This window comes from Balaenoptera physalus (genome assembly GCF_965194825.1).
Source record: "Balaenoptera physalus genome assembly, chromosome: 6".
Taxonomy (NCBI): Eukaryota; Metazoa; Chordata; class Mammalia; order Artiodactyla; family Balaenopteridae; genus Balaenoptera; species Balaenoptera physalus.
In genome coordinates this window covers 114,349,508-114,421,596 of record NC_138885.1, presented here as the reverse complement: position 1 = coordinate 114,421,596, position 72,089 = coordinate 114,349,508, and the positions used below count along the sequence as shown (strand labels likewise).

The window sequence follows — 72,089 nt, the reverse complement described above, 5'->3', positions numbered from 1 at the left end:
GAGGCTGGGTGTCCAGGTTGCGGTAGACATGAGGAAAGTCTTCAACATCTTGGAGAGAGAGAAGGTGATCATCACGCCGGTGGGGCGGTGGGGGGGGGGGGGGGGAGGGGCGGGGAGAGTCCTCACCTCCTCCTGCCTCTGTATTCTCCCTGGGGGTTGGTGTTAAGTGTTCCAGAAAGGAAAGTGCTCCGGGCTGGCTATCTCGGGTCATATTCTGGGTTCCAGGCTCAAGGGAAGTAAGCAGAGAAAAACTCTCATGTTTTCTTTACAGTATTCAAGCTCCATCCACCACGATAGGAAAAAATGACAGGAATTCAAGGCAGAGACACTCTCTTCAAGAATAAACACTATGAATTTTGCCGTGAGCATTGTTTGTGCTTATTTTACAGGGTCTCCTGAAACTGGGAAACTACAACACTCGTAAGAGTTATTCAGAGGCACCCCACAGCCCAAAGTGTCTTCTGAATTGCTGGGGTCTTTTTTTACAGTAAAACATGCAACTAACTTAGCAATGTTAAGTTGAATATTGTTTACTTCAATCATGGGTAAAATGTTAGTTAAAGCATGGAACATAGTTTACTCAAATTGCTAGTTAATATAAAACCACCATAATCCTTAACCTACAAAAGTGTTAAAAAAAAAAAAAAAAAAGAGCCTACGCAACATTTAACGTGTGCCTTTTCCACATTACAATCCGCAAACACGGGGTAGGAGAGGCCTCAAGATCAGCTCATCAAGCCTTTCACTCTACACGTGAGGACACACACAGGTTCAACAACTTCACACAAGCAGACAGGCAACACAAGGCAGGACACAAGTGACCAAAACGCCAGGCAAAGGATTCTCTAGAAAACATGATATTCCTTATTTGATCACAAATAGTGAAATTACGACCCAAGGTAAAATTCAGGTGAACAACCACATAGAAACACAGACGTAGGAATTTATTTCTACAACAAACTAATGCAAACACAACTGGATATTTTTAGTGTACTTTTTGGTCACGTTATCAACCCACTGGGAAAACCACGCCTCTTAATGTGTGTCCTGTTTTTGAAACTAAAGACATGAGTCTAACCTACTGATGCATTTTACATAGTACTGCTCCAGAAACAGTCTCTGAAAGTGCATCCAAAAATGTCCCATCTCAACTGATTTGGCAGCAAGGATCAACTGGCATAGGAAATGTGCAAATCCTATAGGCAGCTCCAACAAGATAGCCGATATTTTTTCACTATGATTTCTTACAAGTATTAAGAAGCTCTAAGTTTTGGCTTTTCCTTGCTTTTGATAATATCCACAGTGCAAAATCATTCTGAGAAAAACACATGGGCCCAAGTGTGCCACAGTATAAAATTCATGAGTCAAGGAAGGTGCTCGAAGAGTGGAGAGATTCACTATTAGGCATTTCATCCTGAGTTAAAATGTGATTACCAAGACCAGGAGAGCAGAGCTGATCGGCAGGTGCCCCGAGTTAGGGGCTGAGAGAGCGGGGAGTATGGAGGGAAAGCACCACGGACACCTTTGGGGTGACGGAATTTAGTTGTTTGGTATCCTGATGATGGTGGTGGTTACAGAAATTTAAGCATGCTGAAATTCATCATTTATCACATAGTAAATTTAGGAAATATACAGAGAATACATATGTGTCTGAATACAGCACGTGTGTGTGTTTGTGTGCGTATGCCAGCCCTGAAATTTAACTTAAGAAAAGCAAGCAAGCAATTGATGGAGACCACCGTAACTAAAAAAGATATATTATTACTGTCATTATTGGATATTTCCACACCAATTCCCAACTTCAGAGTAGAGGAAAACCTAAGGACACTGGGCTCCAAGCATGATAATAATCCTCCTTCTGTTAATACAAGCCTGAGAAACAGATTTTATTTTCTTTCTCTCTCAAGAAGAAAACTAAGGCCAGAGAAGGTAACATGTGCCCAGAGGCGGTCAGTGCATGGTGAGCTGGCTGCAAACCAAGTGTCCCCGACCCCATGACCACCAGGAGCCCACAGGGCCCCCAACCAGGCTGGGCTTGGCGCTCCTCTTGGGCGGGGGGGGGGGTCACAGGCCACGGGGCCACGGGCTGGCTCAGGAGGACCAGACTCCAGGCGCCAGCAGTGCCCATTCGTGGGAGAGGGCCCCACTGCAGGTCCGCACCCAGCTGCCCCCAGCCGTTCACGAATCAACTACTCACAGGAGAGGACAGGGCTTGAAACAGCATCCAGAGTCCTGCAGGCCGCAAACGCCTCCCACACTGATGTGTCCGCCCGCCCTCCCAAGCACGGCGGTGGAGGTTACCCCAAGTCCAGGTTAACCGACATCTCGCTGGGCACAGAGAGGGTCCGAAAACAGCAGACAGGTACCAGGTGTTCCCCTGATAAATACCCAAGTCCCAAGAAGCCGACCAAAGGTGAGACCCGCTAAATCTGCAATGACATCCGCAAAACCAGCAGGAAGGAGCCCTGCAGGCGCGCTGGCATCAGGGCTCTAAAATACTCGAGTTGAGACAGAGCTCAGGCGACTCGCAGCCGCCCCCCCGCCCCCAACACCTCCTGGCCTTGCGCCGCTCCCGCCATCCACTTCCCACCTCCTCCTTTCCCTTCTCATTTACTTCCTAATGTATCCCAAAACGGCCTACGGGAGCCGGAGCCGTGAGAACCACAGCGCCGGATACCTATCTTGACATCCAGCTGCCCGTGGACCTTGCTCAAGACAGGACTGCACGGCTGACAGCAGAACTCAGGGCTGGTGTCTCCACCCTGGCATCACGGCCATTAAGCGCCGGGTCGCTCTCTGGGGTGGGTCTGTCCCGTGCACTGTGGGATGTTACGCAGCATCCACGGACCCCCCCCCCGCCCCCCCGGACGCCAGGAGCATCACCGTCCCCCTCCCCCAACTTGTGACAACCACACGTCTCCAGATATTGCCAAAAGCTGCTTGACGGTAGGGGACAAAACTGCCCTGAGAACCATGGGCTGACCACAAGCTTCTAGAGCTCAACGCTGAAAACACGGTTCCAGTAAGCCACCATCTCCGCTACCTTCGTCCCTACGACGTCCCTTTCTCTCGAACCTGCGAGTCACACGCTCCATCTCCACCTCTTCCTTCCCAACTACCAAGAACAAACCAAAGCCATGGAAACGGTACCCAACTTCCTCCATCAGAAGAAAATACTCTCTCCTCTGTTTCCAAGTTTAAATTTGCTCCAATTTAACTTTTCAATGGCTTCCAGTTCACATCTGCAATCTTCAATCAGGCAGTGGATTCTCAATAAATATTTGACGACGGCGATAATGCACAGAAGTGCTTTGCAGGAGGCGGCCACCTCCATGGTCAAATTCCCGGGGAGCACATTCCTTAATGACTGCGTTTTTCCCCTGAGGTTTTAAACTCATTTTCTCAGAGCAGGCTCTCTTTCCCTCTACAAACATGTTGACTGTTTGTCCCTTCCCACATCCAGCGTTTATTTTGGTTGCTGGGTCTCGCTCTACTCACGTGGCCGGGGCCATCCAGTTGGTCGAGCCCCATGGGAAGGATGGACAGGAGGGAGGGCCAAGGAGGGCAAGACCCGAGGGAGAAACTCACATCCAGTCTCCACTCACGAGGCCAGTTACTTCCTTCACGCTAAAAATAGGTATGGAAAAAAAAAAAAAAAGTTTATCTTTCCAACTTAAAAAACAAAAAAGTTTACAAAATGACTTTAGTCTTGCTTCCTGATTGAAACTATTTTTTAAACGTCTTGGGTGGTGAAAGATTAACAACTTATTGGAAGTCACGTACTCTTCTTTTTTAAGGGAGAAAAAGGAGGCAAATGCAAGGTATCCGGGGACACCACACCTGGGACAGTCTCGCCTCACAGGGCAGAGTGATCGTGCTTGTCCTCTGGCCCGGGTCAGGCCTGGCAATAACCACGTGTGCAGAGCCCAAGACCCAGACACCTGGCGGAAAGCTCAAGGAGGGGGCAGCCTCAGGGTTGGGGTGTGGGGTCCTCCCTCCCAATAGGTAACTGATGAAGGGTCTGAATTCCTGACACTCAGGACCTACATGAGATGGCTCTTGTGGGCCTGGCTTCCCTCTGCAGGAACCCATTGCCCGCCTCTGGAAGAGAATCATGGATATCCCAGGTGTCTCAAAAGCCTGACAGGTCACAGCAGTCCTGAGAGAAAGCAAGAGTGAGGACAAATGGCAGAGGGGGATCTGGGAAGTCACCTCTCTCACAGATGCAAAACTGGGTTTTTCCCCCCAACCACAAATAAAATTTCTAATACGTTGCTATAAAAAAATACAAAAGACTATGCAAAGAACACACCAACTAAGTAATAAAAATAACATCCTGACTCAGGGACCAGTATACAGGAAACGGCCAGCACTCAGCCGCTTTTAAAAAATACTTTGACTATTGTTAAGCCTCACTTTGTTGGAAGGATTCCTGATCAGTCTTTTAATAAGAGAAGATTTGACCCTCAAGAAATTAAACCTTAAAACTTAAGACATAAACTTGGGGGGAGGGGTAGGTAGCCCATGGCGAACACCGCTTTAAACATATCAGATAAGGCCTCTACATCACCTAAGGCCTCTAAATCACCTACGAGGGGCTTCACTGACGGTCACACCTTGGGCTCCCCACCATCCCAAGAGATGTTCGCCACGACACACTCAAAGGCAGGCAACATGGGGACTGGCTATGCCATTTTTCACATGGGGAAACTGAGGCACAAAGACACTAAATGCCGTGTCCAAGGTTAAATACTCAGTGAGAGACTCCAGCTTGGAGTTCTGGTTTTCTAATTCAAAAGTGATCCAAACCACCTCAATCTAAAAAACCACAGCTGTCAACCTCACTGAAATCACTTTCCTAGGTCACCTGCTAGCTGAAATGGGCCTACCTTTTTTTTTTTTAAAAGTCTACCAGTAAATTATTTCAAACTCTTACAGCCTCTCCCCTCCTCCCACAAAAAGTAAACTAACTCTCTTTACTGCCTTCTTTATCAATCCTTACTTGCAGTAACTATAGAGAATCGCCTTCCAATAGAACATTCTGCAAGTTCTGCGCTGTCCCAATATGGCGGCCACTAGTTACACACATCTATTGGGTATGTGAATTATGGGTAGAGCACTGAAAGAACAGAATTGTTTATTTTAGTAACAACAGAATTGTTACTGAATCTTAGTTAATTTGAATCTAAATATGCCCATGTTGGCTAGTGGCTGCCACACCAGATAATTAAGCTACAGATGAAAACAATCTTTCCACTGTGGTGGACATTTCATGATTTCTGCTGAGATTCATCTAGGTGTACAAACAGATTTCAATGTAGGTTCTTCTGTGTGGGAGAGGGAGAGAAAGAGAGAGAGAAAGAGAAATGGGGTGTGTGTGTGTGTGTGTGTGTGTGTGTGTGTGTGTGTGTGTGTGTGTGTGTGTGTGTGTGTGTGTGTGTGTGTGTGTGTGTGTAATTTAACGAGCTTGTCTCCAAGTGGGAAGATTCACACTATGTATACACAGGAAGGCAAAATAACACCAAGCTTAAGAGCTGGGCTTTCGGAATCAAACAATCCTCCCTCCACCATATATTAACAAGTCAGTGTCCTCTGAAGTAGAATGAAAATAATTGTTGCACACAGGGCATTAAGTGCCCGTAAAATCCTCACTGCATGGCATTAGAGTAACATTAGGAAAACTACTCTACCTGCACAATACCATAACAACTAAAACTTACAGGCAGCGTTGTAGTTTTCAAAAAAATTACACGTACATTCCCTCTTCCTGTCCTTGCACTACCCAATGAGCACCACGATTTCAGTTCCCGTTTTTATTTTTACATACAGAAAACGACACTCAGAAAAGTTACAGGACTTGAAGGTCAACGGTAGAGCAGAACAACAGGGTGGGCCCTTTCACTAGTTCAGGCCAAACGGGGACAAAGGCTGCTTTTCTAGCAAAGCGTTAGGTGTCCTCATGGAGCTGGACTCGGGCTCTATTCCCCTTTCTGCTGGCTAGCGCTGAAACCCTCCTAACAGCTCACCCAGGTAGACTCATGATGCCATCACACAGATGAGAAAACTGAGACTCCCACGGTTAAAGGTGAGATTCGAGACCAACTAGGATACCACACACTTCATTTAAACACCCAAACTTTCAGGAGGGGTGAGCTTTGGGAGATTTAAGGGTCAAGGTGTGAAATTTAAATGAGGGGTGTTGACAATTCCCAGAGTGACTTAAGCCCTGGACAGAAGCACAAGAAGAGCCAACCTCAGAAGATCCAATGACACACACCCTGCTGTGCACAACACCAAATCAACACCTGAAGTCTCCATTTTCGTCCCACAGGTGTGTGTTCCCTTCAGGTCTAGAATATCCTTAAGGGGCTATCTTAATAAGTGGGTCAAGTGATGCACTTTAACTTTCATCCCTGGATTCATCATCCAGCTGGGGGGTTTTCCACGAAAATCTGCCGTACGTTTGAGATATTAACATCCCTAAACATAAAAGAGTCATCTTCACGTCTCAACTGTTCCATACTCAACATTCGCGCCCCCCTCCCACCCATCGCGTCTTTCCTAGGAATGACTAGTTGTAAACTTTTCATAAAATCGTCCTGGGCAATTTCCTACACCGAGGCCACCGTTCAGGACGGAAGAGTGGCGCTCCCCTCCCCCTCCCAGGCTGGAGTCCCGCCCCTCCCCTTTCAGGTTAACCCAGGGACCCAGGCGGCGCGCCTGGAGAGAAAAACATCCAGCAGTCAGGTCAAACCACATGTGACAAAGCAAAGCAGAAACCGTGGCACAAGGAATAGGGCATGGGTTTCTGTTTCTTTTGGGGTTCTGCTCTACAACATCAGCGACAGAAAAGAAAGAAGGAAAAAAAAAAAACACCCCACCTCCGACTCTAACTTTGTGGAATTTCCAAAGCGAGGGGCTCGGAGAATGCGAGGCCGTGCTAAGAACGAGCCCCGGCGCGGGCCTCACCGCGCACGGACAGCGCACGTGAAGGGCAGGCCCTAACCCAGCGCCCGCGGGCCTCTGGCAGCCCCCAACTGTCAAGGACCCGGCGACCTCCGGCGACCCCCGAAGGCGCGCCCCACCCCGTTCCGAACACCGGCCCCCGTGGGCAAGGTCCCCCTGGGGAGCAGCGCCCAGGACGCGAATCTGGGGGCACCCCTCCCCCCAGCCCGGGAGCAACAGGTCTGCAGCCTCCCCAGGCCGCGCTCCGCAGACCCGGCCCGACCAGGGACGCCCCCCGTCCGCCGAAGTCGCCCCCAGCCCGCACTCCTCGCCCGGGCTGGGGAGCTCCCGACTTCCTTGACGGTTTCTGCGGCTCAAGAACTGAGCCGCCCAGGGCCCGCGCCGCCGCGCTTCCAGCCGGCCCGGGGCTGGCCGGCCCGCGCCCGGGGATGAATGGGGCTCCCCTCCCCCCACGGGGGATCCCGCGGCGGCGCACGTCCGTCCAGCCAACCCCGGGTTGGGCAGACAAAGGGGCACCGGGGGACAAATCGAGCGCTTCCCCAAACTTGCCGGCCGCCTCCCCCGCCCCGAAACAAAGGAGCCCCCCAGCCTCCGCCCGCCCCCAACGCGCCGGCACTTTGGGGAGCAGCCAAAACGGGGTATTGTGCAGCCTGCAGGGAGCGCGCCGCACCCCAGCCCAAGCCCGAGAGACACTTGGGGACCTGCCCCTCCAAAGCCCCGGAGGCGGACGGAGCGTGCGGGCGCCCCAGGCCGCCGGCCTGACCCCGGAGGGAGGGAACCGCCGGCCCCCATGCGGGACAAGTTGGCGTCCCCCCCCGCCCCACCCCGCGCCCGGCCAGCCGGCCGGCCGAGCCCCGCGCACTCACCTCGCCGCGAGCAGCGCAACTTGCGGCGGCGCCGCCGCCCCGAACCTCCCTCCGGCCGGCCGTCGCCGAGCCCGGGCCGTGCCGCGGCCGAGGAGGGCCCGGCACCCGGAGCAGCCGCGCGCCGCCCCCGCCCCGCCCCCGCCCCGCCCCCGCCCCGCCTCAGCCGAGTTCCCGTGAGGCGCGAGCGCTGGAAAGTTTCGGATGCCGAATGGCGGCCGAATGGCGGCCGAATGGCGGCCGAATGGCGGCCGAATGGCGGCCGAATGGCGGCCGAATGGCGGCCGAATGGCGGCCGAATGGCGGCCGAATGGCGGCCGAATGGCGGCCGAATGGCGGCCGAGGGCGCGGCGGCGGCGGCGGCGCTGGCGGCACCTCGCTCCCGAGCGCAGAGAGTGCGGGGGGGTGGGGGGGGTTGGGGCGGGAGCGGTGGCGGCGGCAGAGGGCGGGACGGCAGGAGGGACCGGCACGGGCAGTGACCTCCGGGGGGAGCGGCCGCCAGCGCGCCGACCCCGGCCGGGAGGACTGCCAGGGAGGCCGCCTCCGCCGCCGGGCCGGCCCCTCCCCCCACGGCCCCCAGCCCGCACCCTCCCCCACCGCCGGGGAACGGGAGCCCGAGTCCTCCCCCCCGACACACCCCCCACCCACACGCCCGGGGGGGAGGGGCGCGTCCCAAGCCGGTCCCTCCCCCACGGAGGGTGAGGCCACCAGGCCTGCCCTCCCCCACAGCCAAGAGGGGGAGAGTCCGCCCCCAACACAGCCCCTCCCCCAGGGCTCCAGGGAAGACTCGCGTCCTGAGCCGCCCCGTCCCCACGGCGGGGGAACCTGCAACCCTCCCCCGTCCCTCACCCCTGACTCTGCTCTCCCCGCCGCGCCCGGGGTGGCTGAAGGGAACCCGGGTCTCCCTAGTGTATCCGAACCCCGTCCCTTCCTCGTGGCCTCCATGCGGGCGGAAGGAGACGCAGGCCTGTGCCCACCCCGTCCCAGGCCCGGACCCAGCCAGGAGGGGACAGGAGCCCGGTCACCAGCACCGCGGTTTCCAGGGGAGGGGGGAACCGGGCCACCGCTCTGTTACCCTCCCCCACCTCCAAGAAGCAGCCGCCCAGCTGCCCTAGCAGAACCCCTGCAACCTGCCTGAGGACGCCGCTTCCTCAAAATCGGCGGCCGGCAGGGCACCCCAATGGTCTCCTCCCCTCCCCGGAAAAGTGGGGGCCCAGGGGGGAGCCTCGACCTTTGCAAAATGCCTCCAGCGAAGAGCCGGCAGTGCGTGGGGAGAAAGAAACTCGGGCCCAGCGGGGTGGAGGCTCCCGGCGGGGGCAGGGGGAAGAAGCCGGGCGCTTGGGCCTTCTCACCCCCGCCCCCGCCCGGAGGCGTCGGGCCTCGGGCCCCAGCCAAGTGCTAAGGTTGCCGCAGCTCGCTCGGCCCAGCTCTGGTGAACCCGAGGCCCCAGCGCTCCTGCCTCCCCTCCTGCTTGGCGACAACTGCCCCCCACTCGAGGCCTGAGTTCACTTAAACAAACATCTGCACCCACCCGCCGGCACCTTGGGTGTCTGCTTTGCCGAATATTTTAGAATAAGTTTGCCCCTCCCTTTGGCGTATAAGGAGCTTCGCCCCAAGAGCCCAGTACACACTCAGCGTTTTACACTGGCACCTCACTTGCTCCTTGCTGGGACACCGGGCCATTTGCTGTACTGGTTGTGCGGAGAGGGGGCCCGAAGTGAGTGTTTAAGGGGCTGGTCCTCCATCAAAAAGGCAGACTAAAAATTATGCTGCCAAATATTGCTGTGAAACGTCAGTGATGTAAAACGACGGTTGCTGCACATTATTATTAGAGCACATCAATAAAAGATACACTTACACAGTCTCCATAATTGTGAATCAGCAGAATAGATTTTGCCTTATTTTGTATCAGTTGCCATTCAAGGCCCCCCAAAAGGACGTGGTGGGACCTTCCCTTGAGCTTGCCCGTCGTTGCTCCCGGGCTCCCTGGGCTTGTGAGGACTGATGCTGAGGTATTAACAGGCAATCGAAAAACCAGGGGGGGCAACAGAAAACCCGAGCGAGCTCCTGATGCAACCCTGCCCGGGTTACACGTGCTTCCCTTCCCCCACCGCCTGCTGATGGGAGCGCTGCGTTTTTTCCGCCTGTAGGGTCACATTGTGGTTGATTGATTCTCCTTTCGCCTTGCTCAGTCATTCAGATTTGGAAAGTAAATAACAAGTTGACAGCATTACAGCTTTCGCCTTTACAGGGACACGGCCCCCGGCTACCGCACACTCTCGAGTAGCCGCGCAGCCAAACTGGCCCTCTGGCTTGCCAGCCGTGCTTGTCCTTAGCTGCTTGGAAATTCCGAACTGAACACGATGAAAAGGTTCCTTGGTATGTTTTGATTACTTGGCAGACGCCAATCATTTAAAGTATGAGAAAGTGGTGGAAATCCTCGCTTCCAAACTAGGACCCGGTGTGACCACTTTTTTTACAGCTGGTCTTCCGTAGCTAACAATGCGAGGGAGCTTGGAATCCATCTTGCCTGTTTGATCGTGTCCCAATAATCCCAATGATCTTCTTGCAAGTAAGGAGTCGAGCACTTTTACCACAGACTCCTAGGAGCCCCCAGGGACTCTGTAAGACCTCAGACAGGAAACGCGACCCCCTACATTTATCCTAATAACACCGAGAAATTCCACCTTCTGAATGCTAGACGGGTGGTAGGAACGTGTTAAATTAGACTATTTTATTTCATCTGTTTTGCAGATTTTTCGAATGGTGTAAGAAAAGAGGAGAAAAAGCACATTAAAGTAGAGCAGGAAAGGAGCTAGTGCGTTCTGACAAAAGTATAAAGGTTAATTTGGAGGCCGTGAGCAGCAACGATCTACACAGGTATCCACTGCACAATATCTATATTCCAAACAAGTATTTTTGGTTGCTGACTGCAGGGGGCTGGAATACAAGAATCCGCTCGCAACAAATGCTATCAGTATTCCCCCTAAACAGTAGCCAAATGTTTAATAAAAAGGCAGCAGGAACCCGCACAAATATAGTCAGCTAATTTTTGACAAAAGAGCAAAGGTATTTCAATGGAGAAAGAATATCCTTTTTAACAAATGGTGCTGGAACAACAGACATCCATAGACAAAACAAACAAAAAAATTAATCTAGCCCAGACCTCAAGGCTTTTCACGGAAACTAACTTAAAATTGATCATGGGCCTAAAAGTCAAAAGCAAAAACATAAAACTCCTAGAAGATAATGTAGGAGAAAATCTAGACGACCTTGGGTTTAGCAGTGAGTTTTTAGATACAACACCAAAAACATGATCCGTGAAAAAAATAAAAACTGCTGAATTGGACTTACTGAAATTAAAAACTTCTGCTCTGCAAAAGACACTGTTAATGAAAAGACAAACCACAGACTGGGAGATATATTTGCAAAATCCATATCTGATAAAGGATTATATCCAAAATATGCAAAGAACTCTCAAAACTCAACAATAAGAAAACAATACAGAATAAAACTGGGCAAAAGATCTGGGGAAAAAAACTCACCAAAGAGATATACAGATGGCAAACAAGCATACGAAAAGATGCAGAATATCACATATCACAATGAAAACGCACATTAAGACAAAATATGGGGAATTCCCTGGCAATTCAGGGGTTAGGACTTGGCGCTTTCATTGCCAGGGCTGTGTTCTGTCCCTGGTCTTGGGACTAAGATCCCACAAGCCACGCAGCTCGGCAAAAAATCAAATGCTAACAGGGTGCTGAGCAACAGGAACTCTTCCGCGTTGCTGGTGGGAATGCGAAACGTAAGACCACTTTGGAAGACAGTTTGGCAGTCTCTTACAAAGCAAAACATACGATCCAGCAACCATGCTCCTAGGTGTTTACCCAACTAAGTTGAAAACTTATGTCTGCACAAAAACCCGCACAGGAATGTTCAACAGTTTTACTCACCAAACACCGAAAGCAACCAAGATGGTCCTCAGTAGGTGAATGGATAAACAAACTGTGGCACATCCACACAATAGAATATCATTCTGCAATAAAAAGAAATGAGCTATCAAGGCATGGGAAGACAAGGAGGAACTTTAAATGCCTATCACTAAGCGAAAGAGGCCAATCTGAAAAGTCTACATACTGTATGAGTCCAACTCTACGGCATTCTAGAAAAGGCAAAACTGAAAAGATCAGTGGTTGCCAGGGGTTCTGGGGATGGGAAAGAAGGGACGCATATGGGGAACACAAGGGATTTTCAGGGCAGTCAATGGATTCTGCATGATACTGTAGTGGCAGATACATGACATTTTGCATTTGTCCAAACAGGTAGACCTGTACAGAAACGGAAGTGAACTCCAATGTCAGCTGTGGATTTTATCAATATTGATTCATTCATTGTAACAAATGTACTACTGTTACACAAAAGATGTTAACACTGGAAATGGTGTGTGGGAGGAGGAAAATTGGGAACTCTCTGTACTATATGCTAAACCGTTCTGTACATCTAAAACTGCTCTTTAAAAAAAAGTCTATTATTTAAAAAAAAAAAAAAAGACAGTAGGAAGAGGTGTTAAACTTCTCGTGAGAATTACTGCCCAGTTTTCATGGAATCCAATATGTAATTTCATCGAGGCCCATCTAACGGCTCCTAACACATAGGCCAATATTTGTTTGCATGACTGGCCTACTCAGAAAGGCCTGCGAGTCCAGGAGTCGTGTGCTCCATGCCGCAGTGGCCTCTCGGTGATGTTTGCAGAGCATGTCTCAGCTGTGAGGAAGCATCTGCCACAAGCTTCTCGTATGAAACAAAGAAGAGGGGTGTGCTCGCCAACTTCACTTACAACCCTCTGGCCGAGGTTTGCTTTGGGGCTTGCTCCTACTTTTCCTCAGGGAGACTGGAACCGAAACTACAAAGGGAGATGGTTGTATCAGGTGGTAGCACGTGGTGAACGCACTTGGAGAAGTAAACAGGAGTGAGGACAGAGATTTCCATCACCTGCCTGCCGTGGATGTGAGATGAGGTGGGTGGTCGCCCCTTCTGCTCCCCTTGACCTGGGTAGGCATCCAGTCTTTTTTTCAAGATAGGATGAATTGTGTCTCCCGCCTCAAATTCATATGTTGAAGTCCTAACCCCCAGCACCTTAGCATGCGACTATTTTTGGAAAGACAGCCTTTAAAGGAGTAAATAAATCAAATGCAGTCATTAGGGTGACCCTTCCTTATCCAATCTGACTGGTGTCCTTATAAGAAGAGGAGACTGGGACACAGACATGCACAGAGGGAAGACCGTGTGAAGACACAGCAAGGAGGGAGGACTCGGGAGAAACCCACCCTGCCGACACCTTGACTTGAACTTCCAGCCTCCAAGACTGTGAGAAAATAAGTTCTGTTTGTTTCTCATTCTTTTTGGCTACGCCGAGTGCAGGATCTTAGCTCCCCGATCAGGGATCGACCCCGTGCCACCTGCATTGGGAGTGCAGAGTCTTAACCGCTGGACCGCCAGGGAAGTCCTAATAAATTTCTGTTATTTAAACCACCCAATCTTCGGTGCTTTGTTATGGCAGCACGAGCAGCAAATGCATGTGAGTTATTGCTGTTTCTTTTCTATTTGGAATGTCACATTCACTTCACATCCTTTGAATACTGAAAACACCTCACATTGGGCATGGGGATGTTCGTGCACAGTGTCGAATTTGATCCTCCCAGTAATACTGGAGGGCAGGGATTTTTATCTCCAATGCTCAGAGTAAAAGACTTGGCCCAAGAGGTTAAAGGATTGAGAGGAGGGGGTTTGTAAGCACTTCTACGCCCCAGACCTTCTTTGGCAAGTTACTGACTATATTGATTACCACTGCATAAATACATAAAATAATATACATAAGATTACAAGGAAACTCGATTCTGTAAAAATATAGTTAAATTAAAAAAAGAAATTCCAATGTCATAATACATGTGCTTCTTTCTCAGTACTTCCAATCATAAGCTCTAGAGGTGGTACTAATAACTTCTGTCATTTCAAAGTAGTGGTGGGTACAAATAAAATCTGCTTCAACTCTAACCTGCTCTGAAAATACATCAGACTTCTCTTGGTGACAAATTGGTAACAAATCAAAGATACAGTTAATGCTACTGTCATCTCCTCTATAGTCATAGTTGTCAGAAATGCTCAATTTGGGTTAACTGCAGAGGTTTTCCCCATCCATATTCATGGACCCCCTGCAATCTCTCCCTGGGACCTTCCTGCCAAGGGAGGAAGTGCAAGCTGCATCCCATGACTCTCTATGGCCCTTCTGCCTACCTAGACTCATCCATGCCACCACCATGGACCCCCTCCCATGGCTCATGGGCTGGGACCCTAGAGTGAGATGACTTTAAGGGGATGCCAAAAACTTACTCATCCAGATAAGTAATACGTGCTTCCCTGGTGGCGCAGTGGTTGAGAATCTGCCTGCCAATGCAGGGGACACGGGTTCGAGCCCTGGTCTGGGAAGATCCCACATGCCGCGGAGCGACTAGGCCCGTGAGCCACAATTGCTGAGCCTGTGCGTCTGCAGCCTGTGCTCCACAACAAGAGAGGCCGCGATAGTGAGAGGCCCACGCACCGCGATGAAGAGTGTTTATTTTGACAAAATTCAACACCCATTTATGATAAAAACTCTCCAGAAAGTGGGCATAGAGGGAACCTACCTCAACATAATAAAGGCCATATATGACAAACCCACAGCAAACATCATTCTCAATGGTGAAAAACTGAAAGCATTTCCTCTAAGATCAGGAATGAGACAAGGATGTCCACTCTCACCACTATTATTCAACATAGTTCTGGAAGTCCTAGCCACGGCAATCAGAGAAGAAAAAGAAATAAAAGGAATACAAATTGGAAAAGAAGAAGTAAAACTGTCACTGTTGGGCTTCCCTGGTGGCGTAGTGGTTGAGAATCTGCCTGCCAATGCAGGGCACGCGGGTTCGAGCCCTGGTATGGGAAGATCCCACATGCCGCGGAGCGACTAGGCCCGTGAGCCACAATTGCTGAGCCTGCGCGTCTGGAGCCTGTGCTCCACAACAAAAGAGGCCACGATGGTGAGAGGCCTGCGCACCGCAATGAAGAGTGGCCCCCGCTTGCCACAACTAGAGAGAGCCCTTGCGCAGAAACGAAGACCCAACACAGCCAAAAATAAGTAAATAAATGAAGTTTTAAAAAAAACAAAAAAAATGATGCAACTCATTTGAGCAGCTAAAACAATTAAAAAAAAAAAAAAAACTGTCACTGTTTGCGGAAGACATGATGCTATACATAGAGAATCCTAAAACTGCCACCAGAAAACTGCTAGAGCTAATTAATGAATATGGTAACGCTGCAGGATACAAAATGAATGCACAGAAATCTCTTGCATTCCTATACACTAATGATGAAAAATCTGAAAGAGAAATTATGGAAACACTCCCATTTACCATTGCAACAAAAAGAATAAAATACCTAGGAATAAACCAAAAAAGAAAAACAAACAAACAAAAAAACTGGTAAATGAAAACAACATTTAAAATTGTGTTGTCATTAGAGTATACACAAAGTAATTGAAGCTGTAGGTATAGAAGTGATTGCCTTGAGAAGACATGTATAATAAGGAAAGGAAGAAAGGAAGGAAGGAAAGAAGGAAGGAAGGAGGGGAAGAAGGAAAGGAAGAAGGAAGGAAGAGAAGGAAGGGAAGGAAAGGAGAGGTCTTCAAAAATAGGGAGATTTAAGTGGCATTTAAGTAAACCTGCCAAAGGGAGCAGTGGCAATCAAGGGACCTGAGTATTAATTAGGAATGACTGATCACGTGAGTCCCATGAGGGTAGGGATCACATCTGCTTCTCATTTCTGGAGCAGAGCACCTAGCACAGTACCTGGCCAGTAGATGCTCCATTCGCAATTGTCCAGTGTTGTCCGTGGGGCAGGAAAGCTACAAATACCATTGGCTGCGGCAACTGGGTGACTGGGGATGTGTGCAAGCTGGATGGCAGGCAGTGAGTAAAGAAATGAATAGGGAACAGAAGTGCCCTTGACCGGTGGGGAGGGCCGCGTTGTGCACCCCTCTGCTCTCGCTGCAGGGAGATGGCTTAGCGACTTCTCCTGGGGAGGTTCCTGGCCTCCATAATCTGCAGGAAGCCCTCTCAGAGTCAGTGGGCGCCCCTTGCCTCCAGGGCCCTGCAGACCCCACAGCGCAGTCCTAATAACCTGACAGTAACACCCAGCCAAGCCCAGTCAATATACACCACCAGAGTCTGTACAATGACCTTTAACATCCAGGATGGACCAGACTTTCAAGACTGAGTTGTCAACAGTGAGACACCAGTGGTTGTGGATTTCCATGCACAGTGATGTGGTCCCTGCAAGATCCTGGGGCCAAGGTTAGAGAAGGTGGTGGCCAAGCAGCATGGAAAGGTGGTGATGGCCAAGGCGGATATTGATGACCACACAGACCTCGCCATAGAGTATGAGGTATCAGCTGTGCCCACCGTGCTGGCCATCAAGAATGGGGATGTGGTGGACAAGTTTGTGGGCATCAAGGATGAGGACCAGCTGGAGGCCTTCCTGAAGAAGCTGATTGTCTGACAAGCAGGGAAGCGTCCTGACTGCCCCTGCCCACCTGGGCCCCGTGGTCCCGGGGGACCCAGGTAGAACTCATAGCCCTTCTGTGCCGGCCCTTCCTACCTCCTTCCTCTGCCTGGCCCCTGTGGGTCCGTGCTTTGGAGACCAGGCCTCCAAACACAGGAGCCTCAAGTGCTCCCAACCTGGCTGACCGCCAGGGTGGCCGCCCAAGGAGCGGTGCCGCCACCGAGCTGGGACAGCCGTCTCCTCACCCACTCTCTGCTCCTTCTAGGGCTTGTTGCCGTGCTCCCAGGATGCTGGGACAGAGTCCCGGGGCCAGCCTGCAGTAACAGCTTGGTCTCCCTGCTCCCTTCTGATCTGAACCCCGGTGCCTGGCTCATCTGCCTCCTGCATTTTTCTTTCCTGCTGCTGTTTTGTAAAAAAAAAAAAAAAAAAACAGAAGAAGCAAAAAAGAAACCCAGGGCTTCCCTGGTGGCGCAGTGGTTGAGAATCTGCCTGCTAATGCAGGGGACACGGGTTTGAGCCCTGGTCTGGGAAGATCCCACATGCCGCGGAGCAACTGGGCCCGTGAGCCACAATTACTGAGCCTGCGCATCTGGAGCCTGTGCTCCGCAACAAGAGAGGCCGCGATAGTGAGAGGCCCGCGCACCGCGATGAAGAGTGGCCCCCGCTTGCCGCAACTAGACAAAGCCCTCGCACAGAAACAAAGACCCAACACAGCCATAAATAAATTAATTAATTAATTACAAAACAAAAACAACCCATAGAATACAGTACCAACAGCAGACCCTAATACAATCCACGGTCGTTGGTGATAACGATGTGTCAATGTAGGTCCATTTATTGTAACAAATGTACCACTCTGGTGTGGGATGTTGATGATGGGGAAGGCTGTGCATGTGTGAGGGCAGGGGGAGTATATGAGAAGTCGCTGTACTTTCTACTCATTTTGCTAATGTTTTGTTATTTGTAATTTCTTCTTCTAAAAAAAAGAGGATATTAAAAAAAAAAAAGAAATGAGTTATCAAGCCATGAAAAGACACGAAGGAACCTTAAGTGCATATTGCTAAATAAAAGAAGCCAATCTGAAAAGGCTGCATACTGAATGACTCCAACGATATGACATTCTGGGAAAGAAAGTAAAGAGATGTGATAGTCAGGGGTCAAGGGTCAAGGCGGGGTGAGGAAGTGATGATTAGGTGAAACACAGGAGATATTTAAGGCAGTGAAACTATTCTGTAGGATACCGTATTGATGGACACATGACATTATTTGTCAAAACCTACGGAACTGTATAACACAAAGAGCGAATCCTAATGCAAACTATGGACTTTAGTTAGTAATGGTATATGAATATTGGTTCATCAATTGTACTAAATTGTAACTGCACTAAGGCAAGAGAACTAAGAGAGAACTAAGAACCGCACTAAGGAGAAACTGTGAGTGGGAAAAGGAGAGGATATATGGAAACTCTCTGTACTATCTGCTCAATTTTCTTTTTTTAAATTTTATTTTACTTTATTTCTTTATTTCTTTATTTTTGGCTGTGTTGGGTCTTCGTTGCTGCACGCGGGCTTTCTCTAGTTGTGGTGAGCGGGGCCACTCTTTGTTATGGTGCACAGGCTTCTCATTGTGGTGGCTTCTCTTGTTGTGGAGCACAGGCTCTAGGCGCACAGGCTTCAGTAGTTGTGGCACGCGGGCTCAGTAGTTGTGGCTCACGGGCTCTAGAGCGCAAGCTCAGTAGTTGTGGCACATGGGCTTAGTTGCTCTGTGGCATGTGGGATCTTCCCAGACCAGGGATCAAACCCGTGTCCCCTGCATTGGCAGGAGGATTGTTAACCACTGCACCACCAGGGAAGCCCTATCTGCTCAATTTTCTGTAAACCTAAAACTGCTTTAAAAAATTGTTTATTAATTTTGTAAAAAGTGCAACCCATGGCTTGACCAGTTCTGTATATACCACTTTCTTAGGCAGTAAATTATCTTTGCAGAGCGCCTTTGGGCAACAAGCAATGATGCAGCATAGCCCACATAGACAGAAGGGTTTTGAAGACAACAAGCCTTCAAACTCATCCCCCCACTAGAGTGTGAGCAGGAATGACAGAAGGGGGAACAGAATGTGGTGTGTGGAACCCTGGGTCCCCCTTTTAGCTACAATCAAGGAGTCACTGAGCACATGAAGGCAGCCTCGCAGGGGTAGCACCGCTCTAAGAAACAAGCGACACTTCTGACTTGTTTTACCCAAATAACTTAAACAAGCAAATAATAACCAAGTGATTCATCCTACATGATCTTCAGTTTTCCCATTGATACAACTGACAGTATTATGCATTATAGATGCTGCTGTGTTGTTTTCAAGCCTTCCTTGAAAGCCTTCACAAAAACGTCAAAACATCCTCGCATATGATACTGATGATAAGGAAGTGGATATGTGTGATCACATATGAGATATCTTATTAAGGGAAGTGTGGGAGGGTTCTTCTTTAGAATATTTTCAAAAAGCTCTTCTAAACACTAGATATATTTTTTATTACTTTTACTGCTGTTATTCTCCTACTTGTTACCTGAAGTTTTGTCTAAGGACCGCAGGGGTTTTCTTAACCTTACAAGTAAGTTTCTGTTGAGTAGAACCTCGTCATGCTACTTGTTGCTATTGATAGAGTTTGTTAAGCCAACAGTGAAAGCAATCTGTCCTCTCAATGCATGGTAGCACTTCAATAGTGGAGATTCTGGAATGAATTTTAAAATCAGAGATGAGAAGCATTTCCCCCACCCACCTGGGATTGGAAAGAGAAAATTCAGTAAGACAAAACAGGATGCAGAGCTTAAGAAGTGGGTTAGAGCCCACGAAGTTCTAAGAATCACAACTGTTGAAGAAATATTAAGCAGACCAGAAAATTAGTGAAATGAGTCCAGGTTGAGTGAGACTGAATGCTTTCCCCAAGTCCCACATGGTAACTGCCTTTTTTCTTCTGTAGGGGGAGAAAGAATTGGGAAGAGATTTCAGATTTCTAGAGATTCCCTTGAATAGTTCCTACTGGACTGCTCACTGGGACAATATTCTTTTTCCTCCCCAAGGTGGCCATATGCAGCAGCAGTTCACCCCATCCATTCACTCTCATCACTTAGAATGGAGTTGTCCCCATGCAAACATCGAGCAATGGCACCGTGAGAATTGATAGGCTCATGAAAGCAAGGCTGATGGGAGCCCTGGGGTGCACCCCCAAACTAAAAGGACTCAGGTTGCAAGACCTGTCACTTAACAGTCACAGCAGGATATATTTTTTGGTAATTGAAGCCTAATTTGGATTGTGTTTTTGGAAAACGATAACATTAGTTTTCTAAAAACTAGAAAATTTGTTAGGGGGGAGTGGTGGCTCTCTCCAACTCCACTTTGAAGCTAAAATGGCAAACTGTTTGGAATACAAACTTTTCCTTCCCGTGGATTTATGTAGTAGATGTTTCTAAATGACTGGCAAATACATAGAATTCATACAAAGTTAGAGGCAAAAGGGTGCTCCAGAACCCTCTGGTTGAATCTCTTCACTCTATAGTTGAGGAGAATGAGGTCCAGAGAGGCTAAGTGTTATGCCCAAGGGCACACAGCTGGCTCACAAGACGAGACTTGAATCCGGATTGCCTTATGTACTGGCCAGTGCTCTTCCCTCTCTACTGTGCTCTACTTCCCAGCACCACAAGAGGACACCTACTGTGTCTTGCAGAATCTAGACTATTTTTTGAAAGCTTGGAACTAAACTTGTGACTAATTAGAATACAGTGTTCCACCACCTTTAAGTCACCAGCTAAAATCCACTGCTCCCCGTCGCAGCACGCCCGAGGCCTTCTGGGTAACCAAAGAAAGATTATTGTCTCAACTCAGTTCTCTGTGTCTAGGTACCCACAAAATGGAAATCACTTTACTTGGGGAAGAGCAAGAGGACAAGATGAGATGAAAAGGAAGCATGTTTAAAATGGATAAAAGGAGGCACTTTTTCCCCACTACACACAATTGAACTGGGGAACTCACTGCAGCAGGATATTAAGATCAATGGTGAAGATTTGTGTTTTAAAAGATTAGACATTTCACATGCATATCATCAACAGCGACACTCAATGGGATGAAAGTAAGATGGATGAAAGTTCTCAAGCTTCAGTGCATAAGTTGATCACCAACTGGGTCAGGTGAAAAGAAAAAAAGTTGTCTACTGGATTAAAATTTCACAGAAAGGCAGATCTGGGGGGTTCCAGTCATTGCTGCTGTGTAACAAACCACTCCAAAGTAGTGGTGTGAACCAACAGGCATTTTATTATGCACATGGATACGGTGGATCAGGAATTTGGAGAGGGCACAGCAGGGATGGCTTGTCTCTGATTCATGACATCTGGGGCCTCAGTTGGGAAGACTTGAACAACTAGGAATGACTTGAGGTTGGGGGCTGGAATCATCTGGAAGCTTCTTTACCTAACCTGGGATGACTTGAAGGCTCACTCAGCTGGGACTGTCAAGTGGAGCATCTATATGTAGGTGTCAAGAGGGAGTGTCCCAAGAAAAAGCACTTCCAAAAAACAAGTGTCCCAAGAGACCCAGGTAGAAACTACACGGCCTTTTATGACCTATCCATGGAAGTTTTAGAGCATCACTTCCAACACAGTCCATGGGTCAAAACCGTCACAAGCCCACTGAGATTCAAGAGGAGGAGACTTAGGACCGCCTACATCCCTCCCCTATGGGGAATGGCAAGATCACATTGCAGAAAAACCTGTGGGATGGGAGAGGTTTTCGCAGCCATCTTTGGAAAATGCAATCCCCCAGGGAAGTGGTGGGTGATGTGAGGTTACAAGAACACACAATCTAGTGGAAAAAACTGACATATGAACAGAGAATCACAGTACAATAAAATAAATTTCAAGGTAGTTATTTCCCCCTCTTTTACAAGAATTCTTTTTTTTTCCCTTTGATAAGAGTCATCACATTAAAATTTTTTCATTCATTGTCTGTCTTCTACTAGATTGGAATCTCCATGCATTTAGTTTCCTACTGTAACCCCTGTGCCTAAAACACTACCAAGCCCCAAATAGGCACTCAATAAATATTTGCTGAAAGAGTACATGAGTAAAGTGCTGTAATAGAGAAGTAGTGGGAGGGCTGTGGGAGTACAGGCAATAACAAAGCACTCAGCTTGACAGAAATGACATTTGAGTGGGTCTTGAATGCTCTTGAAGGATAAACAACAATTTTTCTGGTGGAAAAAAAAGGGCATAAATTTTTCTCCTTAAATCTCCTCCAGAGACTTCATTAGCCAAGTTTAAGTGGGCAGATCTCATCCTAAGTGTACAGACTGCAAGTAGTAGTTACAATGTTCTTGGTTGCAAGTGAAAGAAAACAGGGACTCAAATGTATTAAAAAATAAGCAGCGTATCGTATCACATAACAACAAGTCTGGAGGCCAACAGTTCAGGCAGCCTCAATGCCATCCTTCTTCACTGGGTCAACTTAGCTCCTTTGTGGTTGCAAGATGGTGCCCACAGTGGTAGGCATCACAGGCAGACAAAACAATACCCAGCAGGGGAGAGGACTGCTTCTCCTTTGGAGTAAGAGCTTTCCCATAAGCCCCTGACAGACTTACCTCACACTGGCCCCCACACCACGCCTTATTGGCTAGAACTGTGTCCCATGCATGTATGTAACCTAAACGCTGATAAGAAGAAGGGGAGAAACACGAGCAGTTAGACTAATCACGTGTTACTCCTTGGGGCTTGACCTGAAGCTCCTGCCTCTCCTGAAGCACAGGGCTATGCAGAAAAGGGTGGATTCCCCCACAAAACAGAACAAAACAAATAACGGGGGTTTTGTTAGGAAGGAAAAAGGGGAGATGACTCCTCGGCACATAATCAACAGTGTTTGCAACATTAGGCTTGGGGAAGGTTAATGTTCTGTTTTCTTTGTGGATGACTATTACCTAACAATTTTATTTATTCTTTTTCATGCTTTTTGCTCCTTTCCTTTCTCCTCTGCACTAGTAGTCAGTTGAATACATCAAGCGCTGTATCAATAGGAAAGAGTGTCATGTGTACAGTGTACATACGAATCTAATTAATCAAAAATATGTTGATTAGACGTGAGTGCACTTTCAGGTAAAAACCTTGATTCACATGCTTCTGATAGCATAGCCATGCCCAGCTGTTCACCACTTGAATCGTGCTCTTTCATGGCCTTGTGCCCGTTACTTGTGCTGATTCCTCTGTCTAGGAAGTCCTTCTCAGTTTCCTTACCTATAGTGGATACTAGTGATTGCCTCTCCAGCGTCCATTCTATCCTTCTAGTAATTTGCTTGAAGAGATGGCAAACTGCCAAACTACTTTTTTCAGACTCCCTTGCAGCTAGGGTCTTGATCTGAAATAAGTTCAGTCAATCAGGTGCACTTGTGTAAGATTTGGAGGCAGATGCAAGGAGAAGGCATCATTCTGTTGCTGTTGCTGTTGGCCAGCAAGGTTTGAGCAATAATGTTAAGAGGCATTTAATGCTGTTGGACTCCATGTCCTGTTTCAGTGTCTAGTCACCAGTTTCATGGGTGTGAAGCGCCCTTGCTGCAGCACCATCCCAACTTCTGGAACATAGCTACTGTGGTAGGCCCATGAACTCAATAGCCCAGGGGTACCCCCCTGACTTCTGCCCCTCCAGCTCATCAATTTTGTAAGCCTCTGTTTGATTCTCAGTATTAAATATTTCTCTGTTTGAAACACCTAGAGTGGTTTCTTCCTGTACTAAACCCTGACTCATAGATCACCTAATTCATATTCAGCCTTCCAGGCACAGCCTGGGTCTTCCCTGAGCCACCAGGTTGGGCCAGGTGCTTCCTCTGTGCTCCCACCACGTCCTGCCTGGTAAGCCCATGCCTCTTTATCTTTGCACCCCTGGCACCAGTGTTTGGCTCACAGCATGTGCAGCATCAATATTTACCGAACTGAAGCTCCCTCTGCCAAGATACCAGACAGGTCCTGAAATCTAGTCTAAAGGGTGCCCCACCTCATGCCTGGTCGGCAAAGCCCAAAGAACAAGTGGCTCTAGACTTATACTGGATTCTAGATGAATCCAGAGCCCTCAGCTTTTCCGTACTTTAGTCCCCCACACAAGAGGCCACACCAGAATTGAAAATTTGACCTGATCCCCAGGAAAAGGATGATAAGGAACAAGGGAAGTTGCTTATCTCAAGAGTTACCATCTGGTGGTTTTCAGGACCCTCTACTGCTGGGCCTACAACGAGGCCTGCAATCAATGGCAGCATAGCCTTTGGAGCGAGGAAAACCCAAGTTGGAAGGTGTGTGCCGTTGTGTAGCAAGTTACTTTCTGAACCTCAGATTCTTAATCTATAAAATGGGGTTGATAATATCAACCTCACAGGATTCTTGGGAGTAAAAGAGATTATATATGTAAAATGCTTAGCACAGTGCATGCACATTGGAAATGCCCAATACCCATCAGTTACTGTTACGGCCACCATTGTTGTTGACTGTGCCATCACTGTACCACAATTCTGTTACATATTTTTTACTTCATATACATGTACTTTCCTTCAGCCCAAACAGACGCACATGCAGTTAGACTAGAACGTACTTCTCTATACTTTCTCCCGAGGTGTTCCATTTTACATCATGATGTGATTAACCCTTTTCTGCAGAAGATCCAGCTAGGCCCAAGTTTGGGGCTGTGCTGAGGAAATAACAAAACCATCTATGTCAGTGGCTCTCGACCCTAGCTGAAAATCAGGATCACCTGGAGAGCTAAAAACAAAACGGCAACAAAAAGAAACAAATAAAACGAAACCAAGAAACAATGTCTGGGTCCGTCAGCCAGAGATTCTGATTCAGTAGGGCCCAAGCATCAGTAGATCTTAAGGCTCCCCAGGTGATTGTAATGTGCAGCTGAGAGCCATTGCTGAGGGTGGGAAAGATTAGCGCTTCCATCGCCTCTGGGAAAGAAGAAAGAAGCTCTTACTTTTCTATAATCGCCACCACAGTGGAGGAGGGGAGAGGACTAAAGATTACAGTTGAATGATTCCACTTATAATGTGAACAAGGCATTCTTATTATGAACCTGGATAAATGACTCATCATGTTAATCCTCTGATTAGTGTCTGGGTTTCTCATCTAGAGGTTTCTGATCTGACGAGAAGAGGAGTTATCAGAAATGCTCTAGGACATGGAAAAAGCTAGTCTGGAAATACCTGTGAGGGATTTCAAGTTGGCTTGTGGGTGTCTGTCCTGTGCCAGCCCTGTGCACACTCGCACACTTGCGGGCTGGTTGCTGATGTCAGGTGTACGCACTTTGATCCAGGGCAAGTGAAATGATCCCTGCTTTGGCATAAAATCTAGCTAATATCTAAATGCTAGAGATAGCTGGTGACAGCTGGGCGTGTGCTCAGACATAAAGTACAGGCATACCTCATTTGATTGCGCTTTGCAGACTTTGCTTTTTCACAAATTGAAGGTTTGTGACAACCCTGAGTTGTCAGATGATGGTTAGCATTTTTGAGAAATAAAGTATTTTTAAATTAAAATATGTACTTTTTTTAAAGACAGAATGCTCTTGCACACTTAATAGACTGAAGAATAGTGTAAACATAAGTTTTATAGACATTACTGGAAAACCAAAAAATCCATGTGACTCACTTTATTGTGATATTTCCTTTATTGCAGTGGTCTGGAAGCAAACCCACAATATCTCTGAGGTATGCCTGTACATCTAAAAAATGTAACTTCTTCCCCATTATTAAAGTGATACACAAAAGAAAATAGAGTGGGAAAACAGAAAAATAGCATGAACCCAGTAGAAACTAATAACAGACTTAAATAGAGTTATGAGGTGCTAGACATGGTTTTAAGCTCTTCACCATATAAATTCATTTACCCCTCACTACAACTCTATGAGGGGTAACTCCACTTTACAGATGAGGAAAGAGGACCTGGAGCTGTCGTGTGACTTGTCCAAAGTGGCAGCTAGTAAAGGAAGAGCCAAGGTTTGGACTCATGCTGCATTTAACAGGGTAGGGTCAACCTCAGAGATATATATAGCTCATAAGGTAAGCTTTATCCAAGGATTCAGTGCCACTTGCTGAAGTTTAAAAAGTTAATCTCAGTTGCCATTTATTCATCCATTTATTTCACAAATATTTACCAAAGGCATCTATGGGCAGCACACTGTTCCAGGCTTGATTATCAAGATACTGAAGAGTATACAGAGGCTACCTGTCCAGTCATTCCTATAGCATTGAACTCTCAAGTGTCTCAATATGTATAATCAATACAAGTATAGTAAGATTAGAAATGCAATAACTATTCTCTGATTACAAAATCCAAAACCAATACTTCAAAACTTTCAAAATGTCACAGTCTTACTGGATGGAATGTTTGGCATGATCCTCCGTATTTTCATCAATTAATAAGTACACCTTGGACAATAATTTAAGTTGAACCTCATGAATTCCACTTTGTAGCAACACGTTTAATATAACAGTAGTGTCTTCAAGTCAGAAATTTGGTGTTTTTGGATGGATGGATGGATGGCTGGCTAGATGGAAGGATAGATGAGTGAATTAATAGCTAAGAATGCCTGGCAATGTTCTAGTTGCTTAAAAATTGCATCTTTAAAAATAATTCAGTGTTTTCCAGTTTGTTAAACAATAACTATGACTCAGAAGAAAATTGTGATTTCTGTCCTTTCCATGGACTAAACATGCAACTTCAAGGAAGCCATTATGATGCCAGTTCCATCTGATTGTTGTGAGGATCAAATGAGCTAACTGAAATGAATTATGTAGCACCCTGCCTAATACATGTTAAACAGCATATTTTAAACTGCCTTTAAAGTGAAATACTATGTGCAGAAAAGCAAAAATTCAAATGATACAAAAAGCTATACAATGCAAAATACGTTTCTTTTGGCCAAGTTTTCCCGCTATTATTACTACTATTATTAGAGATCTCCAAGCAAAAATAACATCTCCCTGTTGATTAAGAAGGGAGAGGTTTACAGACTAGGAGATAACATCCTTTGAGTCAGAACCAAGTGAAATAACACATGTATTCTGGTTCAATTCCAGCATGAGTGATTAACATTCTCCAACTTCAAATAATTTTTATTATTAGCCAACACTTGTCCATCCCCAATAATACACATGTTGCATCCAGGCCACAGAATGAGGCAGCCTCTCTTGGCATGTTCACAATCTGTGCATACTTTCCACTGAGGGTTTCCCTTTCTTTTTGATTGCTATTCCATAGCTTTTCAACTCCCACTACTTTCAACCCTGGGATGTTTGCCGACACTGAGTGCCAAGTAGTTCCCAAAAAACCAAAAAAATATAAGCACCTGTAGAATCCCAGGGAAGGAAAGAGGTAAAGTACATTTTAAACATATTTATTAACGGTTTTAATGTTTGTGAAGAGATTTATATTTATTTCTTTTAACTTTGAGGCTGGGATTAATACACGTATTCCTCATTATTTCTCACAAAGTCTTGTTGATAAGCAGGAGGAAGAGGGCTATTCTGCAATTTTGTCTCGCAGTCTGTGTAAGTGGGATCCAGGACACAAGAACGACTCAGCCCTAAAGTGCAGTCCTGAGTCCCTCAAGAACTCAGGCCCTCCTGCCTTTTTGCCGCCTTCTTCCAGTAGAAGGAAGGGGTGGGGGGAGCGGGAAACAATTCAAACCCTCTTTGTAAGGGGCGGGGCCGGGGCGGAGCCTCCCGGCGGGCATTAGAAGCAGGTGACCCAGGCTGGGCGGGAGAGGCCAGTCAGCCCGAGGCCGTGACTCCACTGCGGCCAGCGCCGCCGCCGCCGCCGCGCGCAGTTCAATACCCGCCGGAGGTGGGCCAAAGGGTGCTAGAGCGCGGGGGAGGAGCGGAGCCCGGCGCGTCCCGGGAGAACCGCCACCGCCCCCAGGAGTCCGCTGGAGCGCGGATACGCCTGCAGGGGAGGAGAAGAGCGGCGGGCGGGACGCGGCGGCGGGCGCGCACCATGCAGTCCTGTGAATACACACTGGCAGCGATGGGGGAAAATAAGTGTCCCTGGACTTTGGACTAGATTACAGCCAGATATTCCAAAAGCATCGAGACACTGCCCTCTGCGGCCTCTGAAAACAAATGAGACCCATAACACCCTTGCATAAGCTTTTAAAACATGGATCAGTGTAGCAAAAGGAAAGCTGTTTCCCCCCCGCCTCACCTCAATATATTTTTCTCTTCCTCCTCTTCTGAGAAAGCCTATATAGTGATGAGCACACACTTTACTGTTAGAGAATTCTGTTTGCTTTTCTAATCTGTTGAACCATTCCCTCATTTATATATTAAAGTCTATGTATTGATGAATACACACGTACACACACCACGCATACATACTTTACTGTTAAAAATTCTGTTTGCTTTCCTAATCTATTTAACCATTCATTCAAGAAGAGTGTGAGGCCATTACTGGGGAAGGGGGTGACAGTGCATTGGCCAGCAGAATACCAGTGACCAGGACTGAGTGGGGACTAAATTTAAGAAGCTAAAATGGCAAAAACAATTAAAATTAGAGGATGTCTCCCTAGAAAAACAGCAAGTGTAGGGATTTGCGCTTCATTTATACCAAAGTTGGAAAAGTCAGATTTAAGCCCAGGTCAGTTTTTACATTATGGATATTAAGTAAACAAGTGTATAGTTTCCATAGTGTATTTAAGCACTTTGCTGGTGGAAAGAAGCCTGGTGTTATAGTTTTCATGGACTTTCAGAAGCTATTCACGTTTATAAAAATGCACTGCTCTTACACACTCATCCTCTGAATCAAAATTTCAGTATATTCGACAAAACCTTGTACACAGAGCTACAGAACTTTTTGCACATCTAATTCCTCTACTTGTTCAGAAGCTTCTTAGAACCTTGAAATAGATCCCCTGCCTGAGGGCCAGTTCCTCTCTTGTTTTTCAAATGAGGAACTTTTCTGATCACCTTGACCTCTTCCCTCAGTTAACATTTCTTCCCAGAAAGTACAAAGATTATTCTGCTGCCTTAGGTCATTGTGACTAATTTGGGTTTTTCCTCTTCCTTTTTTTTTTTTTTTTTGTGGAGGAGTGTAAAGATGATGCAGAATGTATCTAAAAGTTGTGGGATGATGTGGTTGAAGTGATTTAATTCTTCCTGTTAAAACAACTATTTTTCATTTTGGCAACATACCAAACCTAAAAAGAACAACCAATTTACTTTAAAAAAAAAAAAAAAAGACAGTTAAGACAAAGGATACTAAGCCAAGGAGAGGCAATACAGGTAATGCATTTGGAGGTCTAGGTCCAGGCCAACTCTCAGAGCTGCCTCTGTTTTCAGCCTCTGTTCTCACCGCTGCTCTCCCCCTCCCTTCCCTCAAAGATGAAGCCCACCTGCTTCCCTCAAGTCTTACCTCAGCCACCCCTCCCGCTACCCAGGGCAGAGAAGCCCATCTATTTATGGTCGCCCCCTATTTCCATCTCATATGCTGTTTTCTTCTGATTTTTATTTTTATTAGGCAAACAAACCACACTCATGAAAACAATTATAAACTGGAAGGTTGTGGGGTGATTTAGCAGCTTCTTCACAGCCAGCTCTGTGATTTTAGTGAGGATTTAAGGCCCAGTTTAGTTTCACATGTACAGCTTTTGGGCTGTCCCTTTCATGGTTCAATTGTAAGCAACGTCTCCCATCACAGATTAGGGGGTAAAGATTTAGAAGGAACTAATATGTGACCTCTCAGTAAATCAGTTGATAAGACTTAGGAAGTCATTTTAATTTATATTATTAACCTCACACTTTGAAGTTGTCTAAATTGGCTGAAAATAAGTATTCTTGGTGCCTTATTGGTTTATCCTTGCAAACCTTTGTCATGTTTTCTCGTAGTCATTTCCAGTGATAAGCCTGTGTGTGTATTGTGTGTAATTGTGAGCAATGTACAAGCTTAAATAACGTGCTGACACCACTGTTTCCAAGTTGGTATTCATTAGGCCGTTTCCTCCTGGGCTAGGGCTGCACTAATCCCGACACCGGCTGCCAGGAGAAAACCTCATGGAGCCCACACCGCACCTTAATAACAGCATCCGCGACCTGCAGTCTCAAGTACAGAATGGGAACCCCAGAGCTAGGAAATGTAGTTGTATATTTTAATGAACTGCTACCCCTGCTAAAGAGGCTTCTTTCACTTTTGTGCTCTACAGAAAGACCAAGGGGGGTAGGAGGGACAAAGCCTTGAATAACTGCTTTCTAACACCGAATGTGGCCAACAGGACAGAGAACATCACAAATCTAGGCAGGTGTGAGGTACAGTGGCTGAGGATTTCCTGCTCCCCCTGCATGCCCTCTCTTGCCTCCAAAGTCCGATCAAGGGATCCTGGGAAAGAAATACGCCTGGGTCGAGGAGGGTGGTTTTGAAAGAAAAAGCTACCAAGACATTAAAGCAGGGTGAATGAAGGGTAGGCAGGATGAAAGTAACTAAGTAACCTGGCTCAGAACTCTCAAAAGCTTCTAGCAGCTTGATGACAATTACAGGATTTATTTCAGTCTGTGGTACATCATTTGAAGACAATATTACTTCATGTTGTTACAAACTGTATGTATAGTGTGTATGTGTTGTGGGTGTGTATATAAATAATATATATTATATATATGAGAGATTTAGTGACTTTTGATACGGGTTTGGTGCAGGTGAATTTATTACTGAGCCAAGTGAGGCACATACTGAGTCAGTAGTTCGAGTCCAGGGCATTCAGTACTTTTCCTGATTTCCATGTGTGTATAGTGCCTGTCCCATGCGGTATTGTTAGTGTCATGTCAAATCCAGAACTCACAAAGCAGAGCCAGCGATATTTTATTTGTAGACAATCAACTAGAATCTATAAAATTATTACTGGCAGATGATTATAATTCCGGATCCCTAACACTAGCAAAAGGAAACCCAGAGCATCTTGATAAGAAGTTTTCTGTTTTTGTTTTGTTCCTGGAAGTCAGTAGAATAGCAGTTGTATGTGGTTATATTAGTGCCAAGATACTTAATTTGCTGACCTTATTATTTCAGAAAAAAAAAATTGTATGTATTATACTTGTGGGAAGTTAAAATAATGCTTTGAGATTTTTATCAAATATGGAGAGTAGTTATTTATGAAAAACAAAGAAATGTCTATTTTTGTTTCTTTGTTCCCAATTAATGTAGCTAAATTTTAAAGTGCATTAAAGCAATGGTAAAGCAAATAAGATGCTGTACAAGTAGTTTTCTCATGCTTTCATGGAGAGACACTGTTTTCTAAGAGTATCTGAAGGAGGTATGTGCATTCTAACTTCATGATCAGATTTCTCGGATGTACTTTGAATATAAGTGGCAACGTTTTTATTGATAATAAAATCAAAGAAATTCCAATCACCAGAAGGAGAACTAATGAAAACATGTTTTACCTGAATGAATATACTTCATAGGTTTCTCCTGCTGATCCTGTGATTGTTTCATGATTCACTTGAAGAAATGAAGGAAAATACACATAAGAACAGAGACATTACCTGAGATTGTGTTCTATTTTATCAACCCTCCATCTATACTCTGTACTGAAGCAATTTGGATAGAAGTGCTGCTGTTGTTGTGTGTGTCTGGTTTGCAGTCAGAAACTCCCAAAACTTCATCATTCAGCAGTTAGATCCACAACTTTGTATTAAGGTCTAAATACAAGTCAGGGAACCCAGCTAAGATAAGAGGATATATGGTTCTCCCTCTGTATTTGTGGGTCATTGGTTCCAGTAGTCTCCCTCCCCCCCGTGCCACCCCATACCAAAATCCATGGATGCTCAAGTCCCTTATAGAAAACGGTGCAGTATTTACATATAACCTACGCACAATCCTCCCATCTTCCCCCGCACCCTCCTTTATACTTTAAGTCATGTCTAGATTACTTATAACACCAAATACAAATCCTAAGTAAGTAGTTGTAAATATAATGCAAATGGTTGGTGGTGTGCAGCAAATTCAAGTTTTGCTTTCTGTAACTTTCTGAAATTTTTTTCCCTAAGTATTTTCAGTCCATGGTTGGTTGAATCCACTGATGCAGAACCTGTGGATACGGAGGGCCAACTGTAAATTGATTTAGAGTTGGTACTTCCCTGACAATCTGGACAGATGCTTAGTAAACCTGAGATAATTAATTTAGCATCAAAGTGAGTACTATGAGCATTATTAGATTGGTACATGTTAGGGCATTTGGGAGAACAGAGAATACAGCAGTTGAGCTGGATCCTGGTGCAAGAGCCACTGTGCCTTACCCGTCCAGGTCTCTAGTTGGCACATCTTCCCAATGCTTTCTCATTGTTCATTCCCCCCAGTGGAAAAGGGGGGCACTGTTGGACTTAGGAAGTTGGAGAAATAGGTAATAATGCTTCTTTTAGTGATTTAGTTACAGAGCTCTTACGTGCAACAGAATGAGAGGAAGTAGAATGGTTCTGTGCATAGATTTGGGAGCTAGACTGATTAGGGATTCAACTCCCAGCTCCATCATTCATGGGCTGTTGATCCTGAACAAATTACTTAAGCTCTTAGTACTTCGTTTGTGTACTGCATCTTATACTTTCTCATCTGTGAAAGGGGGATAATGATAGTACTTATATTTTAGGGTTGAGAGGATCTAAAAGATGAAATCAGGTTAAGGTAAGTAAAACAAGGAGGAAGCAGCCATTCAGGCATGGAATGGAAAGGGAATTGAAAGACTAGTTTTCAAATTTGTGTCTGCATAAGAATCATTTGGGCTTCCTATTAGAAATGTAGATTCCCAGGCTTCAGCTCCAGGAATTGAGATGAATTTGGGATCCAAGAATTAGGTCTTTTTGTTCTGTTTTAGTAAACTTTTAGAATGATTTTAGGTTTACAGAAAAGTTGCAAAGATATATCCGTTTTGCCCTAATATTAACATATTATCATAGCACATTTGTTAAACTAAGAAGTCAACATTAACGCACTACTGTTAACTCCAGACTTCATTTGGATTTCACCAGATTTTCCACTGATGTTCTTTATCTGTTCTAGGATTCCGCGTTGCATTTAGAGAAGCTTCATTTCTTACAGGGACTTTCAGCCCATGAGAGGCAGGTGGTCTGGAGACCACATCTTGAGAAACACTAGGACATGTCAAGGGCTGAGGAAGGTCAAATTGCCCCATCCTCACCACCATCCTGGTGGTGGGGGTGTTGGATATAGAAATTTGATTTGAAGAGTTGGGATGGAATCCTCTCCCTTAGATGAGAGGGGTTACCTTAAGAAGTGAGGCATCTATTCCTAATGCCAGATGAAATGAGTTTTGGAGTTTGGAAGGTGGGGTTGCTGCCTAGCCTGAGGAGATACATCTAGGGATGTGGGCAGATCAGGGGAGTGAGTGCAGCAAATTGGGAACAACTACTTTGTGGGAACACAGGAGGGCTCAAGTAGTTGATTAAAGGGGATTACAAGGGGCCAGTTAGCCCGTGAGCCATAGAAATCCTGTATTTCCTGGAACCTGGTGATAGTGTTTTAGAAATGGCTCATAGTAGTAACCAACATCAAGCACTGCCACATTGGACACGAGCAGAGAGTCAAAGGGTGAAGCTGAGATGACCTTGTTGAGAGAGGGCAGTGGGAGGTGGACAAAACACTGATGCCCTGCGTTTGGAAGAGTCGGTTCCCACAGTGAGGAGATAAAGGGCCACCATCTGGGGAGCTAGAAGTAAAGGTCAGTAGAATTGAGAACGGTAAGATGAAGGAATAGATGTTGTAAGAAAAAGCTAGCAGAGTAATTTGAGGTCTTGAAGTAGAGATCGACATATTCTTGAGGACCTTAGGTTCTGAGGCTGTCACTGACTTTCTCTAATCACATTCAAATTATTTAGCTGCCCTCACAGCAGTTAAGTAATCACCTAACCTGTTCCTTTTTTTTTTTTTTTTTTTTTCTTTACAGAACATTCACCTCTTTTCATTTGACTCTGGATTTCTCTTAATTTCTATACTACTTCACTTTCCTGGTTCTTTCTGCATGTTAGCGATCCTAAACCATAAACTGGTATTCATAACATTTCTTTCACATGAAGTACATGTTATCTCATCTGCCAAACCCATTTAAAACGGACTAGTGGAAATTGCCTCAGAAGCCAAACAGATTGCACCTGTGTACAAGGGACCAGGTGTCTCTGAAGGGCTCCTAGATCTTTTGTATTCTTGCTGGCACGGTGTCAGGCTGGCCAGGCTGGTGAGTGGCTAACAGTTAAGATTTTAGGTGATCTAATCCTTAACTTGATAGATGCTGGGTGTAATCTACAGATTCTGCATAGAAATTAGCACTTACCCCTGGGAGAGCCCCTACCAGCTGTCAAGTGCTTTACCAAATAGCTCTATACTCAAGAATGCGGCTTCTGGGTGAGGGAACAGTCGTAGTCATTTTACATGTGGTTAGAGAGAAGTCTTGGGTGATGAAAGATTTTAGCTAACCTACACGCTATAGGTAAACATTTCCAAAAACATTGCATAACCTGAATACAGAGTGAATTGTTTTCCAGTAAATACTGGCTTCAGCATTTTTCAAAAGTCAAGGAATGGTATATTTTATAGAATGGGAAAACTAAGAAATGAAATTTGACCTGTTGTAAAACTAGGATTTAGTGCTGTTGAATTTCAAGAATGGGCATACAGGGTACATTAGGAGTAAATGTGAAAGCATAGGGTCATGATGGAATCTGATACAGGGTGGAAAAAATTTCTCTTAACCAGAAACACTGGGCCCTAAGAAGTTGTCTTAGGGTCAACCACATGAATTTAACATACAAAAATGGCAATTTAATTTGGTTCAAACATACATTTCAAACTTTTGTCTTTTCCTTGTAAAGAATAAAGTTCAGTTCACGGTATACCAGAGTTAAAATTGCACAGATGTCAGTATTCCAATAGAGAAAAATAATTTTTCTTAAAAAGCGAAAAAATAAAATTTGAGTTCAGGTAGTCAGATATTTTTTTATAGTCTTACTACTTTAGGGAACAAACCCTTCCTCGGTATAAAAATCTGGAAAAACATGCCATAGTTGCCACCCTATTAATAACTAGTTTCCATGCCCCATATTTGTTGGAGAACCTACTTTGTGATGTTTAAATTTTTACCTTAAGTTGCCTCAATTTCCCATTTATTAAAATGGCTGTATTGCCTCTAGAATTAAAGCTGAAGGGGAAAAGCAATTTTTAGCGATTCCCCTTATTCTACCAACTTGTTCTTGAAGCTACAGTCATGCCCAATGTTCCTACCCCCAATTTTTTTTTTTTCAAACCTTCGACCACTCGAGATATGTCAGCATTTCTGCTTAGTAACTGGCATATTACTACGCGGTGCAAACTATTGATATAAACAGTGACTTGTGATCGATTTTTTTTCCCTTCTGTACTAAATCAGATCATTTCTCCTCATCAGCAACTTAACAAGAACAAAGTTAAAGATGTGACCTTAGGAAGGTAACTAAGGTGGAGGAAATACTACGGCAATACTATCAGGACTGATGGAATATTGCTCAAGTGCAGTGGCTAGGGTCTAAAAGAAACTTGAGAGATCTGGTATATTTCCAACTGAATGTTAAGTGAAATAGCATGTTAAAGTCAAATTACGTGGCTTGTTTAAAAGTCACCCTCTTAACAGCAACCACAATTCTACTGCTTCCTGTTCTTCCATTTTCTTTCCTGTTCAATTGCTTGAAACCCTCAAACAACAAGTTCTGATTCTACAGTATTCCTGTAATTCCTTTCTCTGTGGATTTACCTACTTTTATCTTTCAATGTGCATTTCCATCTTGGCACCATAACAAACAATTCAAAAATGCCATCTAATGCATTATGCCACTGAGCACTGTAGCCAGTGATTTTAAGTGGACTAGATTATCTTCAGGTTGAAAAGAGCATAAGCTGAAGAAATAAATGTCTACATCTTAACTAAAGGCAGGGGTCAAAACAACTTATGAATGGTTAGTTGGAAAATGCTTTAAGGCCCGACTATCAGAGCTGACTGAAAACATTTGAGTTAGGCAGAGTTGTAATGTTATGTGAACAGTGAGAAGTGTTACAAACACAGTAGCCATATATTTTAATTAAAACAGAGTTTATTAGCTTTTCTTTTAATATAAACATGAGGAAGAAAAACCACATAAGTTGTAGCATTCTTTTCAAAATAAAACTGCAATCAGTACTTGAATTTCCAAGCTCCAAACTCCATAAACAATATTTTTTGAGGTGGTAGATTGTAGTATTTTATATACCATAATTTATCATTTATGTCTCTGTCCCTTAAAAATGATGGAACCTGCAGCACTCAGTATAATGTGAAGCCTTGCTATAAAGAGAGAAAGTACTTCTGGCCCAGAAATGCTTTGTTTACAGGCAAAATTCCTAGGATTACATTTGAGAAGGTAGGAGGAGAAAGATTTCACATAGTTGAGAACACTTTTTTTTTTTTTTTTTTTTTAATATTTCAAGTTTAGGTGACATCGTTACCAATCTCCAAAAAGACTGATTACTGGACCTCCCTGCCTTTTAAAGCCTGAGGTAAGGGTTCCTAAGGTTTATATGTTTCCTCTTACATAGAACTTGAAGTGAGACACCTACAGCCAGGTTAACACACAGGATAGAAAAGCTGTTTCGTATCACTTACTCTCCTGTCACTACTACTAGGGTCCAGTTCTTTTCAATTTATTACATGTGAATTAACACTGTTGTTCATAATTCCTTCACCAAATCTAGAAAAAAGAAACTTAGGTGATCAAGCAGGTAAGCAGCCCAGCCTTGCAAAGGACTATTTTAAAAAGAGGAGGGGAGGTATCCCCTCAAGTCTTAGTGCAATTTTAAGCTTTGATACTTGTAGAAGTATAAATGCCACAAACTTACGAAACATCATTTGAAAGTTTAATCGAATTTCTTCTAAACTCATTTAGTTTTGTAAATTTTAAACGTTAAGCGTTTATTGTTTTATTTTTTATTTTTTAAAATTTATGTATTTATTTATTTATGGCTGTGTTGGGTCTTCGTTTCTGTGCGAGGGCTTTCTCTAGTTGTGGCAAGCGGGGGCCACTCTTCATCGCGGTGCGCGGGCCTCTCATTATCGCGGCCTCTCTTGTTGCGGAGCACAGGCTCCAGACGCGCAGGCTCAGTAATTGTGGCTCACGGGCCTTCCCAAGCCAGGGCTCCAACCTGTGTCCCCAACAAGAGAGCCTGCGACAGTGAGAGGCCCGCGCACCGCGATGAAGAGTGGCCCCCGCTTGCCACAACTAGAGAAAGCCCTCACACAGAAACGACCCAACACGCCATTAAATAAATTAATTCATTTAAAAAAATAAAAAATAAAAAAATAAAAGCTTAATGTTTAAAATGTACAAAAGTAAATGAGTTTAGAAGAAATTCGATTAAAGTTTCAAGTGATGTTTTGCCAGTCTAGCATTTATACTTCTGCGACACTGTTCTGGAGTATCCAAGCACACTATATTAAAGCTTAAAATTGTTCTAAGACTTTTGGGACACCTTCTATTTCATCACCGGCTTGTTAATTACTGGACCACCATGTTGGCTGGAATTATGAAAATATCCTTTAACACAAGTACATAACAAAGAGGAAAATCATCACAAAATCAGAAGCACCATTATAGTTAACAAGAAATGCAGCACGGACCCAATAGAAGGAAATAACCTACTTTCTCTGTTTATGATCGCAAACATGCTAATATGCTAATAAGTACTGCCTGCAAAGAATTTGGATGACATGTGTTATTCAGCAGCTTTTTGGTTTAAATTGATTGCCAATAATGACTAGCAGCTTCAATGATATAGTAGGGAGGAAGAACCCTGCAAAACCTAACGATGCTACAACAGTCTGTTCCGAAGTTTGGCTTTATGAGTTGTTAGGAGTCCCATGTTTTTTTTTTGTTTTTTTTTTTGTGTTTTTTTTCTTTTTTGTTTTTTTTTGTTTTTTTTTCTTTTTTGTTTTTTTTTTGTTTTTTTGGTTTTTTTTCTTTTTTTGTTTTTTTACTTTTTTTTTTTTTTGGAGTCCCATTTTTTGATGGTAATACTGCACTGATTCTAAAGGAATATGCAGCAGTATGGGACAGTGAGGTAAGAAAAACATAGAAGTTATATAGCTAGTGTCTTTAAAGTCTAAAAATTTAAACTATTAATTAAAAAACCTCACATAGCTCACAGCTATCAGATATCTGTGCATGGATTGGGAGCAGATATCTGTGCGTGGATTGGGAGCTTTTAGCTTTGGAGTGGTTTTTGTAACTCTGTTTACAATAAAAAGGACAGAAGAGCGTGTTACATTGACGAGGTCCCGTTCTTTCCTATGAGCATAATCTTCGCTTGTCCATGAGTCTCTTGAATTCAATGTCTTTCTTTAAGGTGAAAATACTAACTTTGCTGGTTTCTGAGCAGGAGAGGTGATATTTCTCCAGTCTTTGTTTCGAGGGGTTTATGATGTTACAACCCCTCACTTCTCCCTTAAGAGAGGATGGCATTGGAGCGCCGAATACCAATGAAATGATCAGCGCTGAAAGACCTTCTCATAGCAGCTCTACACACGTCTTTGTATTTGTCGTCACACAATCTGGAAATGGCCTAGGAAAGTCAATCAGGTAGAACATAGGTATAATTAGGGGGGGAAAAAAATGTTCGGACCTTAAAAAAACAAAAAAAGCATCATTGATAAGCCACACATCTCCATTCGTTTAGATAGTTCATAGTTACTGCTACTTTGGATAGCTGATATCTACACTAACTGACAGTTCCCTAAGGTAATAACCTTTAAGGGCTATGATTAGATTGCTGGGGCAAGGGGTAACTTGCCCTAATAACTTAGAGTTACTTAAAAATTGGCTTCCTAATGATAGGCTCCTAATAGCAATATCATCTGTTACCTACACACGTGATCCTTAAACGTAATGGACATACACTTGGGCAAAATCAGTGTTTACTCAGCTATTCAACTTCTCTTCAGTTTTCATTAGTTATTACATACTCTAAGAAAATTTTAATCAGGTAGGTATGTGCTGAAGGTAGGAGAGGTCTAATGACAAGCGCTGAAAGGTGCTATTTCACTTGCACATAAATTATGGTAGAAAAACATCTTATTCTAAAGTACCACCAAGGTACCACAGAAAGTATCAATTTTAAATGTGTTCATTTCAGTTGTGAATTTTGCTGTATACCCACCAAAAATCATAAGCCATAAGTATTACGTTGTTCCATGTACGTTACCATTTATATTAAAAACTCATGTACTTTCTACATCCAGTATCTGAATCCACATTATACCTTCCAAGTATAGGTCTCTCAGGTTAGCCACGGATGCTTTGTCTAATAAACTCATGGGACTGAACTGTGATACACACACACACACACACACACACACACACATACACACACACACACACACACACACGAACTGCAAGCTGAGTAAAAAACAGTTAAGAGGGAATTCCCTGGTGGCGCAGTGGTTAAGAATCCGCCTGCCAATGCAGGGGACACGGATTTGGGCCCTGGTCCGGGAAGATCCCACATGCCGAGGAGCAACTAAGCCCGTGCGCCACAACTACTGACCCTGCGCTCTAGAGCCCGTGCTCTGCAACAAGGGCAGCCACTGCAATGAGAAGCCTGCGCACCGCAATGAAGAGCAGCCCCCGCCCGCCGCAGCTAGAGAAAGCCCGCGTGCAGCAGCGAAGACCCAATGCAGCCATAAATAAATAAATACATTTATTTATTTATTAAAAATATCAAGACAGTAGAAATAGTCCAAAACATCAATTATTAAAAAAAAAACAGACAGTTAAGAGTGGTAAGTAGATTATGTAGGTACATCTGATTAGGGATACAATTTTAAGAAATTATTCATGTATGGTTATATGTAAGTGTAGAGGTTCAAATGGAAAACCATTAAGAACAGATTAAATATGATTGAAAGTATTCTGAATTATGGTTACAGAAGAGACAATTTTTTTTTTTATAATGTGGGATCCCTGTATAAACCATAAAAGACACAGGAAATATGATGCCAACGGGTCAATAAGCTCTTCAAACTGTTAACAGCTTTCCATTTTCCTAATCACTGCTTAATATAATTTAGCTACAGGTGTGGCTTCGGTGGCTGACAGAAAACCCCAGTTAGTGATTTCACAGCCTTACCTCTAAGTTCTGTGCTCTTTCTTTGCTAAGAGGAGTGAATAGAACATTCAGGTTGTTGTCATCTGCTAAGGAGCGAAGGTCAAAGTAGTATTTGGCATACACACTGAAAGGAACATTAATATTAAACTGAAGTAGCTCCACGAAGTGCCTTTCCATCTCATTCCTGGGGGAGGAGGAGAAGACAAAACCAACACAGGACAATTTTAGTCAACTGGGCTATCTTCAAAAATACCATTCTGAGCTACTAGGATGGCTCTAAATACTGTTTTGAAACCAATAATGGCTACCCAGCTGGATTAATACCCTAATGTGCAAACAAGGTACAGCTATTTGTGGTCCTTTCTGCGTCCCAGCACTTTGAGTCTGGGACAAGGGGGAAGAGGTCATGGCCCTCTTATGCACTCATGCTGCTGACTCAGGGGCTCATTCTTCAGAGTTCCATTAGTGCAGCTGTACGATTCATGCTCCACACTCACTCACGAGGCCCCGCTCTAGTGATCAGTTGAAAGGAATGATGTATGCTGTTTATTAGCTCTGAAGAACTTGCAGACATTTTCACCGGGCTGATGACAGGAAGGGGCTTACTGAAGTAGAGACGAGCCAACAAAAGGAGTGGGCACATCACCACGGCAACAAATGGATCCATCGAGAGCCACTGCTATTATCTCTGAGGGGGGAAAACTCTTGAGGCAACAAGGATTCATCTCAAGTAAATAAATAAATAAGCTACATTCGATGGGAAAGGGAATCCCCCCACCCCCACCCCGTGCATGGGGCTGTGTCAAAGGGCATAATGCAAGTTTCTGTTCACCTTAAAACCTTACTAGGGTGAGTTGTCGTCACCATGACAGGACAGGATGCACTTTTTAAGCTTAGGAAGGCAGTAAGATTATGTCTCAGCTAGACTAAACCCACTTTACGATACGACCTCTGATAGAGCAGTTGTTGCCCCCGGTGTTAGGAGAGCAGCCCAGAATGTTCAGACCTACCGCCCCTTGCCAGGACAGACTGCACACGCCCACAGAGGGCGAATTCAATGAAGTGGGAAAGTAGAGTGCTGGGAGCAGGCTTCTGCTATATGACCATATCCAGCCATTTGCTTGCCAAATGTTTAAGTAAATAAATATAAAGTTAGAGTAAATCTTACCACTTTTCACAGCAATCACTTTAGAGAGTTGATTAGATAAAAATGATAAATACCCAAACAAACATGCAAGTGGCTTATTTTACAATACATTTGGTTTCTTGGTTTTCAAGTGTTAATATTTTATCCATTGGATAAATCAACAAATGCTCCATGTTCTCCTGTATGGAGAGCAGAGTATGAGCAGAAATGAGGTTTCTCATTTGTTGAACTTTAAACCTAACTGAACCTACTTCCAAAATTAATTTCCTGTTCATACGGCCAGAAGTCTATAGAAATGTAAATCAGATAATGTTTTGATAATCAGCTAATCAGGACTTAATTTACTACAGGAATAAATGCACTTCACTATCCCTTTTATATTTTCTCCACTAATACATTTTAATTGTGTGGAAATACAGTACTTCATAGGATTAACATGTCTATTAATAGAGCTTTAATCACTGAAGAAAAGCATTATGCCTACAGAATATGCATCTTCTGTGTTTTTTGCTGTTTGTAAATGGCTAGGTGGCTGAAGAGCCTACCACTTACAGGCGCAGCAAACTGTCTGAACAGCAGCTGCTCAGTTTAACTTACTCTTTTGAAGGGAAATATATATTTAACAAGACACAGAGATGTTAGAAAGTTTTAAGGAAAAGCTGATAGACAGCAATTTTTCAATTCAGACTCAAAATGAGACCATTACAAATAGTAGTCAACAGCAGAGGGATGAAACAAATGTGTATTAAACACTTTGTTGTAATGCTTTCCAACTCCCAAAGATCATAAACAAAAGCAGCCTATTATAAACATAACTCCTGGTGATTCTCCGTTCTACACAGAAAAGCGTTGTTTAGAATTAGTTTCTTCATAGCTGGACAGTGCCGCCAATGCTCCTGGGCTCAATGTCTATGAACACCCACACGTTTCCCTGCATGTTCTCGGATGTTGTACCTGGAACCAGAGCCCCAGTCAGCTCAGCTGCAGATTCTGAGAAAATTTCAGCTGCCATCATGGCAGGGATGGTGTTCACGATTACAAATTTTCCTTCCTTCAAGGGACCAGTTCAAAGACTGATGATAGTGTTGGTCAACGTCACTTTAGTTTCTGCAACTTCCAAAAGTACTTCTATTCATTTCAAATTCATTATCTGCTGTTCCACTGTTTGCTAAGATTGCTACCAGCAATATCACCACGACCACCTGGTTTACATGATCACCAAAGTGGGCATTTTCACCAAAAGCCACTTTGACAGCTACTGACAGTCACTGGTCCCTTCTCTTAGTCACAGCTTTCCTCGCTTCAGCTGTAAATATGCACTTTGGTAATTGTGAATTATCTAGGGTAAGGGGCAAAGGTAACAAAAACAAACTCTTGCCCCTGCCTGCCATCTTGATCGGCCTCTGCTGTCCAATATAATCAAGAGGTGTCCTTTCACATTTTCCTGAATGCCACCCACAAAGACAGGTTCACTGGCAAGCGGGCACTTCGAGAGTCTGCTGGAATTACCTCTCTGGCTCATCCTGCTTCCCACCCTTGGGGCCCTTCACCAGAGCCAGATTGGAAGCCTGGCGTTTCATGCCAATGTGAGCGTGCCATCTGTGAGGAGAACCTGCCTAGTTAACTCAAGGCCCCACAAAGTGCCGCTGTGTTTGCTGAGTGCCCTGGGTGAGGCCCCAGGGATGCTTCCCGGACGACCTGAGAGGTAGGTGTTTCCTAGCTCAGCAGACTTTAGGGGAGGAGACAGGAACACAGGGATCTGAAACCTTTATATGTGGCTACCTGTACATCATAGTTTCTGTAACAACAGAACCTCAGATAAAAAGGAGAAAAAGACCAGCAAAAGCAAATACACAATGTGTGACTCAGGTTGAAATTATAACCTGTCAGTAGTCTAGAGGCCCTAAGACCTTAACAGTGGCCACTTGCTTCAAAGACCAGGCATGTGCCCCTTAAAAATGGACTGGACCTGGTAGACAGCTTTAAGAAAGCTGTCAAGTTACTTACTGTACCATGTTGCTCTGGTAGTGAGCTTGTAAAATGTTTGGCAAAAACCACCAGAAAAATAATTTCAATTTCTCAAGCAGAATATTACAACAATAACACATCAAGACCTACCAATGAATGAGGGGAAATACAAATTGTTATACTACAGCTAGATAGAAAGAAGGCTGTAATTTTATGTCTATTTCAGCTCTCTGCACAAGGTAACCTTTCTTAAAATGTAACATTTCTTAAAAATGTAAACTTTATGAGAGCAAATGAGGTATTGGAAAATGGTTAGAAAGTTCACGGTAACCTTACAAACTCACATGTCCTCAACTGTAACGTCCTTGAGGATCTGGCAGTCGTCCACATTCCATACAGCCCGATCGTCCCAAAACTCGGAGGCAAGAAGAATGGCTCCCAAAACAATTCTTTTCCAGTTAGTGGGGCAAATGTCGATCTCAGCATAAGTTAAAAGCCTTTCTAAGTAAACCTGCAAAAGTAGAGCACTGATCTTTGATTTTCGTTCAGTTTAAGTGCTGTGATAAGAATTGTTAGGAATGACAGATTTCATCTCTTTTTGACACCCCTTTTATTCCTAGGTTCTACAAAGACTTTGCTCAGCCAAGCCAAGGCCAGAGGCCAGGTCACAGTTGTAAGTCAGATATTTCTGTGAGTCTGATATTTCTACTCTGCCCGTGTGAATTTCCAACCCAATTTTGGTCACAGGAATGAAAGGACATCTCAGCAAAGGGCATTCTAAAGACACGCATTGTATTATTACCTTCCCACTTGTCAAGGGCAGCACATACAGCCCAGTGTCGACTTCAACTGTTCAGTAAATGCTTGAGTGCCTATCACGTGCAATGTTAACTACAAGACTGGTGGTGGTTGCATGGCGATTTTACATAACGCTTGAGTGTGTAAAATTCTGGTAAGACTGAGCACATCTTTACCTTCTCTTCAGAGTCAGTCACCAGTCCTTTTGTGGCATGAACTTGAAGATAAAAACTGGTGGTCAAGAGAGCCTCCCAGTGGCTGCTGCGTGGCACAGCAGGACAGGCAGTACAAAGGGGCTTTACAACTGTCAAGTATTCCCATATTTTAGTGCCTTTTGAAGGAACACACATGCATACAAAGGGTAGTCCTTTTCATAGCCCCAATTTTTCACATCTCCATTATCATTTCATTATTCATTTCTGTCTTACATAATCTGCAGCTTAGTCAATTCTTTTGGTTTTAAGGTGGGAAGACCTGCCTGTGTCTGTATCCCTGGGGCTCCTCTAAACCTGCCGGTTTGTGAGATGATTTCACGGTTTCTTTTACATGTATCAAATGTCTACCCTACAAAGAACTGGATGGAGTTAACAGCTGAGCAAAGATTAGAGAGGTAAGCTGTGATTTGTTGTTACCTCTGTAGAAGAGTGTATATGCCATTTGACAAAAAGAAAAATGTCCAGTTTGAAAGAGTCTGTTTACTCTCTGAAGGGTTATCAGATTGACAGCTCAGATTCGCCCATGCCCTCCAAACTCTACTGTGTTTTCAAACACGGGTATTGAGATTATATGTTCTTAGTGAAATTCGGCTCCCATTCCCCAAAGAACTCAGCACTCTCTAGTACCCTAAGAACGACTCTCCCCGCAAGGTTCAACTCTCTACTTTATGGGACTCATCAGAGGCACTGAAACGACACTGGCAATCTCTCAACTTCCTCTCACCTTTGTACTGGCAAACTTGGTACACGTGCTGATATTCATTTATCCCACTTGCCCTCCTGTCTCGGAGGAAGCGAGATTTCTTTCTTTTCACTGAAGCTAACTCTCCTATGAATGAAGTTGATCCCACCTCACTTCTGCAGAGCACTGTGCCCACAGTTAGTCTCCTTTTGAACAACTTCTCCCTCTCTGTCAGAGGCTTCCTCCAGTGTGAATGCTTCCATGTCCCCAGCCTGTCCCCCACTGCCCCTAGACGGCGTCCTCAGGCCTGAGGCCAGCTCCTCATCTCCCATCCTCTCCTTAACCCACTTCAGTCAGCCTCCTGCTGCTACCACTCTACAGAGACTACTCTTGCCGTGGTCACCGGTGCCTTCACACAAACAACCCAGAGCTCTTCGTCCCAGAGCTCCACTCCCCAGGCCTTCCCTCATAAATGAAAGAGCACTGCCACACGCCCAGTCGCTGAGACCAAAAACCTGCACTTGAGTGTATCCTGCTCCAATCTGTTAGGACTTCTTGTTATCTCTACCTTCACTGGTACCCTGACCGCTTTTCTGTCTGTCACTTCTGACTTGTATCGCTGCCACTGCCTAACTTCTCTGCCTCCCAACAGACTACAGTCTGTTCTCCCCAAAGCAGCCAGGAGAGCCTCTTCAATTAAGAGTACTTTATGCGCCTGCTCCAGATCTGCCAGAGGCTTCCCATCAAACAAATACCTTCTTCCCGTGGCCTGCAAGTTACGAGGCCCTGTGCGGTACGGCCTTGTCCTTCCGTGACCTCATCACCTATGCTCTTTCCCTCATTCCCCGCTCGGATCACAATGGCCACCTTGCTTTTCCTTGAACACACAGAACAAGTTCCTGTCTCAGAGCCTTGCACTTGTCCCCTCTGCCCGTAATGCCAGCGTACCTGATCTTCCTCAGTTCAGCCAGGTCCTGGGTTCAAACATTACCTCTTTAAAGAGGCTCTTCCTGAGCTTTCTAGTAAGCCCCTCTAATCACTTTATCCCTTTACCTTGCTTTCTCTTCATGGTTTTTACCACCACTTGAAATAGTCATCTTTTAAAAAACACTCATTAAAAAAAAACACTTATACTTTGCTATACACCTGAAACTAACACAACACTGTAAATCAACTGTACTCCGATAAAAAAAAAAAAAAAAAAAAAATTTACGTCTTCCACACTTGCTCCATAAAGGCGAGAACTTTATTTATCCAACTTGTTCTCTCCTCCACCCCCCACATGTAGAAAAGTGACACAGAGTAGGTATTCAGTGACATGGTATTTATGACATGAGCAACTTCTTGGTAGCATTTAGCGTTTGGACCATACTCTCCTTCTTGAACCTCTCCTGGTGTCTCTTAGGGTTCTCTGCTGGGTTTCCTACCACTGTAGCCACTCCTCTGGGGATCTGTCCCTTAAGTGCTGACAGTCTCTAGTAGGATCTATCTTCTACCCACTTTTTATTTTACATACTTTCTCTGCATTTGAACAGCTACACTTAATTCCCTCCCTCTAGCTCAGATTCATGCTCCAATCCCATATATTCAAATGATTACTAGACACTGCCATTCTGCTGTCTCGCAGGTACATCAAGCTTAACTTGGCTACAAAGAAATGCCCCTCTTCCAACCCAAATACTCTCCTTCCTGCATTTCCTAGCTCTCCATATGCAAGCACCATTCCTGCCTCTCTCAAGCATGTGCTAAGCACTCCAAGTGGCCTGTAGCGCCAAGAAAAGGCCTGTGTCTGATCCAGTACCCACTGAGGGGTCTCTTTTCAAAAGGACAAGCCTCCTGTCCTAAATTCTGCCTTGATAGGAGCAGGCAGTGAGTGGCCTAAGTATTCCTTCCCTGCAGACCACGCAGCTGACTTTCCCCCCTACAGGTTTGCTATAGGGAGGAGTAAAACAATCCCAACTACCTCTCACTTGAATATGATTTATTATTCAAATGATAAAATCTTACCATAGGAATTAGGAATGGATGACAAAAAGGTCCTTACACAGCTGTAGCTTAGCAGGCTAACTAGAGTAAAGCCTTCTGAAGTCCTACTGGCACCCTAGTCCTGGGCAACTTCACATGCAGGCAGTAAGAGGACAGCAGGGATGGTTAACACCATTATCCATTATCCAAGGAACAGAGAACTGAGGGCAGTAGTTCTCAGTCAGGACACACATCAGAACTGCCTAGGCAGTGCAGTCTGGGACTCAGCTTCAAACTGCCCGGAACCTGTTTCTGCCTGTGGACCAGAGCGCTCAGTGATTGCCCCGCCCCACCACCACCACACGCGTCGTCTGTGTGTGCGTGTGTGCACTGTGCGTGCGTGTGTCCCCTCAGGTGTGGAAGGAGAAACCAGAAATCTCTCCTGCTGCCTTTAATAGCAATTGTTTTGTGATGAGAAAAGCAATGGCAACGTTTTAAATCATAATGATGATTAAAGCTCAAATGTGTATACTTTACTTTCTTTTGATAGGTTTCTCTTAATAAAGTTCTAATGATCGTTTCAGGAACCTACTTTCATTTGGGAAAAACAGGACCATACCATGTGTACAAGACAGAAATTTCTACAGATGCTTTATGAAAGAAAAAATATCTTACCAAAGTTACTACTGCACCTTCAGCAGTTAGCTGTGCGGCACTAGAAAGAGTATGAACAAATCCGTAAATGAATTTGTGTTCAGGATCATGCTCGAAGTATTCCTCTGGAATCTTTTCTCGCTGAAGGGAGAAAAAATGCAATTTAAGTATCCACGGAAGAAAAATACTTAAAAGTACCCTTAAGATAGCAGTCTTCACACTTGGGCCCACGTGCCCCTTAAAATAATTCTGATTGGGTGACATGTCTTGTAGTCTTTTAAATCTAAACAATGGGATCCTAAAATACCACAGTGATCCAGTACTCACCACCATTCATTAAAGAAAAATACAGGCACAACCGCAGAAAATTTATGTATTTCCACGTTCCTCCCCACAGAATTCTAACCAAATGTAAACTATTGGGTTGGCCAAAAAGTTCATTTGGTTTTAAGTAAAAATAAAAGACACAGTTTTCATTTTCACCAAGCATTTTATTGAACAATATATTCACTAACCAAACAAACTTTTTGGCCAACCCAATACTTTTAGGCTCAAAAGTCTTGCTGATCACCATATGTCATACTTTTCTGTAGTCAACTTTGAAAACACATTTCCAGTGTCCTGTAACCATAAGGCTCTAAGAATGTGCTGTCCTGTACAGCAGTCGCCAGCCACGTGTGGCCACAGAGCACCCGGAGAAGTGAATTTTAAAACTTTGTCATTTTAATTCGTTTAAAATGTAAACAGTTTTCTAATTTTCTTCTTAGAGGCCTTATCATATTAGGTTTATTTACAAATATTTATATTGTTTGATGCTATGGAACATCATCCTTTAAAAAGATACATTTTCTGTTACTTGGGTATGTTTACTTACCTGCTCACTATTCACACAAAGTGCAACTCGGTTCATATCCATCAACCCCTTATACAACACGCCTTCGGGAAAATGACTAGACACAACATGGCGTGGGGAAGAAGACTTAAAGGAAGATGAATTTGACTTCGAGCTGGAGGAAGTAATTTTCTTCTAGTAATTAATTTCAAAGCAAATCAGCATGAAATAAACACAACTGTATAAGAGAAAAATACCACTTCAATAAAACTGACACTTACTGTGAGTGGATGTAATCTCTCATCAAAAATATCCAAGGATCTATCTGCAACTCTATAAAATAAGAATGTGCATTTAAAAAATTAATTCAGGACTTACTATCTTAGTAAAATATCGGCTAGGAGTAGAGAGAGGGGTAGAGGAAGCTTAACCTTCAACGAAGCAAACAGTTTTATAAATTCTTCTCCTGGATTCCACCCTTAGAAAGGTTTCCTGACCTATTTTTACTCAGCACATCAAGTTCTGTGAAACCTTTTCTACAACAACCAGCCAGAGTTGCCTCTATAAGCACTGACCCTCCCTAACAGGCAATGCTAGTAAACCAATATATTTTCACCCCTCTAACCTCACACTGGAATATGCAAGAACATTTTATGAAGCAGTGGTGGTGGGCAATAAATTCTTCTCACTTCAATCAATGTGAATATGAGATTCATGGTTTTTTCCCGTTTTTTTCTCTTTAGTTCTTTATATCCTTATTGTGTATTTCTTCTTGTCTCTTTTAAATAGTTTGAGTTAAAAATGTAATTGTCTTTTTATTTTAAAAGAAACCAGGCTTTTTAATTTAAAATTTCACCACACTAATACACTGCGCTCATTTGAACAGCGGTTCTCTAAATGTGGTCTGCAGGCCTCTGGGATTCTCCCCTATCCCCTCCTTCAGGAGGCCCAAGAGGTCAAAACTGCTTTTATAAGAATACTAAGACACTACCTGCCCTTCACATTGTGTGACATTTGCTATGGATGTATAAAAGCAAAAGTGGGTAAAACTGCTGGTTTCTGAGCATGAATCAAGGCAGTGGTACCAAACTGAATTAGAAGTCATTCAATTATTCACTGCCACTTGCAGTTAAAAAATCTGCTTGAAGAACATCCTTGATAAAAGAGTAAAAATTAATAGTGTTCTTAAACCTTGGTCCTTCTTTTTAATATTCTGAATAAGTGGAAAGTATGCATTAAGCACTTTTACATACTGAAATATGGCTGTGTTAAGGAAAAGCACTTGTGACTTGGCGGTAAGTCATTTTTTTCATAGAACACCATCTTTATTTGAAACACTTTTTTCATCGAACACCATCGTTATTTGAATGTACAACTGACACAGTCATTCTTTCAAAAATGAACAAAGTGAGCCTGTCACTTCAAGGAAAATAACTCTAAAGTTATTTGTTGCCAATGATAAAATTCAAGCCATCAAGCTAAAAATATCAGGAGTTTTGGAAAACTTCTACCTTCGATTGTGAACTTGACAACTTCTCAACACTTAAAAGACTTTTCTGGTAAGACTGGTGGTGATACTAACAAAAGTGAGTTTTTGACACTGTCTAAAGAAATGTGAACCAATACTTTCCAAATGACCAATGTATAATATTATAAAGTCAGGTACAGGTAAAAAGATCTACTCAGTATGCATGACAGATCAATGGGTATTAATTTAACATAGTATTTATTACAAGTTCATTGATATGATTTAGAATTCCATTTTAACTAATTTAAGAAACTAGCACATGCAGACTTTTGGTACAGTATCAAAGAATATACCAAATTATCTGAAGGCTTTAAAAATACATCTTTTTCCAACTATATATCTGCAAGCGGCTGGATCTTCTTCATATTGTTTCTTCAAAACAAATGACTGAAGACAGAATAGATATGAGAATCAGCTGTCTTCTATTGAGGAGATACTTTTCTCTCAATATTTTTTGTTGTGGAAAATAGTTATTTTTCATTAAAAAAAATGATTTATGTTGAACACTGGGGTTCCCAATCAGGGGTGATTTTGTCCCCCAGGGGACTTCTGGCCATGGCTGGAGACAGTTTTGGTTGTCGTAATGTGGAGGGAAGAAGGTGCTACTGGCATCTAGTGAGTAGAGGCCAAGGGTGCTGCTATATATCCTATAACACACAGGACGACACCCCACAACAAAGCATTATCTAGCTCAAAATTTCAGTAGTGCTAAGGCACACCCTGTTTTAATATACAATGAATTTAATTTTTTAAATTCTCAATTTCAATTTCTAATACAGTAAATTATCAATATAACCCATATAAACAAATACTCTTTGGGATGCTCAGTAACCTAAGAATTAAGGGTCCTAAGAGAAAAATAAATGATTCACTTCTATATTGTAATAAAAGCACTCTAATAATAAAAGCTTATGCCAGTAACATCTATAGTTATTACCTAACACTAAACTTGATACCTTGTAAATTAATTAGCTGGAATAACAAGATAGGTTTCAAAAGAGCTCACCTGTTCTTGATGTGGTAATATATTGCTAAAGTCATACTGTGGAGGAAAAAAAATACATTGTCATCACTGATTTTTATCATATCAGGCCTCAAGACATTTTTAAAAAGGGGTTAGCAAGGAGGGAAGACCTTCCAGAGGCCCAGTGGCCCCGAAATCCTCGAATTCAGAACAGTACCACATGGGTGCTTTCCCCCTTGTTTTAGGTTCTTCAGCTTTTAGCAAAATTAGGAGACCCAAAATGCTAGATATGCTGTTAGAAGGCATGTTTTGGTTGATTATTATAATATATAAATTATTACATATGTCCCCTGTCATTTGTCCTTCTACCCACAAAACCTTCTGTCCTGTACAAGTTATATCTATATATACACATGCTTAAATTTAAGCCATATAGTAGTTTGTGTGTGTGTGTGTGTGTGTGTGTGTGTGGTTTTTTTGTTAGCCCCTGCATTTCAGTTGATTTAGTTCGCTATCCACCTACCCATCCGTTTTCCATTATTTCCCTAAAAGTAAATAATAAAAGTGCTCTATACCAAAATGATTTCAAATCACTTTTACATAATTATTAGAAAATTTAATAGCAAAATTTTATAGCCACAAAACTGATGATAGGTCTAGCTATCCTGAAATAAGCAGTGCTAATAAGACAGCATAATACTACACAGTATCCTATTAATGACAGGTATTTCCAAATTATTTTAAATAAAGTATTAACGAACAGATAGATACAAGTCCTTAGGTAGTCTTTTTTAAGTTACTATATTCCTAAGTTATTCACAGATGTTGTATATTAGGCAACAAAGGGGTTCTCTGGTTAAGTTATATGCTCCCCTTTGTTCTCAGTGTCTAAAATGAAACTCAAAATAATTGAGGGAAGGCAAATCTGAATTTTAGAATAGGTCTATAGAATCTTAGCACTTGTATAAAGGCCTGTAACACCGTTAGCATCAAAGATGGATACTTCTATAGTGCTTCAAAGTTTCATCTTCAAATTGATTTTAAAATCACAGCATTAGAAGTTTTATGATGGAAAGGACCACTGAACCGTAGATGACATTTAATTAAACAACCCATTTTACAGATAAGGGAACCAAGGCTTAAAACTGACTTACCTAAGGTCCCACTAATTATCAGAAGCAGTTCTCTTTCTCCTGCCCTCTAACCAAATAGTGGCTCCCAAGCTCAGCTGCACACTGGGATCATCTGAGAAGCTTTAAAAACTGCCTGGCTTCTGCTTCAAGATGTTCTGATTTAACCGGCACTGGGTATGACTTGGGCATCAGGACTGTTTTTAAAGAGCCCCAGATGACTGCAGCGTGCAGCAAAGTTTAGGGATGAATGAGTTAGGGTTAAGATCGGAGAATCACTCGGGATGCTTTTGTCCATATAATCATGCTTCACATCATTCCCCATCTTGTCAACAGGTGTGTGTGCGTGGGTGAGAGAGAGACAGACAGACAGACAGACACACAGACACTGTGTCTTGGAGGCGGGGGCAGGCGGGTGGACTTTGTGCATCCAGAAACATATATCTTGAAAAGTTGCATAAGTGATTCTAATAAGGCTCACCTACCCCACTGAGAACAACTACCCCACTGAAAAGTAACCCCATGATAAACATTTTCAAAATCATTCCTAAAAGCCAATTGGCCCTATTAATTTTCTCAGTAAACCTTTATTTCACCAATAATGAATGTGATGAATGATCATTTCTAAAACTTCATGAGAGCAAATTAAAATTTACTGTACTTCCAAAAATTAGACTAGGTCGGGAAAAAAAAGGATGAAACCTTCTTGTCTGAGCAAGGTTAATCTTTTTTTTTTTTTTTTAATTTTATTTAATTTTACTTAATTTGGGCTGCATGGGGTCTTTGTTACTGCGCGCGGGCTTTCTCTAGTTGCCAAGAGCGGGGGCTGCTCTTTGTCGTGGTGCGCGGCCTTCTCACTGTGGTGGCTTCTCTTGTTGCACGGCACGGGCTCTAGGTGCGTGGGCTTCAGTAGTTGTGGCACACGGGCTCAGTAGTTGTGGCTCGCGGGCTCTATGGCACAGGCTCAGTAGTTGTGGCGCACGGGTTTAATTGCTCTGCGGCATGTGGGATCTTCCCAGACCAGGGCTCGAACCTGTGTCCCCTGCGTTGGCAGGCAGATTCTTAAACCACTACACCACCAGGGAAGTCCCTGAGCAAGGTTTACTTTCAAAGTACTTTTGAATTATATACTGGACATCAGACTCTTTTGAATTCAAAAGAAGCTGCGACTCTAGCCAAAGTAGAGTGGTTTTTGTACCCACAGATTCAGTGTCTTGGCTGAATAAAAACATTCAGTGATTATGTGATAAGTGCCCAAACTCAGGACTTTAGAGATGGGGCTCAATTTTTGCTGAAACATGACTTGACTGCAACTATTATTGTAAGCACAAGAGGAAAGTTACATTATTATGACTGTGAACTTGCTGTCTTTAATTAAAGTAGAAGTTACTGATAATTTAAATAGCTAAAAAAAAAGCTGGCACATTAAAAACCAATTAAAAATACAATTAGCTTATAAAATTAAGACAACAAATAAAATTAAGGATAAGGACATTAATATTTTCAAATAGCATTTCCCAAACTGTGTTCTGGAAAATCAACATTCATATCCTAAGGAGATGTTAATGTTTCGTGGACAACCGCGAGGGAGGAGGCAAGAAGCTCTGCATCCCGTTTGGTTTTTTTCTCTTAAATAAGCTTGAAAGGTTCATCATTAGGGTGTTTTGAAAGTGCATCTCCAATTGTGGACTATGAGGTGCTCCCAGAAATTAAAGAATGGTTTCCATCATCATGACACTGTTCGTGTCTCCTTAAGTATAAGCCTGACCACAGCCATGTTTCCGAAACCTCACCTCTTTTATTGTTCTCTGCTGTGATTGATACAGTGTGTTGGAGATATATATATATAAACAAAACTTAAATGTGTCTATTAAGTTAAAACCTCAGTTGAACAAATTTCATCTACAAAGAAATTAAGCTTGAGTGTGTATTTCTTAAGACTGGTTTGATATATTCTCCCCCTCTTTGGGGGACAGGAAGGAGAAGTAAAATTTCATACAGAAAGAGTGCAGGAAAAAAAAAAAAGCACAGTGGGATAAATCTGACAAACTCCAATTAAATTTAAATGCAGATTCGCTTTGGTGCCAGCAGGGGACAAGCTGTTCCTTCTTCTAAGAGCAGCTTCCAAAGTAGTGCACGTTGTTTGAGGACTACAACTCATACAGTAATAATTGTCTCTAGAAACAGCCAATCAAAAGCACCTCTCTTTCTCACTGTGTTCAACAATGGCTTAGCAACAGAAACGCGTCAAATAAAGATTTATACTTTTTCTGGGATTTCTTATTTGCTAACTGGCTTTCCCTTCTATCATGCGCTCTAAGATTAAAATGGAAACTGAAAATTCATATTTAGGTCCTTGAAATCAATCTATAGTTGACACCAGTTTTTTAACCTGATCACTGAAAAGGACAATTCAAATGAATGAACTTATGTATGTCTAGGATGCTTTTAGCGATAAGGGGGTCTGTCACTCAGCCCTTGGCAACCTACTTGTACTCACCATTTTACTGTGGTTCTAAGATTAGGCTGGCTGACCGTGCTGTCATCTAGAAATATTGTTGAGCATGAGCTATACTTTTTAGTAAGCTGCCCTGGAGATACCTGAAGGGGAAGGGAAATAGAAGAAAATGTCACAGTAAGTTAAACCTATCAAGTGTGTGTTTTTCCTCGGTTAAAATGTCAAACGATAAAGCATTAAGATTTTTCTTACACTCCATGAACTGCCTGAGTGTGATATCATGTGCAGCTCTATGGGAAACCTCTATACTCTGACTTCCACAGACGAGCTTTGAGAAATGGGTTATAAAATGCTGCCTTGATATAGTACCTATAATCAAACCTGGCAAGCACCTATTATAAATTACCTTTATAATAATGTAAAAAGTTTAGAATAAGATTTCAGGGTTTTTTCCTTAAGCAATGAAATGCAGCTGAGATTTCCTATTTCTATTCAGTTACTACAATAAAACGTAATGCTTTATGTAATACCGATGTAGGAGCATTTCACTGCAGTAAATGAACACCAATAATAAATGTATTAGTTCAGGAGACAGTGTGACGAAACAAACGTTTTCCAATCAGAGGCTGGGCATGCCAGGGCTGCTCTATCACTAAAAAGCTGGGGGCCATAAGTCTCTCTGGGCCTCAATTTCCTTATCTGGAGGACAAAAAGGTACTGCTTAAAGATTCTCTCGCATCCAAAAAAAACGGATAAAACAACTCTGAGAATTTAACTTCTCACTTCATGTTTAAGTAAGACTGCCAGTACATTACTCAAGTGAGAACCTCAGAGAATACTTGCCATTCATTTCAAAATTGTACTAATTCTGTTCTACGTGTTATTTGACACTCCTGCCTCACCCATGCTGCTCTCTGCCTGCAATGCCTTTTTCTTCCTCCTGTCCCAGCAAGCTTGACCCCATCTGCCTCTAGGATCCCTTTGCCAGCAGGCACACCACAAAACTTCTCACTTTCTGCACACTCACACATCTAATTTACCAACTGTTCCATGGTCTCAGCTGCTTGCATAGTACCACCCTCTTAAGTAAACAAGATTCTCCAGGTTAGGAAGATTCTTCTCCTACCTCCAGCTACTGAGCACAGAATCTGGGACAAATTAGGATTCGACAAGTGTTTGAGAAATTATTTAAGATCAGTTACAACTGGAGGTAAATCTTACTAAAGATACAAATTCGTGAGAATTTATCTACAGTGGTGTTGGATAGGTGACAAAGAACTTTTTGAGACCCTCTAGAGAATGAACTATCTTTAAAACACTTTAGAAGTATCCATTTATTTGTGAAGAGCCCATGAACACGGCAATAGTCAAATACTAAAATGGCCTAAACTATGTTAGGACAACTCTGTTCCTTAAAGTAAGGCCAATAACCAAATCCCAATCACTGAAAGCCACTGGAAGGAAGAGTAGCATTCTTTAATACCACAGAATACGAACAATTTTAAAGCTGGGTTTTGGTTTTGGTTTTTGTTTGTTTACTAATTCAGATGAGCCTTCCTTCCTCCTATTAATATAAAATAGTTTTCACCATGCTGTCACACTCTCCCATCAATGTCCTCCACAAATACATGAAAGGTGAGGCAGGGAGAAAATCTAGTTGATGCTTTTTAAAATACAGAGCATTTAAATAAAAATTGCCAGTATCCAATAATCAGAAATATCCAAATGGCATATATAAAACACCATTTTGCTTGTTTCAGATGCTTTATGCAAAGCCACTTATTCCTTATTAACAAAAAGTTCTAGATGTAACATATTTGAAACAGTATCACTATTTGGAAGACTAATTTCTCCTTCAAGCTAGAAATGTTTTAAACTAAAACTCTGATATGGTCCTTAAGCTATTTGGTTAATGTGTAATTTTAGAATCTCAAAAAACAGATACAGCATGAAAAATGAAAATTCACTCATTCAAATACTTTGATTCTAAACGAAGCAGGTTATCTTTTAAGGTCACTACTATTAGGGTATAATATGACATACACTACACGTAATAAAAGTCAATTCTGACCAAAAATCTATATATATGAGGGGAATAAAAATAGTAAGGAAATGTACCAAAATATAGACTAGTTGGTAGAGCTTTGGGTGCTATTTATCCTGTTTTCCTCTATTAAAAACTTTTTTTTCTATTATGAATGTATATTGATTTGTCTTTGGAAATATTACTGCTAAAACATTTAAAATTTTTAATTAGATGTGCTCTATAATCCTATGGGGGCTCATTTAAGTTGTATCAGCAACTTACAGTCTACTGGCTCGATCCTACAAAAGAAACACTTCCACAGGCCTACTCCTGAAACTATTCAAACTTTCCAGCATCTAGTGTTCACTAAAGGATGGCAGAATTGAAGCCTCTGAGCAAAGCCTAGATATGTTAGCTGCCAGCAGATTACTTTCCTCTCATCTTGCTTGAAAATTTAAGATAACTGTCCCTTATGATTAAAGCTTTACCATTGCTGGCTCACAACCTCAATAAACTGCACTGACACACATAAGGGTATAAAATGCAAATACAAAAAAAAAAAAAACAAGTAGCAAAAAACACTACTGACAGTTTAATGTTCATAGGTATTATTTCAATTGGTCACTGAAGAAGAGTATTTATCTTCATTCAGCACTAAGGACAAAATACATGGACTTTTACAATCTTTATAAGGGGAAAGGTTGCTTAGTAGACTGCAGGTTTAATGGTGAAGACTAGAAAATAATCATACCTAGGAGGCTAGTAAGTAACAACCCTCAAAGCTTATCATTAAAGGTCAAGTACCTGTTGAAATCCTGCCCCCACCCAATGACTCTTCCCATTGTGCCTACTGCCTCTGATTTTAACCCATTAAAAGAATAAAGCTGGAGAGAGCGAGAGTACGAAGTGCGGCAACCCGAGTCATGGCAGGACAGGCATTTACAAAGTTTCTTCCCCTCTTTGACCGAGTATTAGTTGAAAGAAGTGCACCCGAAGTTGTAACCAAAGGAGGCATTATGCTTCCAGAAAAATCGCAAGGAAAAGTATTGCAAGCAATGGTAGTAGCTGTTGGATCAGGCTCTAAAGGAAAGGGTGGAGAGATTCAACCAGTTAGTGTGAAAGTTGGAGATAAAGTTCTTCTCCCAGAATATGGAGGCACCAAAGTAGTTCTAGATGACAAGGATTATTTCTTATTTAGAGATGGTGACATTCTTGGAAAATATGTCGACTAAAATAAGTCACTATTGAAATGGCATCACGTGAAGCTGCCCGTTCCCCCAATGGCATCACGTGAAGCTGCCACTGAAGTTCTGAAATCTTTCATCCTGTAAATAATTTCCGTGTTTCTTTTATAATAAAGTAATGATATCCAAACTAATGATATTCATTGTCTCTGAAATTTCGTTTTCTCTGTATTGATTTAAACATTCCCAAATAAAAGTATATAAATGAAAAAAAAAAAAAAGAGAGAGAGAATAAAGCTGAAGTTCACTTTTTTCTTCCCCCTTTTCACAAGTTTTGGATACGTTTATTAAGAATCAATGACTTTCACTGAAAAGTCTGTAATACTCCATCTATGTTGCACATTAATGGACAATATGGTAGGGTGAGTGGTTTGAATAGAATTCATACTCAAGGCCTTAGTAGAAAAGTATAATATTCTAATTATAGGTATAATCAAAAATATTGTCTGAATTAATATCGTTAATTATATTGCATTAAACTTCAAACTCAGAACCTATATTCAAAGAATAAATCTAAGTTTGAGTAGACTGACCACAAATCTATTTCCTCTCCCCCTTCTTTCAGATATCATCTCATTAGAATTAAAGGCATTTTTTAAAAAAGCTATACATAAGACAGGATAAACAGCAGATGATTTTTAATGTTTGAAAGGTGAAAAGACTAGATAAAGGAGTGGTAACTGACATGGCAGAACAGAGGAAGCACAACCTTGGTACCTACAGAGGCTGACTAGGACAGGAACAAGAAAACCAGTTTGTCTTACAGAACCCAAGGCAGGCTCAGAGTTCAGAGGCGTGGTCCCCAAATCCTTGCAGTGAGGCCCATCAGTTAACGAGTTGTCCAAGTGATGCTTCCAATTAGATCTTAACAGACAGCCAAGGACCATCACACGTTTGAGGGAAGCCCCCAACAAGTAAGAGATCAAAACAGGAAGAAGGAATGGGACTTCCCTGGTGGCGCAGTGGTTAAGAATCCGCCTGCCAATGCAGGGGACACGGGTTCGAGCCCTGGCCCAGAAAGATCCCACATACCACAGAGTAACTGAGCCCATGCGCCACAACTACTGAGCCTGCGCTCTAGAGCCCATGAGCCGCAACTACTGAAGCCCGCACGCCCTAGAGCCTGTGCTCCGCAACAAGAGAAGCCACTGCAATGAGAAGCCCACGCACCCAACAAAGAGTAGGCCCAGCTCACCGCAACCAGAGAAAGCCCACGTGCAGAAACCAAGACCCAATGCAGCCAAAAAATAAATAAATAAAATAAAATATAAGGACGCTTTAAAAAAAAACAAAACAAAACGGGAAGAAGGAATTGATGGGAGTGATAAAAACTCAGGAGCAAATGAAAACTTGAAATTGCATCAGTGAAAAAAAGAATGACAGGATATAAGAGAACTCTATAAATTGAAAATAAGGTAGACAAAACAATATATTCAATAGAAGGATTAGAGCACAGTCAAGGAAATCTCCAGGAAGCAGGACAAAAAGACAAAATGCAAAGCAGGAGGGGAAAAAAGTTAGCGATCTGGTAAGTCTAAGACTTCCAACATCTGAATAATAGGAACCTGGAAGAAAAAAACAGAATATCAAAGAAACACACAAAAAAGGTCTATACCAAACCAAATTATGAAATTTCAAAATCCCAGGGAGAGGGAAGGTACTAAAAGGTTCCCGAGAAGGAAGGGATGGGGGAAAATGACTAAAATCGGTAATGTACAATGTACCATACAATGTCAACAGGTTTAAGAGCAACAGTGTAAATGAGAAGATGAGAGGGAAATGTCTTTAGAACGGCAAAAATTAGTTTCAACTGAGAATTCTATACTTTATCAAATAGAAGGAGTTTCAGAGAGGCTAGATCTCTCTAAACTTTCTGCCCATGTGCCCTTTTCCCAGGAAAATGTGCTCCAGTAAAACAAGGAAGTATAACAAGACAAGAGGGAAACAGAATCTAGGACATAGGGGATCCAACATGAGAGAGCAGAGTTATGTGAGATCCCAGATGACTTCACACAGATATCCCAGGAAAAGAGGCATAGAGCAGGCCTAGGGGAACACTAGTCTATATGGGAGTAGGAAGACAAAAGATTGGGGCAAAGTGTCTCCAAGAAAAAAATGGAACAGATGTGGCTTAGTAGACGGAAAATAGTTTTCATAGGCATGTGACAAATGTTAAAACATTTGGGGAAAAAAATAACTGTTAGAAAACAGGCAAGTGAATATAGTCAGGAAATTAATTCCACAGAAAAAATGAAGAATGTGAAAGCAGGGAGACCGGGCAGGGAGCTACTTACTGCATTTGGCTGTGTGAGATCACGTTGGCTAGGAAAAGGGGGATTGGGTTATCCTAGAGAAGTGCAGAAGTGCTCCAATTTCATTAATATTTAAGAAAAAGAATGAAGGGTGTACAAGGAGGAGGCACAGTCAGAGAACTATATGGCTCAGCAATGCACAATATTTGCAGAGTCGTAGTAATGTAAACATTGATTCTGATTTAATAAAAACTGATACATGTTGAGGGAACACAGGGAGGGAAATAACGTCATGGTGGAGCGAAAAAGCTCAGCTTTCACCTGCTATGACAAGAAGTCAATGGACAGTGCTAAAAATTAACTTACCTGTTATACTTTTATTACTTTGGTTAAAAAATAAGATCAAAAAAATAAGGCAAAAGAATTTAAGGCAGATCTTTATACTACAACCGTATTAGTGAAATTTAACGTAAATGTCAGAACCCTTAAAAAATGGGCACTACTAAGTCAAAGACTTTCCTGAATCCATTTGATAATTAGGAAAATAGAGATTTAGAAAATCTACAAAAAAGAGGTCCATGCTAACAGTATTGGATCCATCATATTTTTAGGAATCATGGCAGACATATTTTTAATTCAAACTATTAATTTCTTAACTTTTCAACTGTTTACTTACATGGTTGAAATGGTTGCTCCTCCTCTTTTCCCGCACTAAGAATAAAAAAAATTAACTGATGAATTCTGATACAAATGCCATAGAAAAATAAAAGTAGTCACTAATTATCTGATGGATTACCAATAACACAATGAGATAGAATTCCATTCTATTTTTTAAAATAATTTCCAACAAAATATATAATTTAAATCACCCAGCAAGATGAGTCCTATAAATAAAATCTAAAAACTTAGTTTCACTTTTTTGACCTAATAGATATTCTGTATTAGGCACAAATGAAAGACTCCCCATTTACAAAAGAAAAGGACAAAGCAAATCAGGCCAGGTGAGAAACTTAGCTAATAAAAAAATGTACCTGCTGCATAGCTGAACTACTAGCCAGGAGTATTTTCTCAGTCTTCATTTACACACAGCTTACTTTAATTACCACAATCTACAGATGACGACTCTAAGAACCAGTTTCTGGCCAGGCACTCGTCTCCGAACGCACCAGGATCTCTGGAAGCATCCTGAACCACTTAATGGTAACCTACTCAAATACCTTACTGAAAAAATACACAACTGGAAAGTAACCTATGTTAAACGTAAATTTTAAAATGAGTGTGCTGACCTAAATGAACATATCTACAGCACACAAAACGGTTTTGCTCCAACAAAGGCCAGAAGAATAAAAGCCTGAAGAGGGTCTTAGGCCACACTCTTGCTCACATTGCCTCCTTTAACTCCAGACAGGCATCACAGGCACGGATTCCTTAAGGCTGAAGAGAGAGACAGGCATGGGACAGCTTTTCTTTTACTGTCTCCAGAGCCCCTCTACATGTGAGCAGCTCATGGCTCTGGAAGAAACTGAGAAATAGAGCAATCCTAACCAGAAAGGAGTGGCTCAAGTACACACACTAGAAAAATGCAAGTTAGAAACCCCAGGAGCTTCCAGGTTGGTGAGCATGTAGTACCCTTGCAGAGGGCATCAAAGCTCTGTGCCCTGTCCCCATGCCTGGCCCTATGCATCTCTTCCATCTGGCTGTTCCTGAGTTATATCCTTTTATAAAAACCAGTGATCTAACGGAAAAAAACAAAAAGCAAAACAACAACAACAAAAAACCAAACCTCCGTTTTTTATTGTGCTGCATCACTTTAAATATTATGGAATGTTCACTTCTTGTATTCCTGCTCTCGTAATCAACTGAAAAACTTGGTCACGTATGGCTTTTTAGCAAATAAACTAGGATTTAACATAACATTCAGGAAGACAAGCAGGCAAGCAGGAGTGCAAAAAATTCTACGGTTCTGATTCTCATCTTAAAACAAGGAGGACACAGGAAATGTATATGAGTTTCACATGCTGAGGATAATCTTCTGGAAAACCCCATATGGCATGTTGCTCTTATTACCCTGGCACAGCACTACATTAGGATGAGAAAGTTTTGAATAGCTTAAAAGTTCTGAGTAGCATAAATCTGGATGTGAGATAGGCTCGTCTGGTTGAACACTGTGTAAAACAGGGCCAAAATCACAAGGCTCAATTCCCACATATAACAACTGATTTTTCTGATTTGACCAAATGAAAACCTAACTGTGACCTAAACCCTATCATTTGTCTTTAACATATGTGCTCTTCGGAGCAAGGGGAAAAGGACAAAGTAGCATGGAGAAATAGACCACATCTAAATCATGTGGCCAGTTGACTATGTTGATAAAGAGGTGGCAAAATGTATAAACAGATAGTCTAAGTGTTCTCCTCCCTAAAACACTGACAACTAAAGGAAACTGTATCATCAACATATTAAAATAAGACAAGTGAATACATAAAAAAGTGAAACATTTAAACCACTGTAAGAGTTTTTCTAAATACCTCCTATAATACACAAAACAAAAACAGTTTTCACTCTTTTTCTCAGGGAAAAAAAAGCATTGCCTTACCATCTGTTTGAGATTTGCTCGGAAAAATGGTGCTTGCCCTTGGGTGGTCAGAAGGGTTTGGTTCCAAAGCTAAGTCTGTATAGGAAGAAGAGAAAAAGGTGTGGTGATTTAGTTGAGTAGAAAAATACATGATTTTAAAGATAGCTACACATTGATTGAAACCACTTATTAATAGTCTTGAGAAGAGCTTTTAGTAATGACAAAAAGGCAATTTTAGTAAAGGCACAATATAAAAATTCTATTGGGAAACAGCAAAATTGTAGAAACTCTCCATACATGTGGAGAAAAACCATGGCTATGTCTTAGACTTCTTTAACTTGCACCTAAATAATCTATGCCATTTTTAGATGAATCATATATGTGACTCCCCTCCTATTTATCAATTAAAAATTCAGTCACCCTCTTTTAAAGCTGATATTACTAGCACATTCCAGGAACAGTCTCAAGAAGCAAGTTATGCTGTGGCCAACTACTGTCAGATACCAGCTCAATATATCAAATATGCCAAAACGAAGTGAGTTGCTTTTGGCAAATGTTCTTCAGACAATCAAATGGCTAATTCTAACTCCATTCAACAAATGAACTCATTTCATTGGCTGTGGTTTATCTGGGGGCTATTCATCATGGCAGATTTAAGAGGACTACATAAAAGTTCAATGTTCTAATCTAGAGGAACACTTCCATGAGAGTGATTTTTAACTTTGCCCTCTATTTCCAAAGCTAAACTCACTTCTTCATTCCACGCTGCATGATTAATTTGGGGCTTCAATAAGAGTACTTTCTGGAGCAGATCATAGGGCTACTAGAAAAAAATTTTGGCCATACCTACACGAAAAGGTGGGTCTGCCTGTAGCCCACCTTGCACCAAGGTGGGATAGCGTCTTCTATTTAGGCAGAAATACAAAACAAGCACAAGCTACCACACAGGATAGTACGGTTGTTGTTTCAAACAAACAAACAAACATAAAAGCCCTATGACACTTCCTCAGCAAAGTCCATCTCAAACCATTTAACCAATCTTTTAAGAAACTGGACCAAGATTCAGATAAAGAGTAATGGTTAAGGCAATTATTTCCCAAACCACATAATAACTGATCTGTTTTTGAAAGATGGCTTTGATGGTCAAAGTGAAATACAAATATATCCCTGCCTCTTAGAGAATCCAAAGAATACACACATTGATATATTAAAAACTAATTAGTCTAGTAGTGAATTCTGTCTAACCCAGCATTTCACAAATGTATCTACCTAGAATCCCCTTTTCCCACCCAGAAAGAATGTGGCACGAACAGTAATTTTGGACTTCCCGTTTTAACAGGAATCTGAGCCATCCATTTTAATGTCATTGCCAGCACTAGTAATTTACAGAGCTAAACCAACTGCTTTGTTCTTCATGAAAATTCCTTCACTGAATTTGAAGTTTATCAAGCTGCTTTTGGAGAAAATATTCTATTCAACATTTTTATGTAAAAGACCCATACAATTATTTTAAAGTTTTTTTCTCCTACATATTTGAAAAATTAAGACAATGGGAAAATAAATTATTTCAGCTGTACACAAAATGGCAGGCAGAGACTTTCACAGCTGCCTCTAACCTATAGCTTCCGAAAGAATTCATGACTACTTACCTATACCAAAAAGAAAGTAAATAGACTACATTTGAATCTAAAAAATAAGCAGAAATGTTTGCAAAGTAGCTGTCTTATTTATCAGTGTCTATGGCATGGTAAAACTTAACAATTTTCAATGGAAGTCCAGGAAAATTAAGTGCCAGAATCAAAGAGAAGCAAGCTTTAACACACACACACACACACACACACACACACACACACAGCCGCCAAACCAAGATGTGCTACTACAGATCTAAATACAAAAGTCAAGAAGGCTGGGATAAAAGAAATGACACCATGCAAAAAAAAAAAAAGTAAACTTAGCCCAAGTGACCAGAAAAAAGCTGGCACTCTCCCTACTCTATCCTAGGGGGTTCAAAGGTAGGCACAGGACCCAGGAACGGCCAATCAATCACAGCTGTCCTGGGGCTTGCCAAGAAAAGAGAAAGGCAGAACTGTACTCTAGGATCCTTAGCTAGTCTTGAGCTGCTGGACACTCCCCTTGCTATCATGAGGGGAAAGGCTTTTCAGGAGACATCAACAGAGGAGAGCAGAACTGAGGAGATCATTTAACTCCTGGGTCAAGTAGTGCTTAACTCTGTGATGTTCTTTTAACTTGCAACTGAAGGAGACCTGGTTAATCAGCAGTACTGATGATCACACTAAAGGTGGGGAAAGGTAAAAGTCACTTGCTCATTCCTTTAACAAATATCATGAACAAAAATCTGCATGAGACAAAACGATGCTCTGTTTAAAAGTTACACACAACCATTCACAATCATTAACACACAATGATTCACAACCGTTACTTTTAGTTGCTTTTCTTATACGTTAAAAAAAGCTCTAATTAGTGTACAATTTATGTCTTCTTGTTACTAAGAAGCGCTCTCCACCCCACTGTTGCATATTTATTGTTTAATGAATACACACTGGCCCATCAAGTGTTATTCCTATACTGGACTTAGCCAATCCCCTATTGCTGGGGATTGGTGCTTACAAAGTTCTATTCTTAAAATATTATGAGGAAAATCTTCATGTACATAGTTTTTTAAAATAATGGTTTCATCTCCTTAGCAAAGATCTTCGGAAGTGGAATGACTAAGCCAAAAGGTTAGATCACTTTCACGGCTCCATGTACAATGCTAAATTGCTTCCTAAAGAAGGTGGGGGGCACATTAGGGTATAATGCTACCAATCATGACATTTTGAGTTCCTACCCTTGCTTTGGATACTTGAAAAAAAAAAAAAAATTCCTACTGATATGAATGAGGAACCTCACTGTAGATCTAATTTGTATTTCTTCTGATTACACAGTTTGACCATTTTCCCACAGTTATCAGTGTTATTTCCACTTTGGTGAGTTGGCCTATCATTTGAATGTACTGTAAACACCAGGGCCCTACTGCTGTCAGTTTGCATGAGGTTTTCAGAAAATATTAATCTTTTGTTTATAGCCTATATAACTTGCACTTTTTGCTAATGAAAAATACCACATCACTATCTTATAGAATGGACATGTGAGCCATTAGACAGTAAACTCATACATACACACAATATTTCTGCACTTCCCATGAACTATCTTCCCAAGAGCCTAAGGAGACTATGATAAAACCTACCACACTCTTCACTATCACAAAGGTAAGACTGCCAACTATTAAGCAAAGCTTTACCACCCACCATCCCTCTCATCCCTCTCCCCACCACATGCACACACAGTAATTTAGAGACTTCAGGGAATTACTGTGCATTCAGGAAATTACATGGATTCTTCCGAAAGTTATTTCTTTAGAAACCTCTAAGAATGTTTTACCCAGGAGAAATATTCTTGAGCTCATGATTAGGGGTTATGATTAAAACTGTATTTTAAGACCCATCATTTTTGTATTATCAATTTAAATTGCAACTTATTTGACAGCATGATAGGTCGATGTAGAAAAAGTATGATTAAAAAAAAATTAAACTCGGTCTTCATGTAAACATTCCTCAGAGGAAACCTGTAAAACACCACCGACACTGAGTACTGTTTTTCCTCCAATCTAAGATTCTACCAGTTGTTAAGATCCATCTCAATTGCAGTTGTTAAAAGTGTGAAAACATAGGCAACTTAGAACAAATGAAATGCATTACTGAAGGCTAAAAGTGTTAAAACTATGCTATCAAACTGTCGATAAATGATTTGTCCTTGTTAAAATATTAGAGGGAGAGGGAAGTGACCAAGAAAGCATCTGACAGAAGCAGCATATTTCAGAAAGCGATTAATATCGACATATTGATTTCAATATATTCCAAATAAACAGGAGATGTCAGCAGTTTCTGGGCCAACTGCTGAGCACCAGTTTACTTAACGGTAACCACTGCATTTACTGAACTGCCCTAGCATCCCTATACTGTGCAGTGTATTAGTTTTATGGCTCATAATACAAACATTACAATCTTTACAATTACCATGTAAACTGATGATTTCATCTCTTTGCGTCCACACTTTCCACCGCAGTCAGGGAGTTCCTGCCAGCCAGCCCTGAGCTGGGCTGCCTCACCAGCGGGTACACAGCAGGCTCCTGCACCTGCCAGGCTACTGCTCACCCAAGCCTTGATCCTGCTTTCCTAGCTTCTGACAATCCTGGCTTCCAAACTTCCCAGCTCTGGTTTCCAACTGCTTCTGTACCTGCCTCTACCCTGGTTCTCAGTTTTGCCTTATTTTAATCCTCAATCAGTGTTACAGTGATCATGACTGAGAGGTGACACATAGGTAAGTACACCTGGCTTTATATATTTCTAAAGAGCACTTTACTCAGTTTCTTGGACTTTTAAGAACCTTTCTGGGTTGCAAGTTACCTTCATTTCATTTCACATTACGCAGTGTTACTGTTTTAACTCTTAAGTTTTATTACTTTAATACACTAAAACAACAACAACAAAAAAGGCTGAGAAAAAAGGTAGTATTCCAAAGAAGCTCACATAATGTCAACAATAAATTCTGTTCCTATATGCCATGCATTTGGAATTTACAGTCCTACTCTCTATCAATACTCATTTTTAAAACCTTGGACAACTCAATTTATACCTAAGAGAAGAATTCCTACACTACCTAACTCAGAACATGGTGAGAATCAAATGAAATGCAAGAGCAATCTATATACTACAGCCTATTTTAGACCCTTATTAATATCGCTTTTTTGTTCAAGCCACTGTTGGCTCTCACCTGAGCTACCGCACCAGCCTCCTAACTGGTCTCCCTCTCTGCTTCCTTCCACCCTTACAGTCTATTCTCACACAGTAGCTGGTCTGATCTCCCTCCGCCCTCTCTACCCCCCTTCCCTTTTTCTAAGAATTAACATCATTCCCCTGCATATAATCCTTCAATGGTTTCCCATTACAATTAGACTAAAATTCATATTTTTTGGTCAAGGCCCACTAGGCATACAAGGTCTTAATCCCCCATATTCCTCCTGGCATTCATTCACTCAGCTGCAGCCACCCATCTTTCTGTCCTTGGCACGCATCAAGCATATTCCCTTCTTAGGAACTGCACAGAAGCCTCTTCTCCCACAGCCTCACACGGCTCTCTTAGGACTGCTCATGGGTCGCTTAAGGAGAGAAGCTGTCTTTAACCACCCCTTGTAAAACTGTCCTCCTCCCCAGCCCATTACCTTCATTTTCTTTCTTAGTGTTCTCACTACCTGATGTTATTCTTGTGTCGTCAGCCCCCAGGCACCTCTAGAAAGTAAGGACCTGAGTTAGGATACGGGTTTTGTCTTGTCTAACCACTGTTTGTCCTGCCTCTGGAATGGTGCCTAATAATCATGTTTCAGTGTACCCAAAACCAGTTAAGGTTTTCCCAATTTTCCCACATCATCTAAGATTTCTTCTAATGCTGTCTTTTGATGTGTCTGTCACCTAGGACCAGAGTTAATTTCAGATCTCTTAGAGTAGTAGTTTAGTTACTCAGAATCAAAGACACAAGACAGGTTACCAAGAACCACGAAAACCTAAAAGAGGAAATCTAATGTTCAGTGAAAAATCAATGGTAACTTTAATTTGGAAAAAGAACATTTAATGTTAAAATACCTTTACTACAAAATGACTCACCCTATGAATTTAATTAAGTCGTAAGACAAAGTGTACAATCAGAATGCTATAGGGAAGTATCAATACAATGCATCAGTTTTTATCTGTGTCCCCTGAATAAAGCATTATAATGGGATTATAAAAGATGCTCAACCATAAAGGCTGGGTAAATGAATTATGCTCCAAGGTTATTCGATGGCCCAGTAAACAGTTGGTAAAAGGCAGGCTGTAGAGCTATGCGCAGTTGCATGGAAAGACATCACCCTGGAGCACTCTCTAGGTGTCAGCACGGTTACAGGAGCTTCATGTCGTTACTTTTCTTTATAACAAAAAGTTACAAAGTGGCACATAAAGAACAATCCCATCTTTGTAAAATAAACACAATGTTATGTTTATATGCATACAAAAGGTTCAGGAAGAATCAACACCAAAATATTAATAAAAATTCTGGATATTCTGAGTGTGAGTGAAGGACTTTTCTGTGTTTTCTCAATCTTTCACATCAAATGTTCATTAATACTGTCACCAAAAAAAGGAAAGATCTGTTGCTCAGAGGTTTTTCCACATCATATTGCCAATTCCTTCCCTACCCACTCTTCAGGGGGATGGGAGGTAGGGGTCACTTGAGAGAGCACCTTTCACCAGAAAATTAGCAAAGCTCCTAAGGTCAGAACATAAAGGCTGTATGAAAAGTTGATGAATAAAAATAAAATCAGATAATAGGACCGTAGCATCTTCTTTTCTATTATGACACTACCATCAGTTATATTAGATATACCGTTAAAGACAAAGTAGTAAAAAATTCTTTTGAGTCTATCTGAAATCTATACTACGTTCTTAGGAGTTACTTTTTTGAGATGGCTTGAAGAAATCATGTTCTTCTCCAATGTTTCTGAAGAACAAGACAGAGCATCATTTATGTACGATTTTCTCTAAGTAACCAAATAATTCTTCACTGTAGAAAAGCCAAAATGTTTTATATCTGAGTAGGTATTTCTCAGTTTCCAGGGAAACTGATACAAAATTGTCTGAAATAAAGACATGAAGAGCAAACTTCCAATGTGCCTGTACTTTATATTTGGTGTTCTGACCTTGTTTCTATGGAAACTTAATTAATAGGCAAATGCTGAAATTGAGGTTTCTCTTATCACTTTATCGAATGCCCCCCCAAAAAAGACAAATTGAAATGAAATTTTAACAATCATGTTAAACATAAAAAGGTAAATTCTGTACTCATGAACTCTATTTTTCCAGTTCCTGATTTAGCACTCCTTCCTTATCATACATAGTCGTATGCTAAATGCTTAGTACCTTACCTGCCCGCTTACCAGCTTCCCCTAATGTCCCTCTGTCCAGGGCATTCTCGGCTTCAATTGGATTTCACCAGAACAAACTCTTTAAATTATATCAACGTGTTTACCTGACTGATAAATTTAGGCTATTTCATGACTTCTACTTTTATTCATATCCATTGCAATGTATGTACAGACAGAGAATGGAGAGGTAAATGTTGCTTCTGAGTTGTGTACAATAAACTGGAATGGCAATAATCAAAACTGGAGTATGCTGAGATAGGCCTAACTTATGGATAAATTATAATAAAATATAAGGTGCACTCTAAACAGTTTCTTAAGCATCCCAAGAACTGAATTTGGCATATCTACCACCTCCCAAGTCTGTCTCTTTTGTTCAGTAGCTGTGTTACACAGTCATTTCAGATCTCTAAGTCTTGGCTTCTTCATCGGCAACAGAGGGAGAATATATACGGGCCTTATTTGTAGATGGAAGGGCCGAGTGAAATACACAAGAAAATGCATTGTAAATCTTAAAAGAATTCTATAAAGGTCCAATTTTCGTCTCTCATCCTACACTAGCCAACTACTAACTGTTTTTAAAAATCATTTAGAGGCTTACCTTATAGCAACAAGCAGAGCAGTTTTCACAAGTACTTACATGCTTTGTGTTTAAAGCTACAATTAATTCACATAATTTGTTCATTCTTTCACAATATCTAACGATTCTGAAAAGGGAGTACTTTCCACTTACAAAGCCACGTCCATCATAAGGGTGAATCCACAGGCTTCATTATTCTAACTTTTAAAGAAATTAAATAAACCCAACTAAAATTTAAATAGAAGAGCTGTAAGACATTTCGTCTATGAAATAATGAAATAATCTCTGGCATTTAAATGAAACAAATGGGCCAGTGGGGCTTTAACATCTTTATGATACAATGTTTTATACTTCAAAGAACAGTCTTTATTAAAGTGCCACTATGCTACCCAGAATTTTTTTTTTTTTTAACCTAGAGCTATCCCTTTCCAAAATTCTAGAGGCAAAAATCAAACATTTCCTCTCTTCTCTCTCTCCTCTCCTCCCCGACAACACCCACCCCCAGCCACTTAGTCTACAGAACTTTTACCTGAACATTCCTAAAGTTAAATAGTATTCTACTGGGGGGGGGGGGGCGGAGGAGGAGGGAGCCATGGAGACATTTTTCTGCAGGATGGATGTGGTATGTTAACTCCCAAACCTTTATATTACAAATTACAATCTGAATTTGTTTTTTCTCCTTTGAAACTTCTGTCCAGCAGTCTCAGGAACCACCTCACCCCTCCCTTAGAACAGGCAACGTGCAAAAGAAGTCGGTTAAGGCTGTGCAACTGAAGACATACTTGTGTCAAAGTGGGAATTTAAAAGTAATCAGAACTCCATGGGGTCTCCTTTGGTAAAGAAAAAAAAACCAACAACTATTCTCTGCAGCCGTGGCAGTAACGTTTCACACCGTTCACAGTTATTTTAAGCCCCTCTCCCACCATTTTCTTTCCTATCGTGTTCAAATTATAGTTAGAAGGGATAAAGTAGCTTCTATCAGGGCGACTGAAAACATTAAAATCCAAAGAATTTTAGTTAAGAACACCACACTGACTCTGTCCATCTCTATTTTGAATTTAAATGACAAATCCTCTAATGTTTGTCTTAATTGTCTCGAGTATCAACTACCTTAAGGAATAGAAATCTGTCATCAGGCCCTTACCTAGTTCCTTCGCTTAGGTACCATCTGGATAGGGAGACGGGATGGATACGCCGAAGTTAGAGTATTTAAGTTTGCATTAAGAAAAGAGAGACTACACCAGAAAGTCTCTGCTAAGTCCCACGAGATGTTAAATAGAACCACGAACAGGAAGGGCCGCGGATTGGAGGGTCTCAGGCCGGGCTGGGAAATGGGAACGGGGGAAAGAATTGGGCATTCGGGTAGGGAAGAGGGAAGGAGACTGGCCGGACGCGACTGGTAAAGAATAAGGGGTGGGGACGCCAAGCAGAGCCAGCCTTCGTCCCCGGTGCCCAGCCCTGGGAGAGCCAACTCCGGGCAAGAAGGAGCCCTAGGCGGCGTCTCCCTCCCGGGGGACCCTGGGGGCGGCGGAGGCCAGAGGTAAGCCCGAGAGCAGACGGCGCCGACCCCGCGAGGGGCGAGGCGCGCCCGCCGCTTCTTACCTTTGGGCATCTCCCGGTCGCTGATGTGCTGCAGGTGGTGGCCTTCGCCACCTGCGAAATCCAACTCGGCGGGTTCCACGGTAGCCGCCGCCGGAGCTACTGCCACCGCATTCCCGGCCGCCGCCTTGTAGACCTCAGACTCGCAGTCCGGCTCCGCTGACCCCCTGCGCCGGCCCGACTTGGGGCTGGCATTGGGGGACAGGCAACAACACAGCGAGTTCCCCATGGGGCGCCTTCACTCCTCGCCGCCGCCGCCTCCGCTCGTCCCCCGACTCTGCCGAGCACAGAAGCCGCCCCCTCCCCCAACAATGGCGCGGCGGGCACTGGCAGCCCCGGGCTATGCCGGGGCTGTGCCGCACATGCAGACGCGACTTCGCCCGCCGCTCTCCTGTCCGCCCAGCCGCCGGGGCCCCGGGCAGGGGTACGGCCCCGGCCGCACCCCTGCCCAGCCGCTGGGCCCCGGGCAGGGGTCCGGCCCCGGCCGCACCCCCGCCGCTGCCTCCCCGGAACCAACTAGTCTGTGAGGGCGGTGACCAGACCCGCTTATTTAAAAGGGCTGGGAACCAGACAAGCGCTGAGACGCGCAGCCACTGAGGGAGAGAGCGCAGCCGGAGCTCCTCCTCCTTCCGCTGCCGCCTCCCGACTGAAAGTAGCTAGCCCGGCCGGCCCTTGCCTACCGGAATGTGTCCTTCGGTTACCTGGTTACGACGGACCAATCACGACCAGAGTTCCCTCCACGCGCCCTCCTCAGAGCGCAGGCATGTGACTCACAATGCCCCGCCCCCGCCCGCGGCTGCCCCGCCCCCCGAGCGGCGCGCCCCAGACTCTGGTTTCCATTCATCTCTCGCGCTCCGAGCT

At 42.9% G+C, this 72,089-nt stretch overlaps 1 protein-coding gene and 1 pseudogene across 2 annotated transcripts; one reads left to right on the top strand and one right to left on the bottom strand.

Annotated features, from left to right (window-relative positions):
- The first annotated feature begins 8,051 nt into the window (after positions 1-8,051).
- Positions 8,052-17,442, top strand: LOC309662257 (thioredoxin, mitochondrial pseudogene; annotated as a pseudogene). The gene is made up of 2 exons: positions 8,052-8,057; positions 15,933-17,442. The product of its transcript is annotated as a thioredoxin, mitochondrial pseudogene (transcript).
- Positions 17,443-37,137: 19,695 nt separating this feature from the next.
- On the bottom strand, positions 37,138-62,188 carry LOC309662817 (cyclin-Y-like protein 1; the record flags this gene model as incomplete). Its single annotated transcript, XM_082465960.1, has 9 exons — positions 37,138-38,057; positions 39,621-39,783; positions 43,059-43,225; positions 47,050-47,169; positions 48,142-48,193; positions 50,395-50,430; positions 53,983-54,083; positions 60,139-60,173; positions 62,059-62,188. 9 exons carry the CDS (start codon positions 62,186-62,188, stop codon positions 37,941-37,943), a joined length of 921 nt encoding a protein of 306 aa, XP_082322086.1. The 3' UTR covers positions 37,138-37,940.
- Positions 62,189-72,089: the final 9,901 nt, after the last annotated feature.